This window comes from Benincasa hispida, chromosome 7, assembly GCF_027475165.1.
Source record: "Benincasa hispida cultivar pf3 chromosome 7, pf3_genome.v1.1, whole genome shotgun sequence".
Taxonomy (NCBI): Eukaryota; Viridiplantae; Streptophyta; class Magnoliopsida; order Cucurbitales; family Cucurbitaceae; genus Benincasa; species Benincasa hispida.
In genome coordinates, this window is record NC_143484.1 from 52671438 (window position 1) to 52743526 (window position 72089).

General features: G+C 34.6%; 1 protein-coding gene and 1 non-coding gene across 2 annotated transcripts; one reads left to right on the top strand and one right to left on the bottom strand.

Annotated features, from left to right (window-relative positions):
* Window positions 1-39016: 39016 nt before the first annotated feature.
* MRH6 (Adenine nucleotide alpha hydrolases-like superfamily protein) lies at window positions 39017-40343 on the bottom strand. Its single transcript, XM_039036910.2, has 3 exons — window positions 39892-40343; window positions 39733-39818; window positions 39017-39615 (listed from the first exon to the last, which is right to left on the bottom strand). Exons 1-3 carry the CDS (start codon window positions 40202-40204, stop codon window positions 39307-39309), a joined length of 708 nt encoding a protein of 235 aa, XP_038892838.1. The 5' UTR covers window positions 40205-40343; the 3' UTR covers window positions 39017-39306.
* A 5774-nt stretch (window positions 40344-46117) lies between these two features.
* On the top strand, window positions 46118-46191 carry TRNAI-AAU (transfer RNA isoleucine (anticodon AAU)). The gene has a single exon. It is a non-coding gene; the product is annotated as a tRNA-Ile (tRNA).
* The last annotated feature ends 25898 nt before the right edge of the window (window positions 46192-72089 follow it).

Below are 72089 nucleotides of genomic sequence, written 5' to 3' on the forward strand. Positions count from 1 at the left end.
AGCGGGGCCATGGAAAATTCGAATGAACCTCGGAATCATCGTTGGGGAAAGCATATAGAGCAAAAATACCACTTGATTAGGGAGATTGTGCATCGCGGTGATGTGATAGACACGAAGACCACGACGGAGCACAATGTTGCTAATCCATTTACAAAGGCTCTCACGACTAAAGTGTTCGAGGGTCACATGGAGAGTCTATGTCTACGGGACATGGGGTATGTCGTAGTTTATTGTATATTGTACATGTCTTTATCTTGTTGTTGAGATTGGTGTCTTAATTCTCCCGGAGTCTCGTTGTTTGTAATTATACACAATGTTTATGAATAAAATAATTGTTATTTCATTATGGAATTTACTCATATCCAATAAATAAAGCACCATGGTTATCTTTTGTAAAATTAAGCATGTATATGAGATATATAAATGGATCATGCCTTAAGTGATAACCTAAATAGGTCTGTAGTATAAGGATTACGGAGTGATTCCTGATCCTGGTGACACTACGGATACGTTCTACTTTGCAGGGGCTTGCAAGTGTTGTAAACTACTACAGATGGTAGATTCTAACCATTCATGTGGAGACATGCGAGCGGGGGTGTCCTATACAAAGAGTTTGTATAAGACCAGAACACGAGATGACTATACTCTATATATAACACCGTTGATACTAGAGACTTACATCTCACCTAAACGACCATAGGTGACATGACCTAAATCCTGAGGGTTTTGGGAACACCTACCTTTGATGGCGGTCCTTTGATTAGTATGGGTGAGAGTGGCCAATTGCCAACTTAACATACCTACCTTTTTGGGGACTTGTCTGATTTGGGAGCTAGGAACTCAATACACAAGATGGAATTACTCCCTTAAGGGCTGATTCTAGGGCTTGAACATAGTGGCCACATCTTTTCTTTAGAAGAGAGGACTCAGTCATAGTAGGACTATGACTGATGTTCATTAGAAGGATCAGTGGTACTTAAGAAGTTAGATGTAACTTCAGGGGCATAACATTATTGCCCACGTTGTACTTATGAGTGATTTGTGAAAGGTTGTCGCACTGTTGATCGCAATACACCCATCTAGGACTATGCATCACCAAATTTGTATGATTTCTCCCTAGGAATCATGAGGCCAGCATTGGACGGATCAAGGTTTGAGATGAAGCTGGTAATGTTACACATGATACAAACAACAGAACAGTTTGGTGGAGGGCGTGGTGAAGCTCCGTACGCCCATCTCCGAAGCTTCATTGAAATTTGTAACACCTTTGTATTCCCTAATATCTCCACTAAAGAAGTTTAACTCACGCTATTTCCATTTTCACTATGCGATGAAGCAAGAAATGGGCATACTCCTTCGAACTAGGAGAGATAACTTCATGGAACAGGTTGTGGAGAAGTTTATGAAGAAGTATTTCCCTCCTACAGAGAATGTTAGAAGGAGGAAGTTAATCAAAAATTTTGAACAAGAAGAAGACGAATCGCTCAGTGATGCGTGGGCAAGGTTCAAGAGATTAGTGTGCGACTACCCGCACAATGGACTGCCGGATTGCCTTCAAATGGAGATTTTCTATCATGGACTAAATCTTGCATCGCAGACAGCTGCCAATGCGATAGCAGCAAGCGGTCTGCTTGACAAGACTTATGATGAGGCAAAGTACATTCTTGATTGCATATTGAAAAACCATGAAGATTGGCATAAAAGCGATCAAAGAGCAAAACCCAGAGAAGGTAACACAAACAATGGTGCCATCGCATCTTTGCAAAATCAGATGAATGCGATGATAAATTTATTACAGGGCATCGCAATCAACAATCCTGGAACGCAAGAGGGCAAGTCAATACAATAGAACAGACAAGCACCAGTTGTGCTACATGTGGAGAATCGCATTCAAATGAATAGTGTCCACGAAATCCGCAGTTAATCTACTTTGTCAAGAACAACCCTTTTTCAAACACATACAACCTCGGGTGGAGAAACCACCCTAATTTTGCTTGGAAAAATAACTAACAACAAGGCAATCAACCTATGGCGCAACAAGAAGAACCACTAGGATTTTTCCAACGAACTAACGGTCAACAGCAACAACAAGCCAACAGCTCTCAAGCACCGCCATCATCCTCTCTAGAGAACCTATTAAAACAGTACAATGAAAAGAATGAGACGGTCCTCCAGAACTAGGCGACTTCCATCTGCAATCTAGAATTCCAAATATGACAGATTGTTGGAGAGCTGAAAAATAGACCGCATGGACCTTACCGAGCTCAACTAAGCTCCCATGCAACCTGGGGAACACAGGGAAAGAATACTACCAAGCAGTCACCCTGCGAAATGGAAAGACGACAGTGAAAGTTAGGAAGAAGCATAGCAGGACCGATTCAAATGCGATGGAATCAAAGAAACCGTTGATGCAAAATGAGTCAGAAGAGCCCGCGAATATGGAACCTGAAGTTGCGATCACCTCTAAGCCTCTAGACCATGAAATAGTGAAAGTGCAGCTACTGCCATTCCCGCAAAGACTGAAAAAGAAGCAAAACGACAAAGGTCAATATCATCGCTTCCTGAAAATATTAAAACAACTACACATCAATATTCCGTTTATAGAATCGATAGAGCAGATGCCGAAATATGCCAAGTTTTTTAAGGATATGGTGAAGAAAAGAAGCACAGGAAAATTCGCCACGGTGCCACTAACACAAGAGTCAAATATTATAATCCCACCGAAGATGCGCATAGGAGGGATCTACATCGGTCAAGCATTATGCGATCTTAGGGCAAGCATAAATTTAATGCCCCTTTCAATCTTCAAACAATTGAATGTAGGACAGCTGACACCTACGATGGTGACTCTTCAGCTTGCAGACAGGTCCCTAGTACACCCGGAAGGAAAGTTGAAGGATGTCTTGGTCACCATCGATAAATTCATTCTACCTACAGACTTCATCATTCTAGATTATGAGGGGGGACAAAGATGTGCCAATCATATAGGGATGATCATTCTTGTCTATTGATCGTGTCCAAATAGATGTGCACAAAGGAGAGATCACGATGAGCATTAATGGAAAGAAGCTTAGGTTTAACATTAAGGCAATGAAGTTTCCGAAAGATGAAGGTCTATCAGATTCTGACGACGAACACACTTACGATGAATAAAAATAGGACGCGATAGCATCCTTAGAAACCTGCCATGTAATAATAGAAACAGTGGACAATGAAAAAAAGTTGAATTTGAATGAAGAGAGAAAAACACAGAAACCTTCCTTAAAGCAACCACATATACTGGAGCTGAAAACTCTACCAAATCATTTGAAGTACGTTTTCCTTGGCCAAAATGAAGAAAAAGAAAATGTGCTGCTTAGTATTCTGAAGAAGTATATTAAAGCAATCGGATGGACGCTTGCGGATATCAGAGGAATTAGCCTGACGTACTGCATGCACATAATTCAGCTCGAAGAAAACCAGAAAGGCTCGATAGAACCTCAATGCAGACTGAACCTTGCGATGAAAGAGGTGTTAAAAAAGAAATCATTAAATGGTTGGACGCTGGTATCATATACCCTATCGCCGATAGCACGTGGGTGAGCCCCGTGCAATGCATTCCCAAGAAGGGCGGAATGACAGTAGTCCCGAACGCAAACAATAAGTTATTCCTCATGAAGACCGTCGCTGGCTCGTGGATTTGTATGGACTACCGGAAGCTCAATGCGGCGACAAAGAAAGATCATTTCCCTTTACCTTTCTTTGATCAAATGTTGGAACGACTAGCAGGGAATGACTACTTCTGTTTTCTTGATGGGTATGCGGGCTACAACCAGATTATGATCGCACCAGAAGATCAGGAAATGACTACATTCACCTGTCCATACGGAACTTTCGCTTTCCGTCGCATGCCATTTGGGTTATGCAATGCGGTGAGCACGTTTCAAAGGTATATGATGGTAATCTTCTCCGAGTACCTGGAAGACTCAGTCGAAATATTTATGGACGATTTCTCAATTTATGGACAAACATATGAAGTCTGTCTGAAAAACTTGGAGAGAATATTGAAAAGATGCAAATAGACCAATCTGGTGCTGAATTGGGAGAAATGTCATTTCATGGTTAACGAAGGAATTGTGCTCGGGCACAAGGTTTCAAAGAATGGGCTAGAGATGGATAAAACAAAAATTGAGGCCATTGAAAAACTTCCACCTCCAGCAAATGTGAGGGCTTTAAGGAGTTTCTTAGGATATGTAGGATTCTACAGACGATTTGTGAAGAACTTCTAAAAAATAGCTCGACCGATGAATGCGTTGCTGGAAGCTGACAAAATTTTGACTTTGATCCACAATGCCTCACCGCATTCAAACCACTGAAGGACGCATTGATTACAATGCCTATTTTGATCGTACCCGACTGGACAAAGCCATTCGAGTTGATGTGCGATGCCAGCAGTTATGCGATGGGGTTAGTTTTAGCATAGAAGGAAAAGATAATGTTACACCCTATCGCATATGCGAGTAGAACATTGAACTCCACGAAGGCAAACTACACCACCACAGAGAAGGAGCTTCTAGCTGTAATCTTTGCGATTGAAAAATTTAGACCTTACTTGTTGGGATTCAAAGTTATAGTCCATACCGACCACTCGACAATAGATATTTCATGACCAAAAAAGATGCGAAGCCGAGGCTAATCTGATGGGTTCTCCTCCTCCAAGAATTCAATATGGAGATAACCAACCGTAAGGGAATAGAGAACTAGGTCGCTAACCATTTATCGAGGTTAGAAAATCCTGAAGTGGATCGCATTTAGTCGGAGGTAAATTCATCCTTCCCGGACGGACAATTGCTTAAAATTGAAGAACTACCATAGTATGCAGATATTGTCAATTTCTTGGTCCGCAAACAATTTTCGGAAAATTACACATCCCACCAAAAGAAGCGCCTCATTCATGAATGTAAATCCTAATACTGGGATGAGCCAAATCTTTATAGAAGAGGACCAGATCTTGAGACTCTGTGTGCCAAAGACTGCTTTTCAGCACATACTTTTTTAATGTCATGACTCACCCTATGGCAGACATTTCAGGAGACAATGCACAACAGCAAAAGTTTTGCAATGCGGGTATTACTGGCCAACTCTATTTAAGGACGCGCGAGACTATTCTATGAAATGTGATAAGTGCCAATGCACTGGAAACATTTCAGAGAAAAATGCGATGCCGATGAAAATCATATTGGAATTGGAACTTTTCGACGTTTGAGGCAAAGACTTCATGGGACCATTTCCACCATCAAATTGTCATAAATACATTTTGTTAGTCGTCAATTATGTCTCCAAGTGGATTGAAGCGGTATCATGCATCGCAAAATATGCGGCAACAGTCTCCAAATTCTTGCAGAGAAACATCTTCACTTGTTTTAGCACCCCACGTGCCATAATAAGTGGTGAAGGAACCCACTTTGTCAATCGTATCATTAACAAACTGCTATCAAATACAATGTCCATCATAAGATCACCACCGCATATCACCCAGAAAATTGGACAAGTTGAGGTTTATAATAGAGAAATCAAACTGATTTTAGAAAAGGTGGTGAATCCCTCACGAAAGGATTAGGCCATGAAGCTTGACGATGCCTTGTGGGCATATAGGACTGCCTATAAAATACTCATAGGCATGTCCCCGTATGCGGTGGTGTTTGGGAAGGCATGTCATCTGTTGCTGGAATTAGGGCATAAGGTATTGTGGGCTGTAAAGAAGCTTAACTTTGATTTGAAGGCTGCAGAGGAGGAGAGGAAACTTCAATTACTCGAGCTGGACAAATGGAAACTACAGGCATATGAAAATGCCAAAATCTACAAAGAACGTATGAAGTGTTGGCATGACAAACGTCTCTATGAAAAGAATCTCCAGGTACATCAGAAGGTCTTACTGTTCAATTCTAGGCTACACTCTTTCCGAGAAAATTGAAATCGCTCTGGTCCAGACTATTCATAATTAAAGAAGTATTCCTGCACAGTGCGGTAGAATTAACAAACGAATAAGGAACCAGCGCATTTAAGGTAAATGGACAAAGAGTCAAGATGTATCATAGAGAATATTTTCAACACGAGAAAACCTCCATGGACCTGAGGAATTCAGAATGAAGAAGAAATGAGTAGTCCCTGCGTTGATAAGCGACACACATTCATCAGGGAAAAATCCTTTTTTTAGTATCCTTTTAATACTTTTCTTTCATGAATCTATCTTACTTTTTGCATGACCACTACTCTTTAGAATTGCCAACTCTTTCTTTCATACTTTTTATCCTCTTGATATTTATCACTGATCGTAGTGAACGATTGCAATGGAGCAATGCAATAACCTCAAAACACGCGACCGGTTCAATTAGCCCATCGCAATCCAAGAATTAGCCCACCACAAGAAAAGATGCGATAAAAAATGATGCGGGCGACAAAGTAAATTTGGGGGTTGTATCTTTCCTTGCTTCATCTTATTTCAATTTTGCACTTTTCGCATTTCAATTTAATATTGCTAAATTCTACTATCGCATCTTCTTTAGTTTGACTCAATCTGGAATTTTTTATTACTTTATTTAGTTGTCGCATTCTTCCCTGTGTCAATTATGACTTTGATGATGAAATTCATGCCTTTATTTCTTACCGTATGTACTAGAGTCATTAATTTCAAGACAATCAATTCATGAAAAATTTCTAAAATTTAGCGGTCCACCAGCTTTCCTTCAAAACGATTTTTATGAAATTTCCTAAGTTCATCGCATGAGTTATTTTGTCTCTTAGCAATGGGAACATTGCTGTGTGTAAATTTGGGGGTGCTAGTATTGTTATTTTCAACCTTGTTACTTTTAGAATTCTATCCATAAAAAAAAAAAAAGAGTATATAACGTTGAGATCGGATCCTGCTTGTAGTTCGATGTCCGCATGACAACCGTGGGAGTAAGCCAAAACAAAGGTGGGAATCGTGATCAACGCATGAACCAAGTGATCACAACTTCGCTGCCAAATAAAGAGATGGCATGAGTTTTGACTGAGGAAGAGCGCCTTGCTCGTAGTTGGATGTCCGCATGACACCCATGGAGGAAAGCCAAAACGAATATCTGAATCGTGCAAGGGTAAAAATCACTTGGAACACCCCAGTTGGTGAAAGTTTGAAATAAATCATGCGATGTCCTGAAAACGAGTAAAGTTTTTTTAAGGTTAAACTTGCGGTCCCTAAAGATTAGAAATATTTCAGGAAGAGATCTAGATAGAAATTAAGAAGACATTGGTTCATGAAATTTGAATAAGACACCTTGAGAAGTCTAGGTAGGGTAAAGGCGGTTGACTTTTTAAAGAAAATCTTTAGTTTATGCTTGAGGACAAGCATTGTTTTAAATTTGGAAGTGTGATAACTGGAAGAAATACAAGTTATTACAGCTCAAATAAGTAAAACAATGAGAGAATGCGACGGTAAAATAGGCAATATCATGTCCGAAAGCACTAGACTGAAAGAAATTGTGTTCGCAAGCGCTCATCGCATAAAAGCAATTAATTTACCTATTTTGTGCAGGTACAATGCGATGGCGCATATGAAATTGCGATCCAAAGGCACAATGCATCAATGCGCTTGAAGATTGTGATTGCAAGTCATGCGATCGTGAGACGTTTCTTAAAAAGGTGGCCACATTAAGACCTTGAATCAAGGTGACAACATAATAAATCATGAGGGACGGAAAGCTGATAACGGTCGATTTTGAATATAGTTGACAAGCCGTTAAAATCCACACTATAGCAAGTACATTTATCTTTCGGTGACTATTAAACGACGCAACAGAATAGGGGAATTAATGCCACCCATCATTGCAATCATTAGCAAGAAAAGCTGCTTCACCTTGAAATCTATAAATATCGAAGGCCACCAGAGAAAAAAGAGTTAGTCTGTTAGTCTATTCATGCACATACTCATACATACACTTAGTAAACAGAGAAGAGCAAGGAGTTGAGGAAAAAACCAAGAGAAATCGCTCCCAGACAGATCGAGAGACTATCGGAAAGCAACACAAAGGAGAGAGGGCCAACACTTGCAAGAGCAATAATAGACAACTAGAACAGAGTTAGAAGTGATAAAGAGCAGTGTAAAAGGCCACAAGAAGCAAGACATTGCTTACCGGGCTTCTTATCTCTCAAATACATTTGTTATTTTGTATTCAGTACTTTATTTGCAGAAAATAGAAACCTCATTTCTATCTATGTTCAATCTCTCCATACCATGCATGAGTAGCTAAATTTTTGAATGGGTTGAGAAGTACTTAGCTAGCATGACTTAAGATTTACATTTTATGCGATCATTTTGTCTTATGTATGCATCATTCACCATTTGGACATACTTGAGAGAGTAGTCTAAAGATAGAATCTAGACTCGAGAGAGTCAGATTAGAATCTAGACTTGAGAGAGTCAGATTAGAATCGCATAAGCAAGAAGTAAAAACTTAGTCATAAGTTCTATTGCTATTTACACATCACATGTGCCCTAGAAATAGAAATGATGGTATGCGGTCACCTTGTTTTATGTGTGCATATTCGTTGTCTTATAGGAAAGAGTAGAGACTTAGAAATAAGTCCTATCGACTATTTGCATATACATTGCATGCGTTCTAGAAATAGGAATTATGGCATTCTGCATTGAGAGATGTAATACTGATATTTGTGTGTAGCCTGATCATATAACTTGTGCACAATCTTAGGAACTGTTAGCTAAATTCCTTTTCAACCCCTTTATCGCATACTTATCGTAACTCTACTCTTTCATCACTTTGCACTCAACTCCGTCGCATAGGAAAAAACTAGATTAAAACACTATTCACCTCATTATTTTTACCACTGCAATAGAATCAAATAGTGTCGCATATCTACTTAGTAGACCCTGTGTTCGACCCTGGACTTACCAAGAGACCTAAGGAGGCTTATACTTGGGTCTTGTTAGGAAAACTTGCATGATCACCGCATAACACACATCATCGCAAACTCACACCATAACACATCATAATCACGCATCAGTAGTTCCAGAGCAAGAGCAAAAATTTTGCAAGCTTAATAGGTCCATTTTTAGGCTGAAACAAGCGTCTCGGTCATGGAACATTAGATTTGACACTACGGTCAAGTCGTTTGTCTTTGATCAGAACGTTGATGAGCCTTGTGTTTATAAGAAGATCATTAACAGCTCAGTAGCTTTCCTGGTACTGTAGGGTATCTGACTGACATTAAGAAGTGGCTAGCTGCCCAGTTCCTGATGAAAGATTTGGGTGAGACACAGTATGTTCCAGGGATCCAGATTGATTGGGATTGTAAGAACAAGAGGTTAGATCTGTCACAGGCATCGTACATCGATCAAATGTTGATCAAGTACATGATGTAGGATTCCAAGAGGGATTTGTTACCCTTCTATCAGTGAATTGTTTTTTCTAAGGATCAATGTCCTTAGACACCTCAAGAAGTTGAGAAAATGGGCTTCAGCTGTTGGAAGCTTAATGCATTCAATGTTGTGTACAAGACCCGACATTTGCTATGCAGTAGGGATTATCAGTCGGTATCAGTCCAATTCAGGATTTGATCACTGGACAGCGGTCAAGAAGATCCTCAAGTATCTTCAGAGAACGAGGGACTACATGCTCGTATGAAGATAAGGATCTGATACTTATAGGATACACAGACTCTGACTTTCAAACCGATAGAGATTCTCATAAATCGACATCAGCGTCAGTGTTCACTCTAAAAGGAAGGTCTGTAGTATGGCGATGCATCAAGCAAGGATGCATCACGAACTCCACTATGGAAGTCGAATACGTGGCCGCTTGTGAAGCAGCAAGGAGGCTGTTTGGCTGAGGAAATTCCTTATAGATTTGGAAGTTGTTCCAAATATGGATTTGTGGATCACTCTTTAATGTGATAACATTGGGGCTGTGGCAAATTCGAATGAACCTCAGAATCATCGTTGGGGCAAGCATATAGAGCAAAAATACCACTTGATCAGGGAGATTGTGCTTCACAGTGATGTGATAGACACGAACATTGCGACGGAGCACAATGTTGCTGATCCATTTACAAAGGCCCTCATGACTAAACTGTTCGAGTGTCACATGGAGAGTCTATGTCTGCGGGACATGCAACATCTTGTCTAGGGAAAATAGGAGATGATACTGGGGTATGCCCTAGTTTATTGTATATTGTACATGTCTTATCTTGTTGTTGGGATTGGTGTCTTAATTCTCCCGAAGTCTCATTGTTTGTAATTATACACAATGTTTATGAATAAAATAATTGTTATTTCATTCTGGCATTTACTCATATCAAATAAATAAATCTCTATGGTTATCTTATGTAAACTTAAGCATGTATATGAGATATACAAATGGATCATACCTTAACTGATAACTTATATAGGTCTGTAGTATAAGGATTATGGAGGGATTCCTGATCCTGGTGCACTACGGATACGTCTTGCTTTGTAGGGGTTTGCAAGTGTTGTAAACTACTACAAATGGTAGATTCTAACCATTCATATGGAGACATGCGAGCGGGGGTGTCCTATACAAAGAGTTTGTATAAAACCGGACCACGAGATGACTAGACTCTGTATATAACGTCGTTGATACTAGAGACTTACATCTGACCTAAACGACCATAGGTGACATGACATCAATCTTGAGCATTTTGGGAACTCCTGCCTATGAGGGCGGTCCTTTGATTAGTATGGGTGAGAGTGACCAAATTGCCAAATCAACATGCCTGCCTTTTTGGAGACTTGTTTGATTTGGGAGTTGGGAACTCAATACACAACATAGAATTCACTCCTTCCTTAAAGTAGGGGTAGGTAGATAGATTGCTCCCTTAAGGGCTAATTCTGGGGCTTGAACATAGTGGCCACAACTTTTCTTTGGAAGAGAGGACTCAGTCATAGTAGAACTATGATTTATGTTCATTAGAGGGATCAGTGGTACTTAAGAAGTTAGATGTAACTTCAGGGGCATAATGTTATTGTCCGAGCTGTACTTACGAGTGATCTATGAAGGGTTGTCGCACTGTTGATTGGTTAAGATGGACACATAATATATCTATAGTAAGGAGAGTTTAGCTGTCGGTCTTTAGTGGAGTGCCTGGTAGTTAACGAATGGTGGACCCGTGACTAAAGAGTTTAATCAGTTATTCACATACCATTGGAGCTTCGAGCTACAGGTCCATAAGGTCCCCTTGGTAGCTCAATGAATTCAAGTTGAGGATCAATTCTTGGTGTTGATTTGAATTGTTCAAATTAACAAGAAGTAATTCGATTATATATGATATGATCAATGTGGTGTATGAGGGATGACATGCAGATATGCATGTCATCTTAGACCTTTTTCTTAGAATTATGAAGATTGTTAGGCAGAAATTGCGTCGATCGTGCTAAGAATTCATGAGAAAAAGAGTTTGCGTCGATCAGCATGCCGAATCTCAGCTAACCCATTACTTGGCGTTAATCATGCATTCAATGTTCTATTTTTGTAGCCGATGCAGGAAATGAACACAAACGCGAAAACCAGACCATCGCATAGACGACCGCATGCAAAGAAACACTCCACCACAAGGCAAACGCATCGATCAATGCATGAATATTGCGGTAATTAGTCGTATGCGTCCATCGCATGGGAATTGCGCTCGTCAAGTGATTGTGGTCATCATGTAGAGTTGCGGTGTTAAGTGAATGCGGCCATTGAATGACTGCGGCTACGCAACAACGCATTCTAATGGGATCAACGCAAAGTTGGTGGAATGAACGCATCAATGCATTTAACTCAAGAAAATCCAAAGCTGATGCTGACATTTCACCTACCACGCCGTTGGTGGCAGAGGTTCAGAAAGGACTAGCGCGCTAAACGTTAGACTCAGAGCAGTCCAATTAATGCTGTCAGCGATTTAAACTCTATAAATAGAAGCCAATGAGCTCAAATTCATTTCATCCAAGGTTTTTACCTAAGGTTCGCCTATGGCGGATCCTTGTGATCCATACCAACTGTGTGAGAAGACGCTGAGAGTTCTTCATCTCCTTCATCCATTCCGAGTGACGACCAGAGCCTTCGACCGGAGCTAGATCTCAAGAGAGTCAGCTTCTCCACCCATCCATGGCACCACTGGTAGCCTTGACGCACATCCGCTAGAAGCAAATCTTTGCTTCCAGCCGGTCATTTCTTTTCCTTTCTTTTCTCATATTGTATTGTATAACATTTTGGAATTAAGAAATTAATACAATGTGTTTTTAATGCATTTCTCTTTTCCTTCGGCTTCATCTCCATCTTCCATCTTTGCATCTTTACTTTCATTGCAACACTTAGTGGGATTGCTTGGGTATTGCATACTTAGTCATGTGGATTAGGGATATGAAGCATATAGCAAACTACCGAGAGGTATGCGTTGTGCGAGTATGTGATTAATTTTATTTGCTTAGTGTGGAGCTACTGCAATGCCTGTCTATAGGCTAACGCATTGTTTGTCTATGAGTGAAGTCAGCAACAATCAACTGCTCGAGAGGGTAAGTGGTTGGATGCATTAAGCAAGGTATGCGTTGTTCACTAGGGATAGTAACAACCGTAGGTCAGCGAAGTATATGTGATTGTCTTGTATTATGTATGCTTCATTCGTCTATTAGGGATACTCGGGAGGGTAGTCTAAGGAGAGGACCTAGGGTTGGGAAGGTCAAGTCAGAATCTAGGCTTGGGAGAGCCAGATTAGAACACATAATACCAGAGATAGGCGCTTAGGAATGAACACTATTTGTTATTAACGCATCGCATGCATCCTAGAGATAGGATAGGATTGAATACGGTCACCTTGCTTTCATGCATTTTGCATCATCGCATAGGACAAGAGAAGAGACTAAGGAATAAGCTCTATGGACACTTTCCGTTCAACACATGCGTCCTAGAATTAGGAGCACTGCATTTTCATTGGAAAATGACTTGACGTGTATGGTTATAACATGATCGCATAGTCTGACGCTGACTAAAGTTGCCCTTGCGATCACTCTTAAGTTTTGCAATGAAAACATCTCCGCATTTTATCCATTTTCCCATACATTTATTTCATGTCAAGGTTTGTCGCATCTCTACCTTTCACGCATGTTCACATTGCGTTGTCTGATAGATAGGAATAGGAGTAGGATTAACGTAGCAATATCCCCTCCATTCTTTTATTTATACCGCCACATGCACAATCACCGCAACATATAGTTACAAGCCCCTGTGTTCGACCTTAGATTACTCAAGAAACTTGCATTCATGTTATACTTGGCGTGAACACAAGAAAACTTGTGGCAGGACGCATGGTCATCGCATACATTTTTGGCGCATTTTTATTCCAACGCATGACCATCGGTGCATAGCTATCAATGCATATTTTAGGAACATGCATCACATAATGCGTCAAGGGAAGTTGGTTGTCGAGTAAAATTGACTTTCAATTTTCAACACATCAAGTTTTTGGCGCCGTTGCCGGGGACTTGGCAACTAAATGTTTGTTAAGTTTTGTATCTCTACGAGCATACTTTTTATCTTGGGTGTATTGCAGCTTGTGTGACCAAATTACAAACAATATTGAAGTGTAGGCGATGCACTGAAAGCCAATGTTGACCCCAAGGTAGAAGGGCAATAAGTTGCAAAAGAGCTGAGGGTAATTCTAAGCACATGACGGCCGCATACGCCCAACAATTGTCGAAAGTTCCAATGGTCAGGGCAACTTGACCCAAGTAGTTGAGAGCCATCTCCTGCACGGAAGACTCCTTGCGGTGACAACACTCTTATTTTTCCAAGGACGTCTTCTACTGTATCTTTACTTTGCTTTCTTAGTATAGGTTATTTTTATTTTATTTTCATTGTTACTTTGGATATATGGTTGCTTCCTTGGTTTTGGGTATGTTTGCTCTTGTAAGTGCAACAATAAGTCTCATCGGTTCGTAGTTCAACGGAAGAATTCCTTTCACCTTTCAACGCAAGCCTTCAATCGTGTGGATTCCAATGCATGAGCGCATGCGTTGTTTCACCTAAGGTCTTTTCTTGTTATCTTGTATGCCTTATCCTTTTGAAATTCTTTTTTTCCCGATCGTGTTGTTTTGCGATGTTTCTATGATGGTACGTATAATTCACCGCATTTTCTAACTAATCAATGCAAGGCATTCTTTACTTTTATTAGCTTCTTAAAATTTTGAAATTCTTAAGTTTTATTTTGCGCAAACCTTTGTTCAAACACTTATTATATCATTCTTGTAATTTTGTTTTTAGCTTTGCGGTGAGAACGCTACCAACCTCTAAGTTTGGGGGTGGCAGTGGTCTCGGAGAATTGCGTTTATTATATTGAGATCATTCAAAAAAAAAAAAAAAGTTGAAGTGAGATTTTGGGAATAATAACTCCAATGTCAACACAATGGGGAAACCCATGTTGATAAGAGTTAAGCTGTGAAAGGTACTTGCTCGAAGTTAGATGTCCGCATGACACACGTGGGGGCAAGCCAAAACAAAGGCAAGTCGTCAGGATCAGCGCATTAGTGAAACTCCTTTGTCTGGCACAAGCCAAAACAAATGAAACAAAAGTTGAGTTGAATATGGAACGCAACCGAAGTTGGATGCCCGCATGACACACGTGGGGGTAAGCCAAAATGAAGGGCATAACTAGGATCAACGCCGCATTTTAATAAGTCATCGCAAAGTTTTGAAGTACTTTTTTTGAATGAACGCAATCTCAGAAGCTAAACACAAAATCGCGGTGAATGAATAAAATTTTTTTGAGTAAAGGCTTGCTGGATTAAACTTAGAAAAGATCTTTTTGAAGAAGCGGCCAAAGTGGAGGAGAGCATTGCGGTGATGGTCAAAGGTGCGTGTAAATTATATTCTGAGAAGCTAGTGGAGGAGAGCATTGCGGTGATGGTAAAAAAGAAAGCATGAAGGTGAGTTAGAATTTCTTGAGTACAACGCATGCTTGAGGACAAGCATGATTTTAAGTTTGGGGGTGATACATCTAGTGGAGGGTTAATGTAAAATGAGATTTACATTAAGAGCCATGGAATAGAAAAAGAGTTATGGTTTGTATGTTTCATGAGATGAAATATTAAAACTATAGGTTATAAATATAGTATGATAAGTTGGTTATCATTTATATTTATAATAATATTAAATATTGGATAATTATCTCTTTCTCCCCAATAACTAATTGAGTAGGAGGTTATTGGTGGTTTCATGGTAACTGTGAGATAAAAGGAAAAATGTTTTCCTAAATTTTGAAGTAGTTGAAAAAAGTTTCTATTCTCGGAAAGACTCATAGTGGCTGTCAAGTGAATGGCCTTCACTAAACGATAGCTGAAGAAAAGACTAGACGATCGTGGAGTGTTTCTATAGGATAGACACTCAGCTGGCCGATTAGCTAAACGATCATGTAACTTCTTCTAAACGATCGCATAGTGTTGTTAAACGATTGGGCATCATCTATACGATAGACATTTGTCATCTCCCACTTGCTCAATCGTTTACACAATTGTTCTTCCTCCAATTTCGTCCTCTAACCAAGTCCACATAGAACCCACACTTCTGGATTCTCACACCAAGAATACCAAGATAGCCATTGTGGTGGTGTCGTACTCAACTCGACATAGTTGAGGTTCTTGAAGGTCGTTCGTTAAGATTGCTGTGTTTGTGATCTTGGTGTTTGTTCTGTTCATGGTCTCGTTGATCGTGCAGTGTAGCGGTCGAAGTGTTCGAGCGTTCATGATTACCATCTTTCTGTGAACGAGTGTTCGTGATCAAGGGTTTTGAAGATGAGTCTTCAAAGGTATGTGTATTCTGTCCCTTGATCGTATAGTAAAAGCATGTTGTAATTTCGTTGTATGCATAGGCTATATTTTTCTATTTTATGACTGTAATTGTTGTTGGTCATATACGAATGTGGAATGATCATTCCCTGCTCATGGAAATCCTCATGTCCAATTTTCTTCAGTTCTAACATGCAAGCATTGATCATTCCCTGTGCTTCAACTGCATGCGGTAATAAAACAAACACCGCATGCGAACCTATGATCGAAAGATGCAGCTGAGCAACACAAGAGAGGAGGATTGAGACACGTGTACAACTAACGGTTGTGCAGAATTGACAGTCTGATTGCATAACAGAAGGAATAATATCCCTCCATCTTCGAAATTACCATAACCATGAGTGGGGACCACAAGGCCGGAGTCAAAGATCTGCACCTATAAATAACCCCATTGATTTCAGAGAAAAGATATGCTACTTGATACGGGCCTAAGTGCTGCTTGATTATAGAGAAAAGGTTGAGCTGAGTGCTTAAGAAAAGAAATCTGGGAAGAAGATGAGATAAGGCCGAAAGGTTAATCTCAGATCCAACTGCCATACACCCAATCAGAAGCTCTGTGTAAAGATCCCTACTATCGGTAGAGCAAGCCTGAGAGGGAAGCTCTTCCTACCATCAAATCTATCCTATCCGGCAAGCATATCTCCATTAAATTTGTGCCAAGACATTAATGTTTCCTGGTATGTAGACATAGTAAACTTCCTAGTTTGCAGTCAACTATCGGATGATTATACATACCAGCAGAAGAAAAAGTTAAGACATGATGCCAAATTTTATTTCTGGGACGATCCATTCCTCTATCGATAAGGACCTGATCATATAATACGTTGATGTGTTCCTGAGCATGAAGCCAAGCACATTTTAGAGCTCTGTCATGAGTCCTCACACGGAGGACATTTTGGGGGGCAAAGGACGGTAGCAAAAGTCTTGCAGTGCGGCTACTTTTGGCCAACACTGTTTAAAGATACCCATGCCCATGTTGTGCAATGCGACAGGTGTCAAAGGACGGGGAATATGTCTAAAAGAAATGAAATGCCATTGACGTTAATCTTAGAAGTTGAATTATTTGATGTTTGGGGAATTGACTTCATGGGCCCGTTTCCACCATTCGAAGGTCATCAATATATTCTGGTTGCAGTTGATTATGTATCGAAATGGGTTGAGACCATCGCATGTGCCAAGAATGACACAACCACTATGGCGAAGTTCCTGAAGAAAAACATTTTTGCTCGATATGGGACGCCACGGGCCTTAATCAACAATGAGGGCTCTCACTTTATCAACCGCATAATTGCTATCCTGTTGACTAAATTAAACGTCAGCCATCGAGTTGCAACTGCTTATCACCCACAGACTAATGGGCAGGCAGAGATTTCTAACAGAGAGATCAAAGCTATCTTGGAGAAGGTAGTTAATACTGCCAGGAGGGATTGGTCACCCAGGCTTGATGAAGCACTATGGGCTTACAGGACTACCTACAAAACACCAATTCGCATGTCCCCGTACGCCCTGGCCTTCGAAAAAACTTATCATCTGCCGCTTGAGTTGGAACATAAGGCGATGTGGGCATACAAGAAGCTGAAGTTTGATTTAGCCAGTGCAGGGAAAGTCTGGAAGTTGCAATTGAATCAATTGGTCGAATGGCAAAGGGATGCCTATGAAAATGGCACGATGACCGCATTAATGACCGGACATTCACTGAAGGTCAACAGGTATTGTTATTTAATGCACGTTTGCAACTGTTCCCAGGAAAGTTGAAGTCTCACTAGTCAGGGCCATTCCGAATCAAGACAATCTTTCCTCACAGCGCAGTGGAATTAACAACTTTAGACGAGAGCAGCGCATTCAAAGTCAATGGTCAGAGAATTAAACCCTACTGTAGAGGCGACTTCGATCGACGCATGGACACCATTGACTTGGGCAGGCAGGATTAAGCCACTTGTAGGGAAAGTGATTGTGGTAACTCTAAGAACTTCTTTCAATCAATCTTCCTATCTATGTTTACTTGCTTTCGTTACCGCTTTCTTTTACCGTTTTCTTACTTCTGTAATTAATGTGTAGTAGGATTAGTCTTTTATGTTTTGGCAATTTAATTTCGCATATGTTTCCATACTTTAAATGTAGTAACGCCGGTCGTATAATTTTGTGAATGATGGGATGAATCACTGTAAGGTCTTTTCGACTTGCGTTTTTGATGAATTGTGAAGAGAGGAAAATAAACTGTTATGTATGAGAGGATATGTGTAGTAAGTGAAACCAAGAGAAGCTATGCGTCTAGTACACCCAAATGCATTACGGTGAGGGGTGTGTTGCGCACGTATATGTCCTTTGCCCAGCCTTAGTTAAATGCACTATGTTAAGGTATCCTCCAAAAATGTGTTTGGATAAGGGGTGTGCTACGAGGATGTATGTGTGTTGCCCATCCTCGGCAAAAATGTATCTGTGTTTATTGGAAGCATTGTGTGAATTTTAAATCATGCACCTTTCTATATCAAATCTGTAAGTTAATAAAATTCTTTGACTCTTGTACAGGCAATAGAAAATTTTTTGTAATGCGTTCATTTGTAATATATTTGTATACTTTGTTAATAGTCAATACAATCAGAGTATATATTCACTCTACTTTTTTCCTGTGCCTCATTCTTTATCTTCCTTTGTTAATTCTTGTGACATTCTTAATCTTTTATTTTTACGATCTTCATTGCGTTGCTATGATGTATTATATGTTTACACTTACAAACATTTTCCATACTTAGTAAATTCTGACTAACACTTAGTTAACTCTTAGTTTATCAGTACTTTACCTTTTATCTTTCAAAGTTCTGCTCAAACCTTCTTTTTGAAATTTTCTTTTAAGTGTTTGTCTAGTCTACCCAAACAACGTAATGAGGACCTTGCTCATCTTTAAATTTAGGGGTGAGGAAGGTCTGAGCAAATAATATCAAGAATATGTAGTATTTAAGAAAATGCGTCCATTTACCATTTAAAATAATAATAAGAAGAAGAAGAAGAAGAAAAATAATAATTATATATAATATGTTATGCAAAACTCCAATGTCAGCACAAAGGAAAATTTCAAAATGTTCCCAACCTGATAAGAGTTTAGTTGTGAAAGGAGCCTGCTCGTAGTTGGATGTTCGTATGATACCGAGCTAGCCAAAACGAAGGTGGGTTTCCAAGAACAACGTAGTATAAACAAAAAGAGAAAAATAAAGAGAGTGCAAGGGACAACTCCTCTGATTATCATGAGTTAAAGTTGAAACTGGCACACAACCGTAGTTGGATGTTCGCATGACACCCATGGAGACAAGCCAAAACGAAGAGTGTAACCATGATCAACTGTCTCTAAGTGAATAAATGACGCAAAGTTTTGCTCACCACATATAGATACATCCAGTTGTTTTGATAAAGAAGAGATAAACATTCTATTTTGAAAACTAGAAAAGTGTCTTTGAGCAGAATTTTGTTACATAGAAGAATAAAGTAGGGCTTGCTAAGAATTAGCAATGATAGAAGGAAAGTGCGATGTCAAGTAATGTGCCTAAGTGTAACATTCGGAGCAACCAATCATCGCAGAAATATAGAATAGGAATGGAGCATGATTGCCTTAGTAGAAGATATGCTTGAGGACAAGCATATATATAAATTTGGGGGTGTGATAACTTGTAGAAATACAAGTTATTTATACCACCTTATCTAGATATTGCGGCCAAAAGTTAGTAATTATGCATCAAATGTATGAAAATTATCCTAGTATTGCAATAATTATAAATGTTTGCGATTACACCCACTAACACCAAAAAGATGGAAGACAAGCCAAACTTTACTCTGTTCTCTGTTTTGTAGGAGACCAAGTCACCGCTTGCGATCAAGGCTCACGAGAGACTAATCAACGCATCTTTGTCACATTGCGCCCGTCAATCCACAATGAAGAGGCGATTACAGCAATGATGGCATAATGCGACAGTCAATTCAAGAGCTGTGCTTCAACCATATGCGGTAATAAAAACAAACACCGCATGCGAACCTATGATCAAAAGATGCAGGTGAGAAATGCAAAAGAGGAGGATTGAGACACGTGTACAACTAATGGTTGCGCAAAATTAACAGTCTGATTGCATAAAGAAGGAATAATATCCCTCCACCTTCGGAATTACCATAACCATGAGTGGGGATCACAAGGCCGGAGTCAAAGATCTGCACCTATAAATACCCCATTGATTTCATAGAAAAGATATGCTACTTGATACAGGGCTAAGTGCTGCTAGATTGTAGAGAAAAGGCTGAGCTGAGTGCTTAAGAGAAGAAATCCGGGAAGAAGACGAGATAAGGCCGAGAGGTGAATCTTAGATCCAACATGCCATACACCCGATCGGAAGCTCTGTGCAAAGATCCCTGCTATCGGTAGAGCAAGCCTGAGAGGGAAGCTCTTCCTACCATCAAATTCATCCTATCCGGCAAACAGATCTCCATTAAATCTGTGCCAAGACATTGGCACTTGATTGTATCTGTTCTATCTCACTTTCATTGTGTATTTCATGTTTTCTTTATCTCTTCATTCACACACCATGTATCAAACGCTTAGTAGAAATATTAAATATTTCAATAGATTCCATTTACCATTTTCTGTCTATTTCCATTCACCCATCCATCACTTTCTTCATGATGTCTCTTAACCCCCTGATGAGCAATATGAATCACTAAGAACTTAATCTGTATTAAAGATATAAAATACGTTTAGCTAAAGCATGCTAGACGGCATCTTCACCTGTGAGAGCAGAAGTGAAGGTGTCATTTTGATCTATCGAGAGAAGGTCAGAAGAATGCGTTAACTAAACCGAGTAGTACTTCCAGACATGGAAGCAACCTTGCGTTCATTACGTTAGTCTCTGTTTCACCACAGACATGTGGAAGCGCGACCGATCATTGAGAGGTGTAAGCCAAGAGAAGAGCGGAACAGTATTCGTACCTTCAATCCAATTAAGAACTTGCGTTGTTTGTATTATTTGTCTTTCTCTTTCTATTCTGTTCATAAGACTTGTCGCCGCATCCCATGTCTTTGCATAACTTTCACATCCAGCCTTAATCCCAGCATCTTGTACACGAATTCTGTATCTTGTATCATCTAGTTTAGGTTTACTGTATTTTTATGTTTTTATCGCATCTTTACTGCTTTCCTTTATTTTATTGCAATTTATATACTTATACAAACTCATTTTTAAAGATTGAAAACCTGGTCGCATATATCATGAACATACCGTAATAACCTAAACCATTCCCTGTGTTCGACCTCGGATCACACCGAGAAACTTGCGGTGAAATTACACTTGGTTCCATCATAAGGAAACTTGTGACAACGCATGGAATACTACATGAACATCCATAATTAATGCATAACTAGAAGTAGTATTGCATCATTGTGAGCAATTTATATCATCAATCCAAATCCCGTTATAGTGGGGCCCCTTTGTTCAAGACCAGGAATCAGTACTTAAGAAAACAACCTATCTGCTAACCTTAAATTGGGTGGGAATGAATTCCTTCTTGTAGGACTATGTCCCCAGCTATATATCCAGTTTTATCCCCAAAATGGAAGGCTTATTGAGTAGTGTTGTTGAACTACTCTCACCCATGCAGATCAAAGGATAATCCGGAATAAACATGAGCTCATAGTTTGCTCAGAGATTAAGATCGAGTTACCCTAGGTCATCGAATTGCAATAGTTAGTTTTAACAGTAAACAATCGTTATAAAGAAAATTGACTATTTTGTGGTCCAGTCTTATGCAAAGGTCTTTTGCATAGGATGTTTCCACTTGCATGTCTCCACATGAACGATTTCAGGATCACATCGTTTGTATCAATATACAAAACGGGCCGCATCCATAGTGTCCCCAGGATGAGGTGCCCAATCTCATCGATATACTTATAGACCTTTTAGGCTATATACTATAACTTGATCCCCTTTTATGTCTCTACATAAAGTTAAAGTATGCATACCATAGTCATGGGTTCCTTTATTGGATTTTATAACAGAATGAAATTTCAATAATACATTTATTGAGAAATAGAATATGTTTCATATGCTACGAACTGCGAGTTTTAGGACATTCCCAACAATATCTTTACAGACCATAAGAGTTTAAAATATATCTTTGATCATAAGGAATTAAATTTGAGATAGAGGTGATGGATGGAGTTAATAAAAGATTATGATTGCATTATTGACTACCACCCAAGTAAGGCTAATGTTGTAGTAGATGCTTTAAGCAAGAAATCAAGTTGTTCTAGAGATATGTTGAATTCCTTTAAGGGAAGGTTATTATAGGAGTTCAAAGGAGCTAATACAGCACTGAGGTTATTTGGGAGAAATGATAGCTCATTTTCAAGTGAGACCTACATTAGTAGATGATATCTTCAGAGCTCAAATAGCAGACTGTAATCTCAGTAGGTTGATTGAAGAAGTTAGAAAACCATAGAGATAAGATTTTGTTTTGAGATAGGATGGAGCCTTGATGAAGGATGATAGGTTATGTGTACCTAATGATGAGCTACTGAAAAATGTAATGCTAGAAGAGACACATGATTTAACCTATGCTATGCACCCAGGTAGAACCAAGATGTATTGAACATTAAAAAGGTCTTATTGGTGGTCGGGAATGAAGAAGGACATAGCTAGTTATGTAGATAGATGTTTGATCTATCAGTAGTTTAAGCCAGTGCATCAGAGGCCTACAGGATTGTTGAACCCACTTCCAGCACCTAAATGGAAATGGGAGCATGTGACCATGAATTTTTTATTTGGTTTATTGAGAACACCCAGTGGTTATGATGGTATCTGAGTAATAGTGGATAGGATGACAAAGACGAAAAAGTTTTTGCCCGTTAGAGCTACATTTACCCTTGACCATTTGGCTAAGTTATATGTTGATCGAGTTGTAAACCAATTTGGGGCTCCAGTATCTATTATATCAGATAGAGATCCAAGATTTACCTCAAAGTTTTGGCCTAGTTTGCAAAAGGCACTTAGTACTAAGTTGCATTTTAGTACATTCTTTCACCCACAGATGAATGGATAGTCAGAACGAACGATTCAGACCCTGGAAGATATGTTGAGAGCCTGTGTACTGTAGTTTAGAGGTAGTTGGGATACACATTTGCCATTGGCAGAATTTGCTTATAATAATAGCTACCATTCCAATATTAGTATGACATCGTATGAGGCTTTGTATGGAATACCCAATAGAACTCTAGTATGCTAGAATGAAGTCGATTAAAGACAGTTGATAGGACCAGAGTTGGTTCAAACGACATAAAAAAATGTTAAGTTAATAAGGAAAAATTCAAAAATAGCTCGTGACATATAAAAGAGCTATACAGATAAGAGAATAAAAGAGTTAGAATTCGAAATTGAAGATCGAGTATTCCTGAAGTTATCTCCGTGGAAGGGGATACTCAGATTTGGTAGGAAAGTAAGCTTAGTCCAAGAAATATAGAACCCTATGAGATAATTGAACACATAGGACCAGCAACTTACAGGTTAGCTTTACCTACTGAGTTACCTAAGATATATGATATTTTCCATGTGTCTATGTTAAGAAAATATGTACCTGACCCTATTCATATTCTCCACGAGTAACTAGTGCAACTGAAGGAGAATTTATCTTACGAAAGAGGAACCAATTCAAATATTAGACAAGAAAGAGTAGATGTTGAGGAACAAAACTATTCTGTTAGTAAAAGTCTTGTGGAGGAATCATGAAGTAAAGGAAGTTATATAGGAAGTGAAAGAGCAGATGAAAAACAGATATCCACACCTATTCACATGAGAAACTTAGGGCAAATTTCAAGGACAAAATTTCTTGAAGGGGAAGGTAAATTATAAACCTTTGAACTGTTGGGGTTGATGCCCTAAAGTCTCGTGTCCTGTCGTTTGTAAACAGTTTGTATGAACGCTTGTGATGTATAATATATGATATTTACTTCACTTCTTATTTTTGCTCATCTGGTTGCTTTATTTGCTTTACCACAAACCAATAAACTAAAATCCCTTGTTATCTTTATGTAACTTATGCATGTATGTGGTGACATACAAGTGGATCATGTCTTAAGTGGTAACCAAAATGGTCTATAGTATATGAATGAAGGAGGGAAATATTATCCTGGTAACGCTATGGATGCGGCCCGCTTTGTGGAATAGTTACAAGTGTTGTGACCTGCCACAGATGGTCTGATCCTGATCATTCGTGTAAGGAACATGCGAGCGGGGGCGTCCCATACAAAGAGTTTGTATAAGACCTGACAATGAAGTGTTAACGTCTTATTATATAACACCGTTCATGACAAAGACTTCACTTTACTAGGATGACCATAGGTAATATGACCTCAATCCTGAATGAATTGGGAACTCCTGCCATTGAGGGCGGTCCTTTGATTTGCATGGTTGCGAGTGGCCAGGCCACCGACTCAAACCTACCACTTTAGGGATTCGTCTTATTTGGGAGCTGGGAACTCAGCTACACAAGATGGAATTCACTCCTTCCCCGAAGCAGTGGTAAGTAGATAGATAGCTCCCTTAAAGGCTGATTCCAGAACTTGAACGATGTGGTGCCACACACCTTCTCATGGCCCGAGAGGTGTTCACACATAGTTGGACTATGTTGTATTGTTCATTAGAGGGATCAGTGGTATTTAAGGAGTAAGATGTAACTACAAGGGCCAAACGATAAATTGGTCCAGCTGTACTTACGAGTATCTGTGAAGGGTTATTGTACTCAAGATTGGTTATATCCAATGGACAAAGAAATATATCTATGGTAAGAAGAGTTCAACTGTTGGTCTTTAGTGGAATGCCTGGTAGCTAACGAATGGTGGATCACGTGGCTAAAGAGTTAGTCAGCTATTCACGTACCATTGGATCTTCGAGCCATAGGTCCATAAGGTCCCCTTGATAGCTTGGATACAAGTTGAGAATCAGTTTTTGGGTCAGTTTGAAATATTCAAATTGACAAGAGGGAGTTTGATTATATATGATATAGTTGAACTAGTTAATTATATATGATATGATTGACTGATTGTATGAGATACATTATTTTGGAGGAAATTGGATATAAATATGACTTATATCAAGTAGAGGAGAAAACAATATAGTTGATATATCATATCAAATTATAGGTTAAGAATATAATATGATTATATTCATTATTTTATTAATTGGGAGGTTATGAGATAATTGGCCGAAGTTTTCTCTGATTTCGTGCGATAGTGGGAAGTTCAATTCAGTTCTAGTAATTGAAGAATAAAATGAAATTTTTCTTCATTTTGCAAAAGACACGCTAGATCGCCCACAGTGTGAAAGTCTTGCATCGCTTAGTGTTGAGAGCCTATACGATAGTGCCCGCCTACTAAACGATTGCACACCCGCATTTCCTAAACGATCGCCCGCGATTTCTTAAACGATCATTTACCTTTACTAGACAATCGCTTAGTGCAAGACAATCGCTTAGTGCGCCGAGCGTAACTAAACGATCGCTTACTTTTGATAGAAGATTGCTTAGCAATAACTACACGATTGTGTACCCCGACCTAAATGATCAAGCACCCGACTATACTATAGTCTCCCTTTTCTTCCATTTGTTTGTTCATAGTACATGATTGCTTTTCCTCCTCCCCTCTACCAATTCCATCAAAGTCCACCCTTTGGATTCTCACTCTGAGAATACTGAGGGCTTTGAGTGATGGTGTCGTCCCCATTTCCTTTTGTTCGTGCGATGCTGTTTGTGTAGACGACCGTGGTGGTGCTAGGCGATTGCTTGCTGGACGAGAAAGAGCGTGAGGATTTAGTTCAGGTGAGACCAAGTTCTTGTGAAGAAAGTCTTTAACTGGTACGTTTCTCTCGGTCTTTTGTTTTCATCTTTTAAATCATGCCAATAATTAGTATTTTGAATGTATGTGTGGAAATTCTGTCACAATGAAATCGAAAAGATCCATTTCCGCTCATAGGTACTATTGTATAAGAGTTCCTTCATGAACTTGTTTTACTAGTTAATTAAGTTTAAGTTTCTTTAATTATGTGTTAAAGATGTGTATTAACATTAATGTAAGAGTAAGCTAAGTATATTTAATGAATGATACGTTTGTAATGTTTAAGAGAAGGAAAATCTTCTAAGTGTTAGGAGTATATGCTCTCGGGTTGTAAGAACAATCGACGCATAGAGAGTTTGAGAGTTTAAACAATGGCAAGCTAGAAAAGGGCAGGACAAATGTGCTAAGTGTGGAATGTTGAGCTCTTGGGTGAGGTGTAAAGAAGTTAAAAACTTTGAAAAAGTAGAGGATTCCATGGTTGGAGCTATGAGGCGCCATGCGGCCAATTCTATTGAACTATGTGGCTAGAAGTCCAAGGAGGTGATGGCTAAGTACAATAATGCGGTATTAGGGAAGTATGTGGCCAACATCGTCTGCCAATGTTGAAGCTAAGTTGACAAACAAGGCAGTAGAGGATCATGCATTGAAGGTGTTGCTCAGGGGATATTACGATGAGAAGAAGTATGCGCTAACAAGAAAAGGATTAAGTGGCCACAATGCCATGCGATGAAGTTAAGTTGAGGAGTTCAGTTTAATTAACTTGTAAGCAAGCCAGGTGGCAATCTTAGAGACGTCAATTGAAAGATAAATGTGTCAGGTGGCGTTTAATTAGGTTGGAATATTCATGGAAGCCTAAGTGTAAATTAACATGATTAAGAAGGAAAATGGTTTGCCAAAAGTTTTCTTACACCTAAGGAAAGGAGTGTTGCTGCCATCTTAAGACTTAAAAAGTGTGAAGAGTCTCGGCAATCTTGAAGGAAAGTCAGAGGTTTCCAATCAACTTAAGGGGAGTAATGCTCAAGCTCTTTAGGTAAGTGAAAGCTAAGATGTTCATGTGCAAATTTGTTAAGAGAGTTTAGCTAGTTGAATGTTAATGTTAAAGTTATGAAATCTGGAAAATTGAAATTTGAAATGATGTTGCAAATGAATAAGTAACCAAGGTGCATAAAAAGAACAAGCAAGCAGCTGACCAATTGATGATAGGCATTGATACTTGTAGGCATAGACAAAGAGTTCACAACTAAGGCACTCTAAGTATGTCACATAGTGGACATTCATCCCATAGGTTAAGAAATTATTTCAGTGCTTACCCAAGCACCTTGAGAAAGAATTTTCAATTTTCAGCCAAGTTATAAAGTAAGATGGCTAAGGATAACTAATGCGGTGAAAATGGGTTATGATGTGTCGAACTTAGTTGTGATGCGATGAATTACTAATATGTGATGAAGTTAAGTTTATGTGTTAAACTCAAAAGGGAGCTAATTATGCTGACCAAGGAATCTTTCCTTATTTCAGGACAAATGCAAATAGGAGAGGCTTACAGACCCCTTGGATAAATAGCTTAAGACAATGAGTGACTAGTTTTCAAAATATTTGCTAAGTATTTTACTTATGAATGTTCAAAGCATAGTTGCATTTACTTTAATGTTCAACACATGCTTTTAATAAAGGTGTTCTATTTTTGTTAGCTTAAAAACCTCAGCCTAACCAAAACCTTCCTTAGACAAATGTCCCTTATGGGAAATTATATTATAAATTTAATCTTTTAACGAAGTTCATTTTAATCCTATTAAAACGAATTAAAAGTTTAAACTATTTCTAATCTCATTAGAAACGCGTTTAACATAAGTTTACATGAATTAATTTTAAATCATTTAAAATTAATTTGGACCTATATTTGCATGCAACTCTTGATTATAGATTTTAATTATAATTTCATTATCCTTATAATCGTTATATAAAAAAATGAAATGTAAAATCTATAAATTTACATTTGGTGACATTGATCAAATATAATGTTTATATTAATCCAAGTAATGTTATGCTCAATGCAAATTCCTTTTTCATTGTAAAATATAACTATTATATTAAACAATCATTAAGCATCATCAACCATCATGTCATCATACATTATAACAATTATAATATTGTATGATGCATCAACATGCTTAATGTACCATACATCTAAATAATATAAGATTTATATTAAGATGCATGAGCATGCTAATTGAATCATGCATCCAAACATCCAAAAATATAACATTTGTATTTAGACATGATGCATGAACATGTTTATCCTAAGGTGGGATTTTAAATCTATATGACATACAATATGCAACATATAAATCAAATAATTTAAACATACATCTCAGGTACATTCAATTATATAAAAGATATTAGTAGACCGATATTTGACACCATAATAAATTAATTAAATTATATAATTGAATTATACTAATTTAATTAGAAACAAATAAAATCTAAAACCTTAGATTTTAGAAAATTTTAAGAGAAAATAGAGAAAAAGAAAAAAAGTTGTTTATGTTTGGTGACAATGGTAGATAAACCAGAGCTCAAAACAACGATCCAACTGTTCAAAACAAGACCCTAGGTGTCATAAACATACTGAACAAACTTTAGCTCGATCACAACGATAGAACTCCAGAAATTGACAAATAAGTGAATGTTATCCTTGAAAAACCGAACTACACTGTTTCTCTCCATTTTTTCTTGTTCCACCTTTTTTTTCCTAGGTACTTTTCACAAAAACTTTTTTTACCACGAACGACAGACTTACAGATTCGATTTACTGTAAAATGTCCAAAAACAACGGGCTCTTACTATTGGGGTTGATGCCCTAAATCTCGTAGGGTCTTGTAGTTTGTAAACAAACGTATGAACAAACATTTGTGATGTAATAAATATGAGATATTTTATTCACTACTGTCTATGAAATATGAGATATTTTAGTTACATTAACCACAAACCAATAAACCAAGATCCCTGGTTATCTTTGTAATTAAGCATGTTTGTGGAGACATACAAGTGGATCGTACTTTAAGTGATAACCTAAATAGTCTGTAGTATATGGATAAAGGAGGGAAACCTTATCCTGGTGACGCTACAAGTGGGACCCGCTTTATAGGTATTACAAGTGTTGTAAAGTAATACAAATAGTCTGATCCTGACCATTCATGTATTAGACATACAAGCGGTGATACTCTATACAAAGGAGTTTGTATAAGACTGGATCACGAAATGTTTAGTCTCGTTATATAACATCGTTCATGATAGAGACTTTCATTTCACTAGGATGACCATAGGTAACATCACCTTAATTCTGAGTGAGTTGGGAACTCCTACCTATGGGGCAGTCCTATGAAGCACAGATACTTCATATGAGGCAAAGAATCAGTATTAGACACATATCGGATACCGATACTTCCAGATAGTTCCCAGATACGTATCTGACACGCGATTTGACATATCTATACTTTCAGATACTTTCCAGATATGTATCTGACACACGATTTGACGTATCTATTTCTATGCATACTTTTTTTTTAAGAAAAAAGACAAGTAACTCATCTAATCTTTCCCAATCTAAAATTAGGCAACTTATTTAAAAAGCTCAAAAATAAATAACAGACCAAACCCTAGACTAGAATCATCTAATCTCCATCTTCACATTTGAGTCCCCATAAAGTCCACCAAAATATAAACCATTTGGATATCTTCAACAATAAGTTCTTCGTTTATCTTTATACTTCTCTCTCTAATCTTCTTCTTCTTCCTCTTTGCAATATGAGTCACTTTTCTATTACATTTTATTAACTATTATACTTCAACATCTTAGATGTTTCTTTTTTTGTATTGTATTTCAGTATTTGTATTCTATTTTGTGCTATTGTTATTAACTTGTATGCTAAATATATTTATATCCTAGATTTTTTTAAAGAAAAAAAATGTATCTTCAACGTATCAGTATCCTCGTTTTTTAGATATATATATATATATATATATAATATATATATATATTTATAAATATATGCATCCTTATACGTATCCGTATCTTAGTTTTTTAAAAATTGACAAATCGTCATATCCGATCGTATCCGTATCGTGTAGCCATATCTGTGTCTGTCCTTCATGGGGTGGTCCTTTGATTTGCATGGATGTGAATGGCCAGATCGCCGACTCAAACCTACCACTTTGGGGATTCGTTTGATTGGAGAGCTTGGAACTCAACTACACAAGACGGAATTCACTATTTCCCCGAAGCACATAATTCACTCTTTCCCCAAAGCATGGGTAAGTAAATAAATTGCTCCCTTAAGGGCCAATTCCAGGGCTTGAACAATGTGCGCCACATCTTCTCATGGCCCGAACTCATAGTGGGACTATGATGTATTGTCCATTAGAGGAATCAGTGGTACTTAAGGAGTTAGATGTAACTACAGGGGTAAAATGATAAATTTGCCCAGTTGTACTTATGAGCGATTTGTGAAGGGTCATTGTACTGTTGATTGGTTATATCCAATGGACACATAAATATATCTGTAGTGCAAAGAGTGCAGGTATCAATATTTAGTAGAATGCCCGACAGTTAATGGATGGAGGATATCGTGATTAAAGAGCTTAGTAAGTTATTCACGTACCGTTGGAGATTTAAGCCACAGGTCCATAAGGTTTCTTTGGTAGCTCAATGGATTCATGTTGAGAATCAGTGTTGATTAGTTTGAAATGTTCAAATTAACAAGAGGAAATTTGATTATATTTGATATAATTAAGTTAATTCAATTATATGTGATATAATTGATTTGATGTATTTGATACATTAATTGGAGGAACTAATATAAATATGATTTATATTAAATGTCATAAAGGAGAAAAAGAAATATGGTTTAAATGTCATAATTCACTTTTTCTCATTCTCCCACTTACTCGATCGTAGAGTTCTTCTTTCCCTCTATCAAATCCACACAGAGCCCACACCTTCTAAATTCTCACACCGAGAATACCAAAGTAGCCTCTTGGTAGTGTCGAGTTTGCTATTTGAAGGTCAAGGATCGAGTGTTACTCAATTGGATTCGAGGATCGACAGTTCATGTTATTCACTGGTTGTTCGTCGTATTCGTACACTTGATCGAGTTTGCTTGAACGCTTGACTGGTGTTGATCGAGGGAATACTCGAAGAATAGTTCTTTAAAGGTATGTCACTTGATTCCCTTTGGTTTTAACTTAAAAGCATGTTGTAATTTACTCGATGATGCATAATTATTCTTGTTTGATTGTAAATGTGTTGTTCTTTCACAATGGGTTTGGAACGATCTGCTTCCGCTCTACGGTTCTCTTGTATAAAAGTTCCTTCACTTACATGATCAAATCAAGTAAAACAAGTCTATGTGTCAAATACCGGAAACATCTATTAGGCCAAACCTCATACATTTTCAAGAAAAATGCAGAAAAATAATCCACCTCATGAATTGAATTTGTTTAAAAAAACAGAAAATCAAAATACAAGAAAACATTGGCTCTGATACCAATTGAAAATGTTGAATCCCAAGCGGAAGTATGTGAATGCCTTGCATTTAGAAATCCGATTTCTAAAGAAACAAAAACTGTAAAATGAAATATGTAATTTTAGGATAAACATTCAAAATAAATATATGCATGCTAGAATAGAGTAAGAGGAGAATAAATCAAACTTACCTTTGATGATTCCTCAAGAGATCTTCTACTACTGTTTTTGATAATAAAATAAACATGAGCTTCTCCAATCGAGATGGACACCACCAACAAGATTGTCTTGCTATTCTCTAGGATTCAAAGAGCTTGGAAGTGTGGTCTCCAAGAACTTTGAGGAGGAAAAGTAAGAGAATTTCTAGAAAGAAGTTAAACAGATGGTTAAGATTGGAGGCTACGATTTTGTTTAATAAAAATCTCTTGTCCTAAATGAACTATAACATATATTTATATGGAGAAAGTTAACTCATTCTCCAAGTATTTCCCTTTATACCCTTAGTGCTAATTAATTAAATAACTTTTATTTAATTAATTGACACATTAATTAAATGACCATATATTAAATCCTATTTAATATATATACATTTAATTAATTATCATAAATATCATATATTTATACTAACCTCCAATCTCCATAATTTATTAATCAATTAATTAACCATTAATTAATCAATTAAATAACTATATTAAATCATATTTAATATGAAGTTACTTAACATATAAATATCACATATTTATATGTATATATCTCTTTATGAATCCAATTCATATAAATCTAATATTTGAATCTTATTCAAATATATCTCTCTTACATAATTTGGATTATAGATCATATCTATAATTAACCATTATATGTTAATCTCATTAATATAAAATTCCCTCATTTGATTTGAACAATTTAAATCATTACTCATTACTATTCTTTAGTGAGCTAACAAGGAGACCATATGGACCTACAGATTAGAAGCTCCAATGATATGAAATTAATTGATTAAACTCCTTTAATTTAATTAATCAATATTCATTAACTACTGATCACTCCACTAAAGACTGATAGCTGCACTCTTCGCACTGTAGATATATTTCTATATCCATGGATATAACTAATCAACAATAGGAAGAGAACTTGTTTAGAATGAGTCTCAGGCTGACGAATGAGGTTTAAGCGCGTGCAAGATTTTCTTTTCTTTTACATATATAGGCCAAACGACTCTGTCGATAAGAGCTCTTAGAAGTCATCAGCCTGAGCCTAGTCTCATCAGCCTAAGAAGAATCGACCGAATCGATTTAATATTTAATAAAGAAATTCGCTCGAATCAGAACCTTTATGCATTGGTAGACTTTCGACTCAATCTAATCAACTCTTCCGGGAGCCAGTAACGCGTAAACTATGTCAAACCAAGAGCGATGACCCTTCACAAATACTCATAACTACAACTGGGTCAAAATACCGCTTGACCCCTGCAGTTAAATCTAACTTCTTAAGTACTACTGATTCCTCTAATGAACAAATAATTTATAGTCCAACTATAAACTAACACCTCTCGTGCAATGAAAGGTTGAGGCCTCATTGTTCAAGATCTAGAACTAGCCATTAAGGGAGCAATTTATCTACTTTCCAAAAGAATAAGAAGGAGTGAATTCCATCTTGTGTAGTGTGTTCCCAACTCCCTAATCAGACAAGTCCCTAAAATAGTAGGCTTGTTGAGTCGACTATCATAGCCACTCTCATCCATACAGATCAAAGAATTGTCGTCATAAACAGGAGTTCATAACTCACTCAAGATTAAGGACAAGTCTTCTATGGTCATCCTAGTGAAATATTAGTTTCTTCAAATAACGGTGTTATAAAGAGAAACTAATTATTTCGCAGTCTGTGCTATGTCTAAACTCCTTTACACACGATACCCCCACTCACATGTCTTTACATGAATAATATGATTCATATTATTTGTAAAACTTACATCTCATGTAACAATTGCAAACGTATCCACAGTGTTACTAGGATAAGGCACCCAACAATCATTCATTTACTGAAGACTTTTTAGGTTATTACTTGAACATGAACCATCTGTATGTCAACCACATACTATTCAAGTGACATCATATAACCTTGGATCTTAGTTTATTAGATTGAATTAATGTTGTCTAAATATCAAATAAAATACCTCTGATTTTAGTAGATAATTATTTGTGTTAACAAAACTACAAACCACGAGATATACTAAATTTAGGACATCGATCCCAACAGATTCTTGCTACTGAAGGTATGGTAAGGTAAGTAGGATCTTATTTAGTTCTACGTGCGCACAAGACTTATGTTATTAATATTGATGAGATTAAAAAAAAAAACTCTCTCTCAACTAAGGTTAGTAGGGATTGAACAAAAGGGTTCTCCCGAATGTTCAAGCAAGGGAGTAGAGGAATTCTACAAGATATGTTGATGAGTTTTAAACTAGGGTTTTCATGTCATGTTTTCTTTATTTTCTAATTGTTATTTCTGAATGCTGGTATGTTAATAAGAATGTTTTATTATTAAGTTATGTATACTATGAGTTATGCAAGCATCTTTTCTTTAAAGAAGTTACTCACTGGCCTTTCCAGCTCACTTTTTTTAATGTTTTCCTCTCCAGGTAGTGATTGATGTCCCGAGGCCTAGTAATTCTATCAGTCAGTCACTTCTCGGACCCTCAAAAAGTTTGAAGCTTAGGTGGGTCATCATGTTTTATTAATCTAATTTTTATGCTCATGTCACGGGGAACAGGGTAAACTTTATTTTTTGGAATTGTTATGTATGTTGAAGTTGATATTTTGATTAATAGTAATTTGTATGCTTTAAGCTGTGGTTGAGATTGTGTATTAAAGTGACTTATGAACTGCTAATCTGGTTGAATAGGTGTGAAGGACACAAATTTATAGGAGTATGTTGGGTAGTAGTTGTCATAAGAGGATTGACAACTATTGTCTTCACATCTCTTATCGGATTAGAAGGGTAATCAGGGGACGGGGTGTGACACACCATGAGCTACTCACTCATCGCTAATGATTGTAGTTTACAGTCACTCACACACTCTCTATGTAAAGTAATACATGATACTTCTCACACAATGTCAAAAATAATAAAAAATAATAATAATAATCCTATGTAGGTGTACACTTACTTGCTTGAAGTGTTGAACTGATTATCTATAAAGATTCAAAAGCCTTTATAACATTGCAATATTGATTTTTAAAAAAAAAAAAAAAAAATTGTTGTTGTCTTGTTATGAATTTTTTTTTGCAGGAACGTGAGGTATTAATATTTTATAGTAATTTTCAAGTTGTGTTATGTTGTTTGTCTTAATGTAAACATAACCTAACTTGCTTCTTACTTTTCTTTAAATCGATTGGAAAGAATTGTGGAAATTGTCAAGAATTTTTCATGGCAGTGTGTCTTCGTACAACGAATATTAATTACCAAGAAAAAGAAACATGTCGCATACAAGAATCAAGAGAATGATACGAGTGTCAAGTAGTGATAATTTGTAGTATGAATCGAGTATAATTCAAAAAATCAAGATGATAGTTCACATAGATGAGGATGGAAGCGGGTGGTTCAAGGGTTAAAACGGTAATTTTACAATGTAATGATACAAGTAGAAGGCCATTTTCTATTGAGTTTGAAAGCGTTGGGCCTATTGAATTTGATTGGCTAAGTTTTTCCGATTTATAGAATCACTTTTCAGCGTAAAACATTCCGGCATATGTGCTTTTTGACTCCCAAGTCAATGACCAGTGATATCTCGCCTCGAAACGTGTCTCAACCACCACAGCGGCGAGGACGACAACCGGTCTATTAAAATCCCCTGTGTAAATTCCCCAAAATCACACCCAGAACAGAGAGATCGAAATGAGTAGGGAGGCGGAGAACGGAGGGTGGACGGCGGGGAAGAACGTGGGGGCAGTGGTGGGGCTCGCCATTTTCATTAGGTGTGTGGCGAGCATGTTGTTGTCTGATAGGAAAACGATGAAGGCTCCGAGAAAACAGGGGAAGCGAATATGCAGAAGTAGCTTTGAGAAGAATCTCTCTAAGTATTTCAGAGACCTGCGCAAGAAATGATCAACTAAACATCTCAAGAAAAGCTTCCAATAATAATTAATTAGTTTTTATTTTTTTTTAATATTGAATGTTGTGATGATGAAGATACAGTGAGTGAGTTCTTCTGGGAGTTTCAAAGTGTGGAATGGAATGAAAGCTTCATGCAAGTTGGAAATTTTTGGTCAATTTATTTTTGTATTGAAAAATACTTATGAGGTGCGATATTATCTGTGTGTATACTCATGACTTGTATACTCATGAATGGAATAAAAATGTGTGTATACTTGGTGGATATAAGTATTTCATATTTAACAACAACAAAAGTACATCTAATTGATTTGTATACTTTTAAATTTTTGGTTTTCTAGTTATTATATTATTCACTAAATTTGTTTCCAATAATTGTGAAGTGAAATTTTAAATTTAATTTTAATAGTGGTAAAAAATAATGGAGTCTAATTAATTTGAATTATTTTAGTTATTTTAGATTAATTAATAGACTTTAACACTAAATATAAAAAGTAAATATTTAGTGAAAAATGAAGTCGAAAGTATAAATTTTGAAATCTATAGATTAAATTAAAACAAAAATCAAATCTTAAGATAAAATTGTAATATTTTGAAATCTATGGACTAAATTGAAACCAAACTTGAAATTTGAGGACCAAAAAATGTGACATTTTAAAATCTATGAATCAAATGAAAATTAGAACGAAAATCTAGGGCCCAACAAAATTTCCAAAAAATTTACATTTACATCTATGTACTTTTTTTTCTTTTTTGAGAATATATATTTATTACTCAGATCAAGGTAATCAACATTCACATTTTATTGAGTTCGATATCGATATAAAAGATGAAATAGACACTTTTATTATGTTGTTAGAATCACTAAACATAAAAAATAAACAATAAGATGTTATTTGTGTAAATATAGTACAAAAATAAATATACTAACTTATTTAAAAAGTGTTTACCTATCAAATTTAAAGCTATATTTAATGGCCAATCCAACATACTGTTTAAAAGCATTTGGAGAGGGGTTTAGTCCAAGTAGTTCTTAATCCCATTGCAAAGGCTTATGACTTAAATGGTACCAACTTTATCCTAAGGATAGCTTTTTATGAAGGATAGTTTTGTAGGTATGCTCTTATAGCATAATATAAAGGTTAAAAGTGTACACAATGAGAGAAGATGCTATTCAAATATTACTTTTGGCATTTTAATCTGTTTAAATATGTTAATAAAACTATTTTTTAGTGTAAGTTATTAATAAATTTTAGCATAATTTTTTTTTTAAATGACCTACTTGAGGTTTTCAATAAATTGAAAATAAATTTTAGGTTTAATTAAACAAAAACTATAAACCAAATTTAAAATAGCCTAAAAGATTAAAAATAGTTTACAAAATTTGTAGACTTTTTAAAAGGAAATTGTTAACAAATTTTATTTAGGGGATTTTCAAAAATAGAATAATAAGAGAAAATATTTAAATAAAATATAAAAAAATTAATTTTCTTTAATAAAGATCGATAGAAATCTATCAATATCTAGTGGTTTTTTTTTCTATATGTAAAATTTTTTCTTTTAAGGATTTATTTATTTAAAATGACCTAATTAAAATTTAAATTTTTCATAAACAACTCAAATTCTTGACAATTATTATGAGGTTAGTTATAAATTAAAATTTTCAGCCGACGTGACCATAATTAATCTATCATTTAGGAGAATCCTAACTAAAGTACAAATTAGTGAGAAAATGAATTAGCATTCTAATACAATAATGTACCAAAATAAGGAAGGAATAATTATTGGTCAATTTCATTTTTTTTTTTTTGGAAGAGGTAAATTAAAGTGTGGGATGGGGGAATTGAACTTCAAACCTCGAGGCCGATATTACAAACAATATGTCAATTGAGCTGTGCTCTTTGGCTATTTCACTTCTCTTTTATCTTCCCCTTTTCATCCATCATTAAGTTCTCTTTCTCATGTCATCTCACTTTTCTCTACAAATGATTCTTTGACTACTAAAATCAATGTCCATCGGCCTATATTTAAACCCCATCTCTACTAATGCCTTAAAACCATACAAAGGTTGGATAATAAACTTGAACCATTTGCAATCGACCGCGAACTCGAGAGCAGAGAGTCGAAGGCGACGACGATTGTCAACACACCAAGCACGTTGCTTGTCAGGTATAAAAGTTTTGTAGATTTACGTATACTATATATCTTTAATTTTTTAGTTAATATAAAACTTGGTAACACTGCCATCTAATCTTAAAAAATATGATTTCTTAAAAATAAAAAAAATAAAAAAAAATTACTGTCCCTTTCTTATTATGTTATTAATATTTTACTTGAACATACATGACAATCACATAGTTGAATTCAAAAATAAAAAATTAAAAGTTTAAGTTTAAATACTAAAAAAAGTAGTTTAAACATCCTGTTTAAGATAAATTTTGGTAACTTTTCCTAAATGAATATTTCGTTGGGGTTTTCTTTTCTTTATTATCTTTTTTTAAAAAAAAAAAATGTTTTCTTTTAAGTGAAGCACATGTGTTATTTTGTTATACATCCTGGCCAATAAAAAATGCAAAAGATTGCTTAATTCTAAAAAAGTTGTTGGTTAATGAACACGAAGTCTGCGATTTTAATCCTCCCAATCTTTATTTTACTAAAAAAAAAGAAATTCTAATGTATAATTTAATCTCCCCATTTGAGTTCTTATCATTTACAAACTTTTTCTAAAATTTGCTAATTCATTTAATGTCATGTCTCGTGAAGTAAAGAAACATCAACCCATTTTAACATTATAGAATAATAACTAACTTTTTTTAAAAAAAAAAAAATACACACACTACAACCGTATTTCAAATTGCCATGAAATCTTGAAATTTTCATTTAAATTTCGGGATTTCGATGGAGGAAAATTTTATTTTTTTCTCCCATTTCAACAAAATTTTGAGAATATTCCGATCTCTCAATTTCGACAAAAATTTGAGATTTCGAGAAAATTTCGATACTTCGAGAAAATTTCGTTCTTTTAATTAACTATGTTAATTCAGTTCAAATTTTTAATTTTATGATTCTGATTACACGCAATTCTATAGTTTAACATGTCAATGTCATTTTCGACAAAAGATTAAGCCTTTTTTATGTGTTACTTTTTCTCATTTTCAATTTTTCTCAATGTTTAGCTTTATTCTCGACCAAAAACTTCTATTTCTAAATCAGCAAACTTCTATTTCACATTATTTCACCTCAAAATTGAATTGATATGAGTTTTTATTTCTTTAGTCATCCAAAACTTTTATAATTTTCACATCATTCAAAATATTCTTAAACTTTATATTATTTTTTAATTATTTTCTATTTATTTTTAAATTTTTTGCTTTCGCATCAACATTTATAATAGATATCTAAATATTGTCTTACTCTATAGATATTGTGATTAAAAATGGTCAATTATAGTCTAATTAAGCCATAATCAAATTTCTATTAACTAATTATAACAATTTTCATCAATTTCTATAAAATTCTATAATTTTTCCCGAAATTTCCATCAATACCGTTATTTCCATCAATATTTTCCTAGAATCGGAATCTCCATATTTTCATCAACATTAATATTTCAAACATTGACTACAACATAAATTTAAGAGGAAAAACAAAAATCAAAACCAAAACCAAGCCAAATTAATCCATTAAGAAATTAGAAATTAGACCCAAACTCTCGGACAGCCGAGTTTCCTCAAGCCATTGGATTCCCAAATCAGCAAACACTTTCGAGGACTATCCATCACCGTTTTCCCATAAAAAATTAAATTAAAAAAAAAATTAATCACAATTCACAATTCTCTCCGTTTCTCAATTATATTATTTACATCTCATCTCTGAAAACAGGGAGATTTTGGACAAAACCCACAGCCTTGATATATTCAAAACCAAAATTTGGTTTTGTAAAAATCAAGCCAAAAGCCAGAAATCCTTTTGACGCTTTGTAGTGATCAAATAACCACCCAATTTCTTGCTCTTCCTTCTCACCGCAATCGCCATACAACTCGCATTCTGTATGCAATACTCCACCACACCGCCACCCCCACCGCCACCTCCGCCGCCCCACCGGTGGCCTGCCCACACCATCAGAAGCCGCCATGTCGTCGACCGTTTCTTCTGCCCCAAAACCAGCAACGATACCCCTCGCTTTCTCGCTTCTTCCACTATCACTGCCCCTTTTTCCTTCCCTCCTTCGACCACCGCAACTTCTGTTTCCACCTAAATCAAACAAATTTTTCAATGTAGATCTCTGGCTCTGATACCATATTAAAATCAAAATATGATTGAACTTTTTGAATGTGTAATCACTGTACTTCAAACCTCAACAAATCTTACCTCAGGTCTCTTTAATTGACATAAAGTTTTCATGGAATGAACCAATTCATAAGCTCTTGGGGCTGTCTCCTTACTAGGTCCTTCCCCTGTTAAGCCCAAATGTTAAAAAATTTAAACCAAAGATGAAAAGGGAAAAACATGTGGGTGGAAAATTTGGACCTTTTGTTGAAGGTTTAATAACATGGAGAAGAAGAATGTTGTCTTGATTTTGAACAGTGTGAGAGAGAGCCCAATGAAGAGCTCCTTCAGCTTCAATGGTGGAATCAACTACAATCATGATCTTCCTTTCAATTCCCAACACTGGTTTAGCTCCTCCAACATGATCATTGTTGTCATCTACAGAATCATCAGCCTTGTTGTTCGGTCCGGTTTTTACAGAAAGAGAGTCCGGTTTGGATTGAATAGGGACTCGAACGTGAGGCCGGATCCGGTTCAGGCAGAAACTTGGCAACTTGGCACCGGTTTTCCCCATTTCTGGAGATGGGTTTGGCTTCAAAACAAGAAATCAGTATGAGAAAGAGAAGAAGAAGAAGAAGAAGGAGAAGAAGAACGAAAGGATTTGTTTGAAAGCTTTGTGTCGGTAAAGAGACATTGTGATTGTGAATCACAGAGTTTTAGTTTCTTTTTTGTTTGCTTTGTAATGATTTCAGTTGGTTTGGTTTTTTTTATTTTTATTTTTTAATTTCTTTTTGAGTGTGTGGGGGCTTATTATCGAACGTGCTCGTCATGAAACAGTGTAGGCCCGTCATCTTCTTCGCCTAAGCCAGCCTGTTTTCTTCACTCCTCAAAATTTGACATTTTTATTACAATTCGTTGTTTTTTCCCCAATGAAAAATACTTTGGGATATTCAAAATAGTTGTAGCTAAGATGTAATCAAGTATTGTTATTTTAGTATTAGAAAAATCTCACTACTTTGATTTCAAATCATCTCAGTTAGGAATATTTTAAACTTGAGTATGACAACTTTGATTCATTTTCCTTTTTGTAATCGCTCATTTGAGAGTGGAGTTGGATGTGAATGGTACAGATGACTTGAGATATTGTTATTTTTTTTCAAATTGGAGTCGGAAAGAGATTTTTGTGCGATTGTAATAATGTTTTCACACAGTGAAATTTTTCTAATCCATAGTTTTTTTTTCTTGTTTTCAGTTTTTTTTGTTAATTCGTTTGTCTCCAATTTTATTACTTTCTTTAGATTATTTTTCTACTTATTCTTCTAATAGTAGTGAGAGCTTTTTCTCAACATCATTTTCGTGTAACCTCATTCAATTATCCTATTATATAGATGTAGTGCTAGATGTGTTCGTTTCTCAAACAAATAGGGAAATTTTGAAAAATAGTGGAGTTGCATAATAGATTTGATAAAATAAGGGGAAAGGGGAGGGGATTAAGCAATTAGAAGCCTTTTATTGAGAAATTGATCCCTACACCCTTTTCCTTTTTGGAGGGCTAATAGTTATTTTTTTTCTTTAGCGTAATTGAAAAGCAAGTGATGAGTCATGGTTGAAAGAGTAATTAAGTTGGAATTGATTAAAAGTTTAATTGCCAATAAAAAGAGGTTGGAATTATGAGTATCTTAGGTCACCAATCTATAATTTAATTAACCTAATTTAAGCTTGGTCTTTTCTCGTGTGGAGGACACTTATTTTTTAATTTTCACTGCAACTAAAAATATACCTCTATACTTTACTCTTCATTTAAGAAGTATTCGTATTCTTTCTAAAATTCCAATATTACCATTGATCCTTTTATGAACATTTGAAAACAATTATCAAATGTTGCATGAAAATTGAAATTTGAATTAGTTGTGGCAGTGGTTTAAAATAGTGTGACACTATTTAGGTCTAGATTTTCATTACAGATCACACACTACACTATTTCATATTTTTGTTGACATTATAATTGATTTCAATTCTAATAATAGTTTTGAAATCTTTACAAAAGGTCAAGTTTTCCAAATTCGAATTTTTTTTCCACTTAATTTACACCTAGTTTTGAAATCTTTATCAATTAATTTAGAAAGAGTGAGAGTATTTTTGAAATAAATAAGAGAATTCAATAGTGCTTTTATATATATATATATATATATATATATATATATATTTTTGTTAAAGCTTAGGAGGTTTATCTTTACAAAAAGGGGAAGAGTTCACTTTGTCAAAAGGTAGTGTTTTTTTTTTCCTTTTTCTAGTTATGTTTTGACTGTGTACCCTAAAAATGAAAGGACATTTCATCTTGACCCCAAGCCTGCAAGGGCTAGTAATGTGGGTTGTCGGTCTTCTAGTTTTAGGGTTGAGAGTTTAAGGATAACCAAAATAAAGAAGGAGATTTCATTCCAAGATTTTCCCCACCAACCAAAGAAAAAAAACAAAAAAGGAAAAGAATGGAATATTCATCAACTTTAGTAGATAATAAATTTTTATAGGGATGAATTAAATATGAGTAATGATTAGGTGTCTTTCCTCTTCTTTATACATAATGAAATAATTTTAAAAAATAAAATAAAAATGCCACGTGGATATTTTTCTTGGGTGTTAATCGGTTTCGCTCAAGTTTTTTCTATTAAATATTAGGTTAAAGATCACTTTTCGTCCCTAAACTTTCATCAATGTAACAATTTAGTCCCTAAACTTTATTTGATAATATTTTAGTCTTTATTTTTTAAAATTTATAACAATTTAGTCATTGAACTTTAATAAGTAATAATCTAATCCTTGTATTTTATAATTTGTAATGATTTGGTGCTTACTATAAAAAATATTATTAAATTTTAATAAAATTTATATACAGGTAGATTGAAAAACTGAATTGGTAATTATTTTCTTTTAATAAACTATATACGTTGTTACAATAATAAAGTTGATATTTAATTTTGAAGAGATTTTTATAATAGAGACTAAATTGTTATAAATTTGAAAATATAGAGATTAAATCATTATCAACTAAAATTTAAGGATTAAACTGTTTCTGCAAAACAAGGACGTTGCAATCATGGAAAAATTGACATAATGGAAGGGGTATTTGTAATAGACAATAAAACTTGAAATAAACTTGAAAAAATGGCATAAATGGCCCAAAATGAAGGATACAAATTGAAATATTTGTGTATTTGTGTATCGTAATATTTGTATATTGATAATAACAATTATTAATGATATTAGTGGTAGAACTTAGATAAGTATCAATCATATTCATGTATTAGTGATATCGAATTTAGGTAGATATCAGTGACAGAAGTCTATTATTGATAATCATGATAAAACTTCCTCAATAATGACCACTGATAGCTTTAAGTGTTCGTCATTCAAAATTGATATACTAATAAAATTCTATCAGTGATAGCTATTAATATTTTCTATCATTAATAGTTTAATCTTTGATGATTTTTTCAACAATTAATATCCACTTATAGAAGTCTATCATTGATAGCCAACTTAGTGAATTTAATTAATAAAGTTGAATTTTAAACTAAAGTGTAAGTGGAATGCCTAGATGTAATCATTAATAGCATGTTATAAATGATAGAAGCTATCAACGATGACAAGTTATTTGATGGTAAAAAGAAATAAATTATCTATGATAGCATGGTATTGATGATAGAAGCTATCATCGATAACTACGATAATGTAATTGATATCGGTGATATTGGTGATTGAATTTAGGTGATATTTACATATATATATATATATAGATGTTATTAATAATATAAAAGTCAATTCCATTTGATGAAAGTCTATCATTAATAGTTACTGCTAAAAGTTATTGGTGATAGTCATTGATTGAAGCTACCAATAATAGCCAAAACTATCAGCCGTATTCGTATTTCAGTGATGTGACTTAGGTATATATTAATAAAATGAATGATATTATGATATTGGTGATGATATGGGTTAGGTAAATATCAAAGATAATCACTTATAGACCTCTTATTGATAGACTTCTATCATTTATAATTTTAAATGTAGATCTTTGAAAGATGATAGTTTCCTTTCAAAAGTTAATAACTACTTATAAAAGTCTATCATTGATATCTATGTAAAGCCTTAGGTTTTATATTTTAAGTTTGATTACAATTGATCAAAGTGTACAATGATAGTCATTGAAAACTGATGGCAAATTGAAAGGTGATATTTCAAGTGTTACTATTTTAAGAGTATACTAATATTTCTCAAATTAAAAGCTATCATTGATAGCTACTATCAGTGATAGTTTTCAATTTGAGAAAATTGGAAGAAAAAGTGCAAAATGTTGAGCTACGTGTGAGCTTTTTAATCATTTATATATATATAGCTATCACTAATAGTTGTTATCAATGATATCTAACACTAATTTTGTATCATATCTCTAATATATTTATTCTTGCTCTACATTTTTTTTTATTATTTTGGGTTTGAGTGTTATTTGTGCAACCAATCCTAATAGAAGCGAAAGAATAACTCAAAAAGAAAGGATTTTTATGTGATGGGCCAGAGTCTGCCATTAGATCTCTATTCTTGGGCCACGACCCACATAGTTTCTCAACAACATAAAAAACAAATAAAAAGTGAAAAAATAACCCAAGGTTTCTTCTCTCCCTTTCTAACATTATAAAATTATGTAAAAGTTAAATGTATGGCTATGAACTTTTAGATTGGTATGAAGTAGGCTATTGAATTTTAAAAGTTCATGTTAAGTCTCTAAACTTTAAATATTGTATTTAATAAGTTTATTAATTTTAGAAAGTGATTAGTAATATTTTGATTCTTTAAATTTTGTAGCCAATAAATTTTTATTTTATGTCTAATATGTTTTTGACCTATCTCACATTTTTTAATTCACAAACCTATTTGATAAAAATTTAAAAACACAACGTTACATAAAATCAAAAGTTTAAGCCACATTTAGTAACCATTTGGACTTCGTTTAGTAACCATTTCGTTTTTTGTTTTTATTTTTGAAAATTAGGTTTATTTTCTCTTTATTTCTTACGACGATTTGCATATTTCTCAAGTATAGTAATTGAATTCTTAACCAAATTCCAAAAACAAAAACAAGTTTTTAAAAGCCACTTGTTTTAGTTTTTTAAAATTTGGCTTGGGTTTTTAAGCCGTTGGTAAAAAGTAGATAACAAAGAAAGAAATTTGGAGGTAGAAGTAATGTCTATAGGTTTAATTTTAAAAAACAAAAATAAAAAATCAAATGGAGCCTTGACTTTTTGTTTTCGTTTTTTTTTTTTTTTAATATAAAGCTTATTTTTCTCAATTTCTGACGAAGGTTTTATCTTTCTTAAGTATAAGAATTGATTCTTAGCCAAATTACAAATTCTAAAATATTCTCTTTTTTTTTTTAATTTTAGTTTTCAAATTTTAACTTGATTTCTTAAAACATTGTTTATAAAGTAGATAATTAATCGAAAAATTTAGGAGTAAAAGTAGTGTGTTTACAAACTTAATTTTGAAATTTAAAACAAAAGATAAAAAACCAAGTGGTTACCAAACAACCTAAAAACTTATATAACATTTTAAAGTTTGTGGACTTATTAAACACTACTTTGTAATTTCATAGACCTAGTTGAAACATACATGAAAGTCCACGAACTAAATTTGTAATTTAACCTAATGTGTTTCTCAATGTATTATTTTTATAATTAAAAAAAAAACAATATATGAGAGAATATATTTTACCACTCAACTTGACATCATATATCAAAGTTCACTCTAAATTTTATATTTCATCAAATAAAACTCTGAAATTTGCATCATCTGCTTTTACTTTTTCCATTCATGTTAAATTTCCTCACTAATTTTGACAAAAAAAAAAAAAAGGTACAATCTCCTAAATTCACATTTTTTAAAACAAAAATAAAGAGTGCAAAATTGACCAGACGAATACACAATGGATTATTGAATAAATCTCTAAATATTCTTAATTATTTTTTTTTAAAAAAACTCCACTTATAAGTTCCATTGACATTATCAAAATATATATTTTATAATTGATCAAATATATGTGAATTTTCACCTAGCTTGAACATATTTCGATCAAGAGGTCAAACATTCAAATATTTCTAAGCTTGTTATTGAGTTAAAAACAGAAGAGTGATTTTTTACGACGATTATAAAGACTATTTTAATGTAGAGTTTGAGAGGCACCTTGCCAATGTTAGAAACTTGAAAGGGAAAAGTGGTTTTTTCTTAAGTATTTTCCAATAGGATATTTCTATTTTTATATTTTTATTATTTTTGTGAATTTCAAAAGGTGCTACCACATATATAATGTTCTATTTTTATTTTGTAATCCTTGTAATAGTGTTATTTTTACCTGCAACGTAGCTTTCTGGAGAAGATTGAAATAGAAGTGACAATAATGAATTTAAATATAATACAAAGAAGCTTGATTAAATGTGGCCTATTAGCTCAGTTGGTTAGAGCGTCGTGCTAATAACGCGAAGGTCGCAGGTTCGAAACCTGCATGGGCCATATTTTTATTCCCATTTTTTAGCTCTTTTTTATGCTAAATATAAAGCGGATTTATTTTCTGACTGGGCCGACGCTAGGCCCAAATATGAAATAGTTCCAGCGGCCATATTATATGGAATGGAATTCACACCATCTTTCAATCTGATTTCATTTATTTTATTTGTTTGTAAAAAATACTTTTGTTTTTATATATTAAATTTGTTTTCATAATTTTTTTTAAAAAAATTCTAAAATTGACAAAATGATTGTACTATCCAACTTCAAAAGTGAGTGGTTCAATTACTCCCTTCCATAAATTATCCAAAAATAAAAAACAAATTAAAAAATTATTGTCAAATGGATCTTTGAATTTTTTTTTTTTTGTTGAAAATTATCTTGTATAGAAAAATATTTAAATTGCACTCGCGAAATATAATGAAAAATATATATTTTTGAGAATAATTTTTAATGAATGAAAATTACTTTTAGTGAATATTCTAATTTATAATCGAATATTCTAATCAAATATCTATCATAACGTAACACATCTCAATTAACTTCTCATCAAGTTTTCAATTATTCTAATTTATCTTTTTGGTTGATTTCAAATTGTCTCAGTTAAAAACATTTTAAGTTTGAGTGTGACAACTCTAATTCAATTCCATTTTTTGTAATCTCTAATTTGAGATGGGGTTGAGTGTGATTGGTAGAAATGCTTTGAAAGAGTATTTTTTTTTTCAATGGGGTCGAGGAGAGATTTTGGAGTGATTGTAATAATGTTTCACATGATGAAATTTTTTTAGTCTTTGGTTCTTTTCCCAATTTTGAGTTTTTTTTTTTTAATTTATGTTAATTCGTATATTTTCAGTTTTATTACTTTCTTTGAATTTCTAGATTATTTTTCTACTTATTCTTATCATAATTGTGAAAAAAATTTCTCCATCATTTTCTTGCAACCATGTGTTCTCCCGTCAAATAAATTGGAAATTTTTTAGAAAATAAAGGGGAGGAGAGAGGTGAGGGATTAAATCATTAGAAGCTTTTATTGAGAAATTGATCCCTACAACCTTTTTCTTTTTGGGGGATAATACTTTTTTTTTTTTCTTTAGCGTAATTCAAAAGCAAGTGATGAGTCATAGTTGAAAGAGTAATCAAGTTGGAATTGATTACAAGCTTAATTGCCAATAAAAAGAGGTTGGAATTATGAGTATCTTAAGTCACCTATCTATAAATAAATTAACCTAATTTAAGCTTGGTCTTTTCTTCTGTGAGGGACACCCAATTTTTAATTTTCGCTAAGAAGATTGATATCTCTATACTTTACTCTTCATTTAAGAAATACTCATATTCTTCTAAAGTTTCAATATCACCATCAATTATTTTACAAACATTTCAAAACAATTATTAAATGTTGTATGAAAATTGAAACTTGGATTAGTTGTGGCAGTGATCTCATTTTTCATTCTAGGTCACTGCTACACTATTTCAGATTTTTATCAACATTTTAATTGATTTCAATTCTAATAATAGTTTTGAAATCTTTACCATTTAATATTGAAAGAATAAGAGTATTTTTTAAATAAATAAGAGAATTCAAGACTCCTCCTCCTCGAAGATTATAATAAATTTTTATAGCAAGAGATAGATTAAATATGAGTAATAGTTATGTGCAGCTTAGACTACACCACACCTACTTATGCTTCCCTCTCTTTTACACACAATAAAAAAAAATTAGAATAATACTTAAAAGAAAAACAAAAGTGTCCATGGCATATTTCTATCGAGTATTTGCCCGACTCGACCTAAGGTTTTTCAATTTAATATTATGAGACAAAGTGAGTATTTGGCCTTTTGCATTATTATGCAAAACACAGAAGTTGTAATCATGGAAATATTGACATAATGGAAGTGGAAGAAGATCTCATAGTGGCTAACAAAAAGAATGACAGATTGTAACTTTTCATTTGTATAAATAGCAAATCAACATTTCATTTCTTAAAATGACAAAATGAATTAAAAATAAAAAAATAAACGGATTTATAAAAGTCTAAACTACCCCTGTCATACAAATGAGACCACAATTGACTTATTAAAAAATATTCATAATTATATTGTAATTAAAACAAACATTTAGAGACTATCGGTTGACCGTGCTCTGAACACCACAATGATCTCTTCTCCAATCAAGTTGCTACCATTTTTCTCTCTGCAATCAGCTCTTCCACCAACAGTGGCGACACTTTTGACTTGATTCTGTCTTCATCCCTTGTTGAAAATTATAAGCTCATACATTCACCATTCAAGAACTATTTCACATTTCTTTAACTTTTACAGTTAGTTATTGTAACTACTTGTATCAAAAATTAGTATAAATACTCATCATTTACAAATTTTAGATACAACAACATACGTATAGCTTCAAGAAGAACTTGAAAAATCTGTAAAAGAAATAATCTGTGACTTAGCTCTTAATAAAACTCTCTCCTTCCCGTGGACGTAGGCTTCAATAGCCGAACCACGTATATCGTTGTGCATTTCCTTCCCCTTCTTCTCATCGTCTACAAGATTGAATGATCGTTTACCATTTCCTTCTCATCGTCTACAAGATTGAATGAACATTCACCATTTTCTTCTCATCGTCTACAAGATTGAATGATCGTTTACCATTTCCTTCTCATCGTCTACAAGATTGAATGAACATTCACCATTTTCTTCTCATCGTCTACAAGATTGAATGATCGTTTACCATTTCCTTCTTCCATCGTCTACACGATTGCATGTTCGTTCACCATTTCCTTCTACCGTCGTCTACACGATTGCATGACTCTTCCATCGTATACTCAAAGCAGTTGCACAGATCAAACAAGAAGACATTAGGATTAGAAGAAAGTGAAAGAACTTAGAAGGTAGAGAACGAGAGAATCAGAGAGCAAAAGAGAGAGAAATAAAATTAATTCTGCATTAATCACCCATCAGAAAGAAAGTGTTTCTTTCATTTTTCCATCAGACAAAGAGCAGTGGTTCAAACCACATGTAAGGCATCAGCTGGAAAATCGTGGGCATGTAATAGCTAAGTTTTCTACCAACCAAAGTATTTTTGGGCAAAAGAACTGGGCTCACATTTGGATCAGCAAAGAAAGGCCTCACAAACATTTCATCATTTGGGCTGAATTCATCAAATTTACAGAAGCAGGCCCAACACTTGCTTTTCAGGCATGGCTCCCTCTCCTTCCACCAATACTTCACCATTAGCTTCAACTTCGCCTCCTTCTCCACTGGCTTCATTTATTGCTCCTTTAGAGCCACTAGTGATCGGTCCAGTTTCATCTTCTTCTATCTCAACTCCTCCAACATAGGCTCCATTGCTGACCTCACCCTTGCTCTGTCAGGATTGGCTCCCTCTCCTTCCACCAATGCTTCACCATCAACTTCAACTTTGCCTCCTTCTCCACCAACTTCATTTATTGCTCCTTTAGAGCCACTAGTGATCACTCTAGTTTCATCTTCTTCTATCTCAACTTCTCTAACATAGGCTCCATTGCCGATCTCAACTCCTAATAATGGTACTGTCGTGAATAGAATCGCTGTCTTTGAATCTATCATTGCAACCATAATTTTCTCCACTCTACTACCACTACAAGAAATCTAGGCTTTGATATTGGTTGAAAAAACTAAAAACTAATACGTGTATGTGCATTTGTTGCTCTGATTGCCCGTTCTTTTGGCCTCTCCGATTAGCAGTGTCGCCAGGCTTCGTCAATTGTAGATCCTGACGTCGCTGTCACTGGGTTTCGTGGATCTCGCCGCTCACCCACCTACACGTGTGCTGCCTAGCCATGCATGTCCAGCCTTCAGCGTTTCACCGTCGGTTAGAGTCTCCAGCTGCCGACATTGTCTATAGTTTGTCACCACTAGTTTTGCCACTCGTTCGCTAGCTGTGGTTGCTTCAAATATGTTAGTGTGGCGAGTGTTAATATGGTTCTGGCTGTTCTCAAGTTCAAATGTTGAAAAGCTTCAGATCTACTTGTGTGGTGAGGAGAAAGGGAAGGTTCGTGAGAGGAAATAATTTGGAAAAGATGAGAAGATAATTGTTCAAATTTAGTTTTAGTCGCTTCAGATCTGCTAGTGTGATGAGCCTTATTCAGTTTTAATTATATATTTTTAATTGTTCAAATTTAGTTCTTGTTTTTCCAATAAATCTTCAAGTTAGCCACACAAATTTAGTTTTTGTTCTTAATCTCAAATGTTGAAAACTTCATCAAGTCTAATTTATCGTCAAATATTTGTGTTGCAAATGAGTTCTTCTTTGTCGAAGCAAGGAGTTCACTTATAGTAGTGTTTTAAAAGCTTGTGCAGGCCAGCAAGCTTTCAATACTGGGATGAAGGTTCATGGATATATATTTCATGCTCGTGTCGTGGGACAGATTTCAAGTGCTGAAGCAAGAAAAGTGCACCAAATTTCTGATTCAAAACGTCATGGGTATATTCTCTTCCTTTCTTTGAAATTTTCCTTGATATTTCTTGTTTATTCGTGGAAAGTATGTTAGCTACATTAAAGATGTGTTAAAGGTATGTCATCTCAAGCCAAACTATGCAATTACAATTCTCATGGATCTTTCTCTTGTTACTATTGGAGATAGCAGGATACAAATGCATGATTTAATACGAAAAATGGGTCAAACAATTATTTTTCGTGAATCTTCTAAGCCTGAAAAAAGGAGTAGATTGTTGAAGGTAGAAGAAGTTGTCAAGATATTGAAAGAGAATTCAGTGAGTAACCTTATGCAAAGTATTTTTGTTTACTTATTTCCAAAGACAAACGTGAGTCTACTTGGTTATTTGTTACCAATGTTAAATTACTTTGTTTATAATTTTGTAGGGAACAAATGCAGTTCAAGTCATAAAGCTAGACTTGTGAAAGATCTTAGATTGCTTATTCTTGAAAGAGCAGAAAAAATGTCAGAAATATATTTGAGTATTTACCTAATAAGTTGAAGTGGATTGAGTACTCTATATTTGATGTTCAATGGTTTTTGCCTGGAAGTTTTGTTGTGAAAGGCCAACTTGTTGGACTAGTTGTTTGAGGTAAGTTATATTGCTTCTAGTACCTTATTTGCCAGATTATTTAAGCAGGAAGTGTATTGAATCATTTTTTCTTGTCTTTTAGAATCGTAAAATGTTGAAGCATGTTGATCCAAGTTATTGTGGCTTCATAGATGAAACTCCTAAATTCTCTCCGGCATTATACCTCGAGAACTTATATTTTAGAAACTGCAGATTTTTTAAAAGGATTCATGAGTCTATAACTTCTCTTAGTAAGCTTGTTACCTTGAATCTTGAAGGTTGTGAAACTCTAGAAAAGCTTCCAATCAACTTCTTCATGTTAAAGTCTCTTGAAGTTTTGAATCTAAGTGGATCCAAAACCCTTGAAGAAATTCCTGATTTGTCTGCATCATCAAACCTTAAGAAACTATGTCTTAGAGAGTGCAACCGTTTGAGAATAATTTATGACTCGACCGGTCCTTCTCTTGACAAGCTTGTCACATTGGACCTCAAAGGCTGTGAGAATCTAAAAAAGCTTCCAAGCAACTCCCTCGTGTTAAATTCTCTTGAATTCTTGAATCTGAGTAGATGCATAGATCTTGAGGAAATTCCTGACTTGTCTACAGCATCAAAACTTAAAGAACTATATCTCAAAGAAAGCTACCGTTTGAGAATAATTCATGACTTGTTAAATTCTCTTGAATTCTTGAATCTAAGAATGCTACCTATCATATGATGCTTTTTTTTTTCTCGCTTGGTTAATTTCGCTCCTTGCTCGAATTTCATAAATTCTCTTATGTGGGGTAGTTGAATTCTTATTATGTGTTATTTGCCCATTTTTCACTACTTACAGGAAGTCCTACTTTGGATTTGGATCAAATCTATGGTGGATGGCAACAAGTGTGTGTGGGGGGAGGGGGGATGGAATGTATATTTACGAAGCCTTAGTTTGTATTTTGTATCTTAAAAAAAGTTCTCTCTTTTTTTATACACCAATAAAAGTTGTTTGTATCTAAGAAAATTTTAATTTTGCTATGTAACCCTTATGAGTTTTGGTAATTTGTTGATTACCTTGGTTTTATAGTTAAATTATCATCCAATTCCTCTTTTGTGACTTATTATTAGGGATTTATGAAAGCAATTAAGATTTTACTTTGTGCATGTATAGGTAAAAGTATTGATTTGCACGTGCCTAGGATATATATATATATATATACATCTTTTCAATGACAAAACGATGACAGACATTTAATATCAGACAATTACTGACAAAAAATAGGTGAAAATTTGACATTGAAGATAATGTTCAACGTCGGTTGAAAACTGACATTGAAAAAAATATTAAATGTAGGTTGAAAACTGACATTGAAGATAATTGACATTGAAATCTTGGTCATCTATAATGTCGATTTAAAATCGATATTAAAGACAACCAACATTAAATACCTTTTATAACACGATCTTTGATGTCGGTTTTCAATTGACATTGTATCTCTATAATGTCAGTTTTAAACCGACATTAAAGCCCGATTTTGTAGTAGTGTACTTTAAATGCGATTGGTCTATCTTCACTCTTCGTTTTAAAATTTTCAAACTAATTAAAAAAATCTGATATTTGATTATATAAAATTTTCAAACTAATTAAAAAAATCAAAAAGTAAAAACATAAAATAAGTTGAAAAAAGATAAGAAAAAAATCAAAACAAATAAATAATATTATATTTGAAAAAAATTGATTTAATTTTGATATTTGTGAAAAAACAACAATATGATTTGATGATTTAAAACAGGGAGATATTTTAGGAGAAAATAAAGATGTTGATAAAAGACACGTCCAAAGGAAAAAGTTAATTACATTGTAATTTGGATGAGGGTTTTGTAGTCATAAAAGGTTTTTGGGAAGTTTTTGACAATACTTCCGATGAGATATTTACGTAATCTACAAATATACTGCAATTAGTCTCCAAACTATGCCCAACAAATACACTAAACTTAAAAACAAATACACTACAATTGAAAATAAATCAACCAAACCATCTAAATTGCTTTTGAACTTACCCAAAATTCTATAAGAATACTTTTTCATGTCTAGACCCAAAAAATCAGTTTAGAAAGTGAAGGTTGGACAAGTAAAAAATTATTTAAATAATTGCGTTCATGATAAAAGAAACATAGTTAGATTGGATTATGAAAATCCCAATTAAAAATCATAATTGAAATTACTAACCAATTATGATGTGACGTTGAAGTCAATTGTGGAGATCTCTTATGAATAGAAGATAAACTAACAATATTCAGCGATGGTACATCCTTCCTTGATTGAATCTATCAAGGTGGGTTTAAGACTCTCAAGACAAACTGGTTAATACCAACACCGTCCATATGCTTGGCCTAGCTTTTCACAATAGCTTGATAGGAATCACTTTGGAAAGAAGAGATTTTGTGACTTTAACTCTTGGTTGATGGTCGATTAAGTTGAGTCTTTCATCCATGCACCCATAGATTTGATCGATTAAGTCAAGCCTCCAAAGTAGACATGTCGTTGATTGATAACAAAAAATAAAATCAGTAAAAAAAGATGAAAATTGAAAAAGATGCGTTCGAAGCAACATAAACTTCAATAAATCGGAAGTCATGATAGTGGTTGTTTTCATCCCACTTACATTGAAAAAAATCTTAATCGTTGAACATCCATAACAAAAAAGCGTTATACAGAGAATGAAGAAAGCTAGGGCTATGTATTGTATTCAAATATTTTGTGTTTGAAATAAAAGGATAATAAATATAATGTTCAAAACAATTTAAAACCCATAAGTCTTAATTAAGATTAATAGAAAGTATAATAGAAATAAAAAATCTCAGTTAGGATGATTAATATAATTGATATTTTAAATTTCAAAATAAGATGTGAAAATTAGTTGCTGTGTAAAATTCGAAAATTCAAAACAACTATTAAATTTGATTTGAAAATTCAAAACAACTATTAAATTTGATTTGAAAATTCAAAACAACTATTAAATCGCGAGATTTATGGCAAATTATCCGCTTGAAATGATGATCTTAGTTGACTTTGAAAGTCTGTCGAGATATATAGTTGAACAATTAATTACAGTCTCATTAATAAAAATGTCGAATTGATTCCACTGCAATTAAAAGTGACAATGAGAATATTTTATGATTTCAAAAAATTGGACTCATGTGACATTCACGCATTTTTTTATCATTCAAAAGAATCCTACATTTTGCTATTTGTTCACGTGATAGAATAATTACTGCTATATACCAGCGAGAGAGGATTTTGATGTGATAGGCCAATGTTTGCCATTGGATCTCTATTCTTGGGCCATGACCTACACAATTTCTCAACAACATAATAAATAAATAAAATATAAAAATAACCAAGGTTTCTTCTCTCCCTCTCTAACATTATAAATTGATGTAACGGTTAAACTTATCTATGAACTATTGGTTTGTTTGAAATAGTTCATTGAATTTTAAAAAGTTATATGTTGTCTTTAAACTTTAAATCTTAAATTTAATAGGTTTATGAACTTTACAAAGTAGTTAGTAAGTTTTGATTTTCTAGATTTTGCGGCCAATAAACTTTTAAACTTTTTATTTTGTATCTAACATATCCTTGACCTATTGCACATTTTTTTTAATTCACAAACCTATTTTGTCACGACCGGATCCTTACACATTATGATCCGACCGCTACGATATGCATACTTAGACTTTTCTATCATGAGATGAGTTTTGGTGAAAATTTCAAAGAACATATCTAAATTTTATTAATTAGATAGAAAAACTATATAAAAAGTTTATTTATCAAAACATCAGGATCCATAAAACATTAGCGTGGTGGTACAAAATGCATGTGCCTATAATAGTGAGTTTGATGGTTGGCTATTTGAGCGATGTCCAATTCTGCCATCTACGCTGTGTCCTTACCTACAAAGTCTGTAAAAATATAGGATGAGTATATAATATACCCAGTAAGTAGTTCTCACGTAGGGTAGTGACCAAATGCACAATCACAAGCAACATGTCATGAAAACATATGGTTGGGACCGAAAACATATAATAACATGTGGTGGTCGGTTATGCTTCCAACATAAATCTCTCCGCCCTGATAGGAAGATGAGGACCTAAGCGAAAACTAACCCATCTGATGATTAGCGGGTCATGCAGTCAGTAGGGCCAGAGTCGCATCCAACATCAACCATTAGCATAAACGTAATATTGGACTAGAGGGGTGCAACCATACATACCCTGCTAGTCCCTAGCGTAAACATAACGTAAGATTAGGCCTGGAGGGGTGCAACCATACATGCCCTGCCAGCCTTTGAAGCATAAATTTCTCCGCCCTGATAGGAAGATGAGGACTTAAGTGGAAACTAACCCATTTGATGATTAGCAGGTCATGCAGTCAGTAGGGCCAGAGTCTCATCCAACATCAACCATTAACATAAACGTAAGATTAGACTGGAAGCATAACTTACACCTAATTAAAACTTGATTTTAACGTAATCGTGAATAAACATAATGCATGGGGTCCCTTGTAGAGAAACGTGTTCTAAACATGTAATGCAATATAACAATTAACATAACCATGCAACATAATAAAGGTACACTACCATACAACATTTAAAGAGAGGGTGAGATAAACTACTTACAGTGATCGAGTTATTCCTTATTATTCTTTATGATTTGTTCAGTAGAGCTTTCCCTTTTTAAACTAGAAGGAAATTTGGGTAGCACCTTACCCGAGCTTTTCTCTTTTAACCTCACAGAACTTCCTCACTCACACTTACTCTTTCACACGATTCTTTGTTACTGAGATTTGTTTGAGAATGGGTTAAATCTTTGGCAAAGGGTTCTATTTATAGTAGTTTTCAGCTCTTCTCAGTGTGACAAATCATCCTACAGGTGGCTTCTTTAAAATTACTTAGGGTTTAAGGATTCCTCTCAATAAGACACCTAATTTTGGCTAACGTTTGCCCTTACGTCATCTTTCTTTGTTTGTATTCAATTTTAGGGTTTTTTCTATGTATAATCTATAAGATCGTGGCCAAATTCAACGTATAATCTACGCTTCTATCCAAATCTCGCTCTCTTTGTTCTCAGAATCTCGCTCTCTCCAGCTTTCTCGCTAGTTTGGCTCTCGCGACTCCCGCTTCCGCTCTCACTATCGCTGGTCGCGCTCTCGCTCTCTCTGGTCTCGCTCCTGCTCTCGCTCCCGCTCTTTCCTACTGTCTCGTTAAGAATCTTGCTCTCTGTACTCTCGCTCTCTCTAATGTTCTCTCCAATTTCGCTAGTTTTCACGTGTGGTTGCCTTCACTGCTTGTGGATTCCACTTCCTCTTTTTAACTCTTTCAAATTTTAAGAGTATATGGGCAATTAATTCACCTCCAATTCTTCCAATGAGCAGTGCCCAAACAAAAAGTTATCTACTGCCCGTTGTCTCCTAAATTAGCTAGTGTCCAACTTCTAATTAATCCTCCTTGATTTTGCTCCCTTATTCATTATTTTTTGGATAATGAATAAATTTCCAATTAATCCAATAAATTTCCAATTTCCAATTATTCATTTTTTTCCCTTCTAAATTTCCACCCCTTTAAATAAAATTTTGTCCTGCTTATTATTTGACATTTAATTTCCTGTATGCGTACAAATCTGGGTCGTTACATATTTGATAGAGAATATAAAAACTTACACAAAATTAAAAGTTTAGGCCGCATTGTAGTCATTTATGGTCCATTGGATAAAGTTTCCATTTCCATTTCTCGTTTCTTGTTTCTTGTTTCCTGTTTCCTATTTTTTAAGAACAAGAAACAGAAATATGTTTAGTAACTATTTATGTTTCTTGTTTCTTGAAAAAAAAAAAACAAGAACAAAAGACTTGTTTGATAACCATTTCTTGTTTCTCGTTTCTTGTATAGTTTTTCCTTATATTTTCTCACATTTTATAATTTAATTATATAAAATAAAAAAAAGTATAGCATGTATTAAAATATAAAAAATAAATATCAAATATTTACATTATCAAATACACATAATGTAATGACCCGGCTCCCTAGGACTTATACTAGGTCGTTACTACATGCAATCATTAATCTCAAAACGATACTTTTCATAAATTGGCTAAAATTAAATAAAGGATATAAAATAAATTACTTTTATTATAACTAAATAACTGAAAATCATTAGGGGTACCTCTAAAAAAATTAAGCATCACAAGAAAATTTTTATCTAAAACAACCAACAGTGCAAAAACTGAAAACTTTCTAAATTCAATTTCAAATCTGAGATTTAAAAACATGAACACATGAAAATATGAGTAGAAGCATCTAACTAGTTCCAGTGGCATGATCATGGGTTCTTCCTGCCGTTCGTCGGTGTGTCCTTACCTTTACATGAAAAACATAAAATAACAAAAAAAAAATATAAAATACTCAGTAAATAACCCCACTATTGGGTCAGGCGATGCATTCATATCCAATAAATGCAACATACTGGTGGAACATGCATACAATTAACTAAATCCTAAATGACCATCTAATGTGCAATTTAACCCAATCTAACATGCAACTGGTGACCCGAAGGCTCGCAAACATATTAGGGTACCCGTCGACACCCGGTAACATAGTAGGAAACTCTTCGGTTTCCAATAACATATTTGGAAGCCCGTAAGCTTCTGGTAACATAGTAAAGAATTCGACGGTGGGTCTTGAACAATGTGGTGCCACACCCTTTTCTGGCCCGAGAGGGGTTTGATTATAGTTGGACTATAACTAGTTGTTCATTAGAGGGATTAGTGGTACTTAAAAGTTAGATATAACTACGGGGATAAAATGGTAATTTTGACTACTTAACACACCGTTGATTGGTTATATCCAATGGACACAAAAACATATCTATAGTGTGAAAAATGCAGTTGTCGGTCTTTAGTAGAGTGAACGGCGATTAATGAAGGTTGATTAATTTAATTAAAGAGTTTAATTAATTAATCAAATACCATTGGAGCTTCAATTGATAGGTCCATAAGGTCCCATTGTCAGCTGGATAAGGATTAATGAGAATCAAATTAATTTTGGATTAATTTGAATTGTTCAAATTAATTAAAGAAAATTAATTATCTGAGATGCAATTATTGTAATGTACACGATACATTATAGTATAAAGTTTTAATGAGAGAAATAAATATTTTAATGTGATTCAAATATTAAAGATATGAATGTGATTCATATAAAAACAATAGGTCAAAATTAATATGAATATGATTCAAATTAATACTATAGGAAAATAATAAGCTATGGGTTATTTTATATGTGATATAATATAAACTATAGGCTATATGTGATATGTGATATAACATATAATTTAATATTTATATATATTAAGTTAATTAATATATATTATTAAAATTCTAACTATTCATTTTTAGAATTTTAGAGAATTAAGATGGGGAGGGAGTTATTTTTTATAACTCCCCTCAACTCCCATTTTCTCTCTTCTACGTGCAACACAGAAAGAGGGAAGTTTAGGTTCTTATTATCTTCGTCTTCTTCCTCCCATCCCAGTGCTCTGTATGTGAAGAAAAGAAAATCTCTTAACAAAAGCTCTCTCATTCCCTTTCACAAAATTAAATTGCAAGCCCACATAACTCTACGTAATTCTCACCTTGAGAATAACGAGGAAGAACTTTTGGTGGTGTTCGTTTTGGGTCACTATCTTGCTGTGAATTTTTGTTTATGTTTGGGAGAAGAAGTTTCGTTCGTGATACTATGCTGTGGAGAGGAAACATGAAAAGCTAAGTCTTCAAAGGTGAATTTCCAATTTCCTTTCTTCTTTGTAAAATTCTCAGTAGGAAAAAAAATGTTTTATCATTTTATATTTATTGTAGTTTCCGTCACTCTACATTCAATGTTCTGTAAAACAAAATTAGAGACACACACATTTAATTGCTTCCACTTCGAGGTATTCCAGACCCTTCAATTGGTATTAGAGCCATTTTGTGTCTCTGATTTTCGTTTTCGAACATCAATTCAAAGTTTTTGTGGGATTTTTTCTACACTACATTATGAATGTTTGGTGGTTTCCTCATTCGATATTTTCAAAAATTAGCTTAGTAGTTTTCTTCTTTAATTCAGTTGATTTGTAAAGGCCCAATATATTTTTGGGCGTTTTAATTCTTACAATTGAGTCTGTAATTGTCTGTGTCATTCGTGATGTGTTTTCGACTTCAATTTGGAGGCTTTTGGAGCAATTTAGATGATGGATTGAAGTAGAGGAAGCTTTCCGCCTTTGAGCATATCGCACAATGCAATTACGCTGTAAAGTAGATGCCCAGCGTAGCTATGCTCAGCATCAGTGTTGCAACATTGATGTAGAACGTAGCAACGCTGCATACAGCGTAACTTTACACTTCAACGAGGGAAAAGACAGCATAGCTACGCTGCATGCAACATAGATCTAAGCTATGGCAAGGGAAAAGCCAACGTAGCGACGTTAGCTCAGAGTGTCGTTACGCTTCGAACGTGATGCACGCGCGTCAAGCGACCTCTAGATCATGGCTTCGAGCGTGGATTGAAGCAATTTTGGCAGTTTTTTGTTGTTTTCTTAATTATTAATTTGTAATAATTAGTTTTATTTGTATTTTCATTAATTAAATTAATATAAGGGTTATGCTAATGTAATTAATGTTTAAGAAGCCAATTTTCGGTCCAATGTTACTTTTATTATTTTGTACATGTGATGTATGATTGAATTTATTATATCGCATAGTGTATGCCACATGGTATAAAAATCCCACCATAGGATAAATATTAATTCATGCATCATATTTAATATAAATGTTATATTGTATAGTTGCATGATTTAATTAAGCATGTCATGCATCATATTTAATATAATTGTTATATTATATGATTGCATGCATTTATAGCATGTCCATGCATCATTTTATATTATAACTGATATAATATATAATATGGATGATGGATGTATGTTATGTATGTTTTTATTACTTTATTATATAAGTGATATGTATAATGTAATGAAAATGGAGATGCATGAAGTATGACACCACTTTAGAAAAATATAATAATAATTATTTTTTAAAGTATGTCATTAGATGCATGTATAGGTTTTAATTATTTCATTAAACTTTATTATTATTATAAATTAGTGAAATTAGAATTAAAATCTACTATCAAGAGTTGCATGCAAACATAGGTTAAATTAATTTTAAATGGTTTAAAATTGATTTCACATAAACCTATATTAATAATATTTCTAATGGGATTAGAAACAGGTTTAAATCTTTTAATACCCTTTTGATAGGATTAAATTGGAGTAAATAAAAGATTAAGTTTATAACATAGTTATCTACAAAGGACCTTTGTCTAAGGAAGATTCTGACTAGGCTAGGTATTTTAAGCTGACAAAAATGGAACACCCAACTGACCTGGAAGGTGAATTAGATAAATATGTTATCAGCATGCAATAAATAACTAAGGTTTATTATAGTTTAATAGATAAGAATCATTATTGTTAAACTATCCAATGTAAGAGTTATATTTGTAAATTTTAACAATCACTTAGTAAAAATTATTAGCTAGATTTTTATGAACCATAGGTTTAAAACACTCAATGAGAGGAAAATGATGTATATGATATTTCAATTTCTTTTCACGTTTCTCCCTAAATAATTCACACCGTGAGATCTATGCTCGACCTTGAGACACCTTTGCTTATGGCCCCCTACGGATAGCATTTAACATAGATCAATAACAAGGTAAATAGAGAGAGTGTTTACAGTAAGTGGGAGAGAGATGTGTTCACACATCTTATGGTCTCCTTTATTGGTTCGCTGTAAAGCTTCATGCTCGGTCTTGAGGCACCTTTGCTTGTGTCCCTCTATGAATGACATTTTGCATGAAATTTTACACAAACTCCAGAAATGGACAGTTTTAGTTTTTGCCCCAATCGGTTTTTCCTATGTTTGACACATTGGGGTAGAACTCTAGAGTCTAAAGTAAAGGGTTACACTTACAAGAATTTTAAAAGTAAGTTAATGATTTTTGGACCGAACAATAGTGACTAATTATTATAGGAATAAGAGTTATTCTAGTGTAATGATTAGTTGAGATTGTCTCAATTCAGCGAAGGGGAACTGATCACCCTACGGTGGTTTTTATCCTGACTCAATGAAACATCATTGCAAAATAGATGTCATATAGGATGCATTAGAATTTTGCTAAATTGATTGGTTTTTCATGGGTAATGCCTTAATAACTAATATAAATAATTTGTATGCTTGAGCAGTTCACAAAATGACTAGCGCTACATTGAATTTGGTAAGTGCTAACAAACTAAACGATGATAACTATACTAGTTGGAAGAATACTATAAACACTATGCTAATTATCAATGACCCGAGGTTCATCCTTGTTGAGGAATGTCCTCAACTACTCGTTGTTGGAGTATCTCAAAATGTTCAGAATGCATATGAAAGATGGGTCAAGGCAATCAAAAAGGCCCCAGTGTACATCTTGGCCAGCTTATCTGAAGTTTTGGCCAAGAAGCACAAAATCATGGTCGCTGCACGACAGATCATGGATTCGTTGAAGGAGATGTTTGGACAACCGCCCATCCAACTCTGACATGACGCTCTTAATTCATCTTTCATGCTCGTATGAAAGAAGGGGCATCTGTTCAAGAAGTTTTGAACATGATGGTCCACTTTAACATGGCTGAGATGAATGAGCCCATCATCGACGAAACCAGTCAGGTTAGCTTCATTCTAGAGACTCTACCTAGAAGTTTCCTTCAGTTCTGTAGTAACGGTATTTTGAATAAGCTAGATTACAACCTGACCACCCTCCTTAATGAGCTATAGACTTATCAGTCCTTGATGAAATTCAAGGAGAACAAGGGAAAGGCAAATGTTGCCACTTCCTCAAAGAAGTTCCACAAAGGCTCGGCCTTTGGAACGAAGTCTTTACCTTCTTCTTCTGGCACCAAAAAGTTGAAAAAAACAAAGGGAGGTTAGAGGAAAATTAACTTGTTGCGGTCCAAAGGGGCAAAAAGGCCAGGGTTGCCAAGGGAATCTACTTCCATTACAACCAGGAAGGACACTGGAGAGGAATTGTTCCAAATATTTGGTATAAAAGAAGAAAGCCAAACAAGGTAAACATGATTTACTAGTACTAAAAACTTGCTTAGTGGAGAATGATGATTCAGTCTGGATAATTAATTCAAGCGCCACTAATCATGTTTGTTTTTCTTTTTAGGGAATTAATTCCTAGCAGCAACTCAAAACTGGGGAGATGATTATGTATGTTGGAATTAGGCAAGTCGTTTCAACTGTAGCAGTGGGAGGCCTCCGATTACTTTTACAGAAATCATATTTATTATTAGATAATTTTTGGTTCTTAATTTAAAGAGGAACCTGATTTCTATAAAATGTCTACTTGAACAGAACTATTCTATAAATCTTAATGTGAATGAAACGTTTGTTTACAAGAATAGTGCTTTTATTTGTTCAGTAAACTTAGAAAGTAATCTTTATATGCTAGGGCTGTTAGCATATAAGACCCATCTTAATACTGGAATGTTAAGAACTGCAATAACTCAAAATAAAAGACAAAATATTTCTCCTAAAGAAAATGCCCAACTTTAATACCTAAGATTAGGACATATAAATCTCAATAAAATTGAGAAGCTGGTTAAGAATAGATTTCTAAGCGAGTTAGAAGAAAATTCTTTACCAGTATATGAGTCATGCCTTGAAGACAAAATGACTAAATGACATTTTACTGGAAAAGGTCATAGAGCCAAAAAAATCTTTTAAACTTGTACATTCGGACCTTTGTGGTCCTATGAATGTTAAGGCAAGATAAGGGTTTGAAGATTTCATCTATTTCATAGATGATTATTTAAGGTATGGGTATGTTTACCTGATGCAACATAAGTCTGAAGCCCTTAAAAAGTTCAAGGAGTACAAGGCTAAAGTTGAGAATACATTAGGTAAAACAATTAAGACGCTTCAAATTGATTGATGTAGAGAGTATATGGATTTAAGATTCTAAGGACTATTTGATAGATCATGCAATCATGTCCCAACCTTCGGCTCCTGGTACACCTCAGCAGAATGGTGTATCAGAAAGGAGAAATATAATCTTGTTAGGCATAGTTTGATCTATGATGAGTTATGCTCATTTACCTTACTCGTTTTTGGGTTATGCAGTACAGACTTCCACTTATATTTTGAACTGTGTTCTGTCCAAGAGTGTTTGTGAAACATCTTTGGAATTATGGAATAACCGTAAAGGTAGTTTACGCTATTTATGAATTTAAGGTATCCCAGCACACGTGCTTGATGCTAATCCTAAGAAATTGAAACCTTGTTCAAAACTATGCCTATTTGTAGGTTACCTCAAGGAAATGAGAGGTGGTTACTTCTACGATCCTAAAGATAATAAAGTGTTTGCGTCGACAAATACTACATTTTTAGAAGAGAACCACATAAGGGAGCATAAACCGTGCAGTACGATAGTATTAAACAAGCTTTCAAATGAAACTACTGAATCTTCAACAAGAGTTGTTAAAGAACCTAATACATCAACAACAGTTATTGATGTTGGTTCATCTAGTCAATCACATCCACCTCAATTCTTGAGGAAGCCTCGACGTAGTGGGAGGGTTACAAACCCACATATTCATTATATAGATTTAACAGAAATCCTGACCATCATATCAGATGTCGACGTTGAGGATTCATTGTCTGATAAATAGGCAATGGAGGATGTGGTCAAAGATGAATGGATAAGCTATGGATCTTGAAATAGAGTCTATGTACTTCAATTCAGTCTGGTATCTTGTAGATCATTTTGATGGGGTTAAACCTATAGGTTGCAAATGGATCTCCAAAAGAAAAAAGGGTGTAGATCTTTAAGGCTAGACTGGTTGCAAAAGGTTATACCCTGGTTGAGGGAGTTGACTATGAGAAAAATTTCTCACCTATTGTCATATTAAAGTCTATCAGGATACTCCTGTCCATTACCGCATATTATCACTATGAGATTTGGCAAATGGACGTTAAGACTACCTTTTTGAATGATAATCTTAAGGAGACCATCTATATGTAACAACCATAGGGATTCATTTTCCAAAGTCAAGAGTAAAAGGTTTGCAAGTTTAGTTGATCCATTTATGGACTGAAACAAGCATCCCGATCTTGGGATATAAGATTTGATACTATGATCAAATCTTATGACTTTGATAAAAAAAATATTGTTAAGCCTTGTGTTTACAAGAAAATCATTAATAGTTAAGTAGTTTTCCTAGTATTGTACATGAACGATATCCTACTCATTGAGATGATGTAGGTCTATTGACTAATGTTTTATAGTAGTTAGTGACCCAGTTCCAAATGTAAGATTTAGGAGAGAGGTTGTTTAGTACAGGGATACAAAGCTTCAAGGATCGTAAGAACAAATCGTTGGCCTTGTCTCAGATATCATATATTGACAAAATTTTTGTCGAGTACTCAATGCAGAATTCTAAGAGAGGTTTATTACCTTTCAGGCATAGAATTATTTTGTCTAAGGAATAGTGTCCTAAGATACCTCAAGAAGTTGAGGAGATGAGATGGATCCTCTATGCATCAGCTGTTAGTAGCCTTATGTATGCAATGTTATGTACTAGACCTAACATTTGCTATGCAGTGAGGATAGTCAGTAGATACCAATCTAATCCAGGAGTAGATCACTATACGATAGTTAAAGCCATCCTCAAGTACCTTAGGAGAACAAGGGACTACATGTTTATGTATAGGTCTAAGGATTTAATCCTTACACACTGACTCTAATTTTCAGACTGATAGAAATTCTAGGAAATCCACTTCAGAATCAGTGTTGATTCTTAAAGGAGGAGTTGTAGTCTGGAGGAGCACTAAGCAAGGTTGCATAGTGACTCTACCATGGAAGCAAAGTCTGTAGCAACTTTTGAAACTGCCAAGGAGGCTATATGGCTCAAAAAGTTTTTGACTGATCTAGAAGTTGTTCCAAACATGTCAAAGACTATCACCCTTTATTGTGATAATAGTGGTGTTGTGGCGAATTCTAGGGAGCCTAGAAGCCACAAGCCTTGAAAACACATAGCTCAAGTATCATCTCATACGGAAGATTGTGCATCGAGGGGACGTGATCATCATGAAGATCGCTTCAGAGCATAATGTTGTTGATCCATTTACAAATGTTCCAACAACTAAGGTGTTCGAGGGTCACTTGGATAGTCTGCATCTACGAGACAGACCTCATCAAGTCTAGGGAAAGTGAGAGATTTTTACTGAGCACGTAACATATGCCTAATTTCTTGTTTTTGTGTATTGTACCTTGTAATTTTACTTTGTATTTTTACACCCACTAGCTTTAGGACAAGTGGGAAATTGTTGGGGTGATATCCTAAATCTCGTGGTCTTGTAGTTTATAAATTGTATTTGTACAAAAATATTATTTATCTAATAAAATAAGTTGTATTTTATTTGAGATTTAGTTGCATTAATGCAAAAACTCATAAACTAAGATCCAAGGTTATTAGATGTAACTTAAACATATATGTAGAGACATATAGGTAGATCATTTTTAAGTAATAACTTGGACAGTCTGTAGTAGATGGATAAGGCTAGGTATCTTATACTGGTGACACTACAGATATGACCCGCTTTATAGTTGTTACAATTATTGTAAAGTACTACAAATGATCTGATCCTGATCATTCATATGGAGACATGTGAGTCAAGGTATACTATACAAAGAGTTTGTATAAGATCGGACCACGAAATGAATAGTCTCACTTATAACACTGTTGCTAAAAGGGAATTAGATTTCACCAGGATGATCATAAGTGACTTGACCTTAATTCTCACTGAGTTGTGAACTCCTGCCTATGAGGGCGATCATTTAATTTACATGGGTGAGAGTGGCTAGTTTCTTGAACTCAATATGCCTACCATTTTAGGGATTCGTTTGATTGGGGAGTTGGGAACACAACTACATAAGAAGAAATTCACTCCTTCCTTATTGTTTGAGTTAATAGATAAATTGCTCCAGTAAGAGCTGATTCCGGATCTTGAACAATGTGACATCATACCCTCTACTGACTTGAGAGAGGTTTGGTTATAGTTAGTCTATAACTAATTGTTCATTAGAGGGATCGGTTGTACTTAAGGTGTTAGATGCAATTACAAGGGTAAAACGATAATTTTGACCCAACTGTACTTATGAGCAATTTGTGAAAGGTTAACATACTGTTGATTAGTAATTGATTATATCCAATTGACACAGAAATATATCTAATAGTGTAGTTGTCGGTCTTTAATGGAGTGACCATCAGTTAATGAGGGTTGATTAATTTGATTAAAGAGTTTTTTTTTAATTAATCAAATATCATTGGTGCTTCAATCTATAGGTTCATAAGGTCCCCTTGTTAGCTCAATAAGGATTAATGAAAATTAAATTAATTTTGGGTTAATTTGAATTGTTCAAATTAATTAAAGGAAATTAATTGTATGTGATACAATTAATGTAAATAAATATTTGAATATGATTCAAATATTAATGATATGGATGTGATTCATATAAAAACTATAGGTTAAAATTAATATGAATATGACTTATATTAATATTATAGGTTATATGAGAGAATAATAAAATATAGGTTATATTATGTGATATAATATAAACTATAGGCGATATGTTATAAGTGATATAACATATAGTTTAATATTTATATATATATATATATTAAGATACTTAATATATTATTATTATTATTATTATTATTATTATTCTAATTAGTTTTTTTTAATTTTAGAGAATTAAAATGGGAAGGGATTTATTTTTTATAACTCCTTACAAGTCTCATTTTCTCTTTTCTATGTGCAACATAGAAAGGGAGATATTGGGATTTCTATTATCTTCATCTTCTTCCTCCCATCCTAGTGCTCTGTGTGTGAAGAAAAGAAAATCTCTCAGCAAAAAATCTCTCCTTTTCTTTCACAAAATTAAATTGCAAGACCACATAACTCTGCATGATTCTCACCTTGAGAATAATGAGGAAGAACTTTTGGTGGTGTTCGTTTTGGGTCACTGTCTTGCTATGAATTTTCATTTGTGTTTGGGAGAAGAAGTTTTGTTCGTGATACTGTGTTGTGGAGAGGAAATGTGAAGAGTTAGTCTTCAAGGGTGAGTTTCCAATTTCCTTTTCTTCTCTGTAAAATTCTCAATAGGAAAAGCATGCTTAGTCATTTTATGTTTATCGTAGTTTTCGTCACTTTGCACTCCATGTTCTGTAAAACAAAACTAGAGACATATGCATTCAATTGCTTCTGCTTCAGGGTATTCCAAACCCTTCAAGAGTGGCCAGATTTACTGACGCAATATGGCTACCATTTTAGAGATTCATCCGAATAAGGAGCTAGAAACATAACTACACAAGATAGAATTCACTGCTTCCTGGTCTTAGGGTAAGTGGATGAGTTGCTCCGTTGAGGGTTGACTCCGGGTCTTAAACAATTAGGCCCCTCACTCTCTCATTGGCCAAAGAGGGGTCTAGTTTATAGTTGGACTATAACTAATTATTCATAAGAGGGATCAATGGTACTTAATATTGGGGTTGGTGTCCTAAATCCCTCTCGTATTCTCGTAGTTTATAATGTTTGTATAAACAAATTGTTATTAATAAAATAATTGTAATTTTATTCGCATATACTTAATCCAATAAACAAAGATCCTAGGTTATTTTATGTAATTTAAATATGTATGTAAAGATATACAGGTGGATCATGTTTAAATGATTACCAAACGGTCTATATTAGATGATAAGGGTGGGTACCTTATCCTTGTGACACTATGGATACGACTGACTTTGTAGATGTTATAAGTGTTGTAAAGTGCTATAAATGATATGATCTTGATCATTCATGTGGAGACATATGAGTGGGGGTATCCTACACAAAAAGTTTGTATGAGACCAAACCACGAAATGATTAGTCTCTTTATATATCGTCGTTAATAATAGAGACTTACACTTCACCAGGATGACCATACATTGTTGGGGTTAATGTCTTAAATCTCGTAAGATCCTATAGTTTGTAAACACCTGTATGAACAAACTCTATGTGATATAATAATAAGAGATATTTTATTCACTACTATCTATGAAATATGAGATATTTTAGTTGCATTAACCACAAACCAATAAACTAAGTTCTCTGATTGTCGATGTAACTTAAACATGTATGTGGAAATATACAAGTGGATCGTGCTTTAAGTGATAACCTAAATGGTCTATAATATATGGATAAATGAGGGAAACATTATCCTGGTGACGCTACAAGTTTGGCCCGGTTTGTAGGTGTTACAAGTATTGTAAAGTGCTACAAATGGTCTTATCCTAACCATTCATGTATTAGACATGCGAGCGGGGATACTCTATACAAAGGAGTTTGTATAAGACCGGACCACAAAATGTTTAGTCTCGTTATATAGCACCGTTCATGACAGAGACTTTCATTTCATTAGGATGATCATAGGTAACATGACCTTAATCCTGAGTGAGTTGTGAACTCTTGCCTATGAGGGCAGTCCTTTGATTTGCATGGATGCGAGTGGCCAGATTGCCGACTCAAACCTACCACTTTGGGGATTCGCCGACTTAGAATTAATTCCAAAATTTAATTAAATAAATTTTATTATTTGAGTTTCATAAATTCAAAATTTACAAAACCAATTTCAAAAATTCAAAATTGAATTAATTTGGATAATATAATTAAACCAATTTAATTAATTTAATTTAATATCAAATATTAAATTAATATAACACCTCATAAAATATTTTGATTCGTCAACTCTCTAAAACCATCACATTTAATTCGATAATTAAACATCAATTATATAAAATATAATTTTTCCAACCCTAAACCGAGTTTGAATATTTTAAATTCTCTCAACACTATATTCTAAGGTTTAATCCTTTTATGAGCTAGTAAAGGGACCTAATGAACCTACAGACCATGAGCTCCAATAATTTGAGATTAATTGGTTACATTTTTTAAACCAAATTAATCACTATTCGTTAGCTACCAAGACATACCACTATAGCTCAGTAGTTATACTCTCCTCACTGTAGATATATTTCTGTCCAATTGATTTAACCATAATCAGTAAGTCGATTCTTCATAGGTAGTGATGGAAATTTAGAAGCGCAATTGTGTGATGCATGTCTTAGGTTACGCATTTGTTCTCATGCATCGGTAGTCATGCATTGGAATGGACAGTATGCGTTAATCTTGTATGCAATGACCATGCGTTCCTTCACAAGTTTTCTTGCTCTCTCGCCAAGCATAACGAGATCGCAAGTTTCTCGGGTGATCCGAGGTCGAACTCAGGGACTTGTAGCTAAATGTTATACGGTATTGTGCTTGCGGCGAAGAATAAAAGAATATTGGGGGTTATGAGCTATGCACTACTCCTACTCCTAACTAACAGATTAAGCGATGGAAGTATGACTGAGAGGTAGAGACACGGAAACTGTTAACGCGTAGTAAAATGCATGGGAAAAAGAGAAAATGGCGAGGATGTCTTCATCGCAACACCAAGCTTGACCGCAAAGGTAACCCCAGCCAACACATGCTATGCGATCATGCTATACACACATTTGACGAAGATGCATGCAATGTGTAATGGAAAACGAAGCTTATTCCTAAGTCTCCATTCTTGCTTATGAGATTCTAATCTAGCTTTCTCAAGCCTAGATTCTAACCTAGCTCTCTCTAGTCTAGGTTATTTCTTTAAACTCTCTCTCGAGTAGCTCTAAAGGGGTGATGGACGCATACATAAGACAAGGTAATCACATAAAACATGGTTGACGTAAGATTATTCCTATCTCTAGTAAACATTTGCTTACATTGCTTAATGCGATCAACTACTTATCCTCCCGGGCAGTTGGTTGCTGTTGATTCTACCCATAGACAAGCATTGCGTCCACTTATAGACAAGCATTGCTATAGCTTCACACTACACAAATAAGGTTTTCTCACAACACTCGTGCAACGCACACCTCTCGATGATTTGCTACATGCTTCACATCCCTATGCCGCATGATTAAGTATTTGATACTCTAGCAGTCTTACTTAGTGATGCAATGAAAGTAAAGGATGCTAAGTAAATTAAGATGGAGATGGAATCGAAGGAAAATATAGAAATGCATTGATCACAAGATGTATTAATCTCTTAAACCACAATGTAATACAATACAAAGATAGAAGAGAAATGGAGGGTCAGGTGGAAGCAATGTCTTGCTTCCATCAGATGTGTGTCAAGGCTGTCGGTGGTGCCATGGATGGGCGGTGGAGTAGACTCTCTCGAGCTCTAACTCCGGCGAAGGCTCCGGTCGTCACTCGGAATGATTGAAGGGATGAAGAACTCTCAAGACTATCTTTTCACGCTTTGGTCTGGATCACAAGGATCCACCCTAAGGCAGGGAACCTCAGGCGGAAAACTTTGGATGATTTGAAGTTCTGCTCAACGGCTTCTATTTATAGAGCTTGGTCACCGACAGCGTTAATGGTCTTTCTCTGAAATTCTACAGCTAATGGCGTGATGGACGTGATAGACCTGCTCAGAATCTCTACTGCTAACGGCGTGATAGGTGAAATGTCAACATCACCTTTTGATACTCCCGAGGTATGCATTCATGCTTGGTTTCTGGCTGGTTTCAAGCTATTTTTCTTGAATGGTTTGTCACCATAAAAAAGGTGAGATTAATTAATCAATGTTTTGATGATAACAAACTCAATTTTTAATTATTGAAAATCTTAGTGTTTTAATATATCCATAGCATAGAGCTCGGAATAACGATTCCAACACCTCTTGAATCACTCAAATCGGACCTAAAACGAAGACGATATGACTGAAACAATTCTATAGAGAAAATACCTAGATGACATGGCATAACCAAACCATTTGCATGTAGACATGTGGCAGCATATTGGTTGAATGGTGGATCATTAAGAGATTAACATATGATGGACTTTTGATTTTTGAATTGATTTAAAATTAAAAAAAAATTGAAATTTAAAAGAAATTTAAAAGGAAAATAAATTTAATATTATTTTATGTTTGTGTCTAACGGCTAGTTTTTTACACATGGTATGTTTTTTTATTTTTTGTATTAATTTTAAGATGAAAATGAATTTCAAAAGAAAATAAATTTAATATTATATTTTGTTTGTATCTAACGACTAGTTTAGTTTAAAATATCCACCATTGATTTTTCTTTTCCAAAATCCAATGGTCCAAATTAATTGTGGTTTCTAAAAATTTTTCCATCTCTATATAAACCATCTTCCTCTCCAAATTTTAAACCAATAAATTTTATATTTCATAATCCTCCAAAACTCAAAAGTTCCATTGTTGCTCTCTCTAAGTTCCTAATCTTTTTCTTTTCATCTTATTCTTGAGAGAGTGTTATTGTATTATGAGGATAAACTTGTTGAGTGCTTAAACTTGTAAATCCACTCTAGTGAGAGTTGTATTGTGTTCTTCAAAAATTCCAACATTTGTAACGGTTTGATCCTAAACCGTGAAAAGGATCGGGTTTGCTCTTGAACCCGTAAAAGGAGCAGTGGTGTAACGGTTGGGCTCTAATCCGTGGAAAGAGTCAGAAAGACTTTATTCAAATTCCCAAGAGGCGCTTGGGGAGTGGAGTAGGTCGAGTTTGGCCGAACCACTATAAAAATTACGGTGTCTTCTTCTCTAACTCTTTCCTTTTTATTTTTGCAATTAATTTAAGCAATTTATTGTATG

Excerpts from the sequence above, each read along its gene's own strand:
- MRH6 (XM_039036910.2), bottom strand. The coding sequence starts at position 40,204 with ATGGGGAAAACCGGTGCCAAGTTGCCAAGTTTCTGCCTGAACCGGATC. Across the intron at positions 39,819-39,891 it reads TATTAAACCTTCAACAAAAG|GGGAAGGACCTAGTAAGGAG; the intron begins GTCCAAATTTTC and ends TGGGCTTAACAG. Across the intron at positions 39,616-39,732 it reads GTCAATTAAAGAGACCTGAG|GTGGAAACAGAAGTTGCGGT; the intron begins GTAAGATTTGTT and ends TGTTTGATTTAG.